General features: G+C 40.0%; 1 long non-coding RNA gene across 8 annotated transcripts; it reads left to right on the top strand.

Moving 5' to 3' along the window:
- Positions 1-4,674: 4,674 nt before the first annotated feature.
- Positions 4,675-62,442, top strand: LOC109029490 (uncharacterized). Of its 8 annotated transcripts, XR_010130547.1 has the most exons (7): positions 4,675-7,146; positions 9,085-10,751; positions 29,940-30,032; positions 30,284-30,414; positions 58,343-60,418; positions 60,968-61,289; positions 62,178-62,442. It is a non-coding gene; the product is annotated as an uncharacterized lncRNA (long non-coding RNA). The 8 variants fall into 8 exon arrangements; XR_008670960.2 differs by lacking the exons at positions 58,343-60,418; positions 60,968-61,289; positions 62,178-62,442 and adding an exon at positions 30,748-32,351 and having other exon boundaries at positions 29,944-30,032; XR_008670955.2 differs by lacking the exons at positions 58,343-60,418; positions 60,968-61,289; positions 62,178-62,442 and adding an exon at positions 30,748-32,351.
- Positions 62,443-62,855: the final 413 nt, after the last annotated feature.

Genomic DNA, 62,855 nt, shown 5'->3' with positions numbered 1-62,855 from the left:
ACCTCCCTTGGGAGATGAATCCCCTGTCCTCCTGCTCTTTGCTCTGTGAGAAAGATCCACCTACGACCTCAGGTCCTCAGACCGACCAGCCCAAGAAACATCTCATCAATTTCAAATCCGGTAAGCGGCCTCTTTTTACTCTCTTCTCCAACCTCCCTCACTATCCCTCAACCTCTTTCTCCTTTCAATCGTGGTGCCACACTTCAATCTCTCCCTTCTCTTAATTTCAATTCCTTTCATTTTCTGGTAGAGACAAAAGAGACATGTTTTATCCGTGAACCCAAAACTCCGGCGCCGGTCACGGACTGGGAAGGCAGCCTTCCCTTGGTGTTTAATCATTGCAGGGACGCCTCTCTGAGTATACACTCATGTTTCAAGGGTGTCAGACCACGCAGGGACGCCTGCTTTGGTCCTTCACCCTTAGCGGCAGGTCCCGCTTTCCTGGGGCAGGGGCAAGTACCCCTCAACCCTTCCCCTTCACCCTTAGCGGCAAGTCCCGCTTTCCTGGGGCAGGGGCAAGTACCCCTCAACCCTTTCCCCTTCACCCTTAGCGGCAAGTCCCGCTTTCCTGGGGCAGGGGAGAGTACCCCTCAACCCTTTCTCCTTCACCCTTAGCGGCAAGTCCCGCTTTCCTGAGGTAAGGGCAAGTACCCCTCAACCCCTTCTCCTTCACCCTTAGCGGCAAGTCCCGCTTTCCTAGGGGGCAAGAACCCCCCAATCGCTTATTTCCGCACCCCAACCTCTTATCTCTGTGCCCCAATCACTTATTTCTGCACCCTGACCTCTTATCTCTGTGCCCCAATCCCTTATTTCCATGCCCCAACCCCTTCTCTGCTTTTCTGGAGGGCAAGAACCCTCCGCCCCTTCTCCCTGTCTCTACTCTTTTCTCTGGGCTTGCCTCCTTCACTATGGGTAAGCTTCCACCTTCCATTCCTCCTTCTCCCTTAGCCTGTGTTCTCAAAAACTTAAAACCTCTTCAACTCACACCTGACCTAAAACCTAAATGCCTTATTTTCTTCTGCAATGCCGCTTGACCCCAATACAAACTCGACAGTAGTTCCAAATAGCCAGAAAATGGCACTTTGAATTTTTCCAACCTGCAAAATCTAAATAATTCTTGTCGTAAAATAGGCAAACGGTCTGAGGTGCCTGACGTCCAGGCATTCTTTTACACATCAGTCCCTTCCTAGTCTGTGCCCAGTGCAACTCGTCCCAAATCTTCTTTCCCTCCCGCCTGTCCCCTCAGTACCAACCCCAAGCGTCGCTGAGTCTTTCTAATCTTCCTTTTCTACAGACCCATCTGACCTCTCCCTTCCTCCCCAGGTTGTTCCTCACCAGGCCGAGCTAGGTCCCAATTCTTCCTCAGCCTCTGCTCTTCCACCCTATAATCTTTTTATCACCTCCCCTCCTCACACCTGGTCCGGCTTACAGTTTCGTTCCGTGACTAGCCCTCCCCCTCCTGCCCAGCAATTTACGCTTAAAAAGGTGGCTGGAGCTAAAGGCATAGTCAAGGTTAATGCTCCTTTTTCTTTATCCCAAATCAGATAGCTCTTTTTCATCAAATATAAAAATCCAGCCCAGTTCATGACTTGTTTGGCAGCAACCCTGAGACACTTTACAGCCCTAGACCTTAAAAAGTCAAAAGGCCATCTTATTCTCAAAATACATTTTATTACCCAATCTGCTCCCGACATTAAAACTCCAAAAATTAAATTCCGGCCCTCAAACCCCACAACAGGATTTAATTAACCTCGCCTTCAAGGTGTACCATAATAGAAAAAAGTTGCAATTCCTTGCCTCCACTGTGAGACAAACCCCAGCCACATCTCCAGCACACAAGAACTTCCAAACGCCTGAACCGCAGCGGCCAGGCATTCCTCCAGAACCTCCTCCCACAGGAGCTGGCTACATGTGCCAGAAATCTGGCCACTGGGCCAAGGAATGCCCGCAGCCTGGGATTCCTCCTAAGCCATGTCCCATCTGTGTGGGACCCCACTGAAAATCGGACTGTTCAACTCACCTGGCAGCCACTCCCAGAGCCCCTGGAACTCTGGCCCAAGGCTCTCTGACTGACTCCTTCCCAGATCTTCTCGGCTTAGCGGCTGAAGACTGACACTGCCCGATCGCCTTGGAAGCCCCCTAGACCATCACGGACGCTGAGCTTCAGGTAACTCTCACAGTGGAAGGTAAGCCCGTCCCCTTCTTAATCAATACGGAGGCTACCCACTCCACATTACCTTCTTTTCAAGGGCCTGTTTCCCTTGCCTCCATAATTGTTGTGGGTATTGACGGCCAGGCTTCTAAACCTCTTAAAACTCCCCAACTCTGGTGCCAACTTAGACAATACTCTTTTAAGCACTCCTTTTTAGTTATCCCCACCTGCCCAGTTCCCTTATTAGGCTGAGACACTTTAACTAAATTATCTGCTTCCCTGACTATTCCTGGATTACAGCTGCATCTCATTGCCGCCCTTCTTCCCAATCCAAAGCCTCCTTTGCGTCCTCCTCTTGTATCCCCCCACCTTAACCCACAAGTATAAGATACCTCTACTCCCTCCTTGGTGACCGATCATGCACCCCTTACCATCTCATTAAAACCTAATCACTCTTATCCCGCTCAATGCCAATATCCCATCCCACAGCATGCTTTAAAAAGATTAAAGCCTGTTATCACTCGCCTGCTACAGCATGGCCTTTTAAAGCCTATAAACTCTCCTTACAATTCCCCCATTTTACCTGTCCTAAAACCAGACAAGCCTTACAAGTTAGTTCAGGATCTGCGCCTTATCAACCAAATTGTTTTGCCTATCCACCCCGTGGTGCCAAACCCATATACTCTCCTATCCTCAATACCTCCCTCTACTACCCATTATTCTGTTCTAGATCTCAAACATGCTTTCTTTACTATTCCTTTGCACCCTTAATCCCAGCCTCTCTTCACTTTCACTTGGACTGACCCTGACACCCATCAAGCTCAGCAAATTACTTAGGCTGTACTGCCACAAAGCTTCACAGACAGCCCCCATTACTTCAATCAAGCCCAAATTTCTTCCTCATCTGTTACCTATCTCGGCGTAATTCTCATAAAAACACACGTGCTCTCCCTGCCAATCGTGTCCGACTGATCTCTCAAACCCAAGCACCTTCTACAAAACAACTCCTTTCCTTCCTAGGCACGGTTAGCGCGGTCAGAATTGTTACACAAGAGCCAGGACCACACCCTGTAGCCTTTCTGTCCAAACAACTTGACCTTACTGTTTCAGCCTAGCCCTCATGTCTGCGTGCAGTGGCTGCCGCTGCTTTAATACTTTTAGAGGCCCTCAAAATAAGTAGAGGCCTTTCCTACAGGGTCTGAGAAGGCCACCGCAGTCATTTCTTCCCTTCTGTCAGACATAATTCCTCAGTTTAGCCTTCCCACCTCAATACAGTCTGATAACAGACGAGCCTTTATTAGTCAAATCAGCCAAGCATTTTTTCAGGCACTTAGTATTCAGTGAAACCTTTATATCCCTTATGGTCCTCCATCTTCAAGAAAAGTAGAATGGACTAAAGGTCTTTTAAAAACACACCCCACCAAGCTCAGCCACCAACTTAAAAAGGACTGGACAATACTTTTACCACTTTCCCTTCTCAGAATTCAGGCCTGTGATCGGAATGCTACAGGGTACAGCCCATTTAAGGTCCTGTATAGACGCTCCTTTTTATTAGGCCCCAGTCTCATTCCAGACACCAGACCAACTTAGACTGTGCCTCAAAAAAAACAAAAAACTTGTCATCCCTACTATTTTCTGTCTAGTCATACTCCTATTCACTGTTCTCAACTACTCATACATGCCCTGCTCTTGTTTACACTGCCAGTTTACACTGTTTTTCCAAGCCATCACAGCTGATATCTCCTGGTGCTATCCCCAAACTGCCACTCTTAACTCTTGAAGTAAATAAATAATCTTTGCTGGCAGGACTATGCTGAATCTCCTTAGGCACTCTCTAATCAGACATCCTGAGTCGTCCCAATTCTTAGACCTTTTATACCTGTTTTTCTCCTTCTGTTATTCCATTTAGTTTTTTAATTCATACAAAACCGTATCCAGGCCATCACCAATCATTCTATACGACAAATGTTTCTTCTAACATCCCCACAATATCACTCCTTACCACAAGACCTCCCTTCAGCTTAATCTCTCCCACTCTAGGTTCCCACGCCACCCCTAATCCCGCTTGAAGCAGCCCTGAGAAACATCGCCCATTCTCTCTCCATACCACCCCCCAAAAAATTTTCGCCGCCCCAACACTTCAACACTATTTTGTTTTATTCTTCTTATTAATATAAGAAGGCAGGAATGTCAGGCCTCTGAGCCCAAGCCAAGCCATCGCATCCCCTGTGACTTGCACATATATGCCCAGATGGCCTGAAGTAACTCGAGAATCACAAAAGAAGTGAATATGCCTTGCCCCACCTTAACTGATGACATTCCACCACAAAAGAAGTGTAAATGGCTGGTCCTTGCCTTAACTGATGACATTACCTTGTGAAAGTCCTTTTCCTGGCTCATCCTGGCTCAAAAAGCACCCCCACTGAGCACCTTGCGACCCCCACTCCTGCCCACTGAGCACCTTGCGACCCCCACTCCTACCCGCCAGAGAACAAACCCCCTTTGACTGTAATTTTCCTTTACCTACCCAAATCCTATAAAACGGCCCCACCCTTATCTCTCTTCGCTGACTCTCTTTTCGGACTCAGCCCACCTGCACCCAGGTGAAATAAACAGCTTTATTGCTCACACAAAGCCTGTTTGGTGGTCTCTTCACACGGACGCGCATGAAAGGTACTAAATAATATTATTTAATAGTTGTCGATTTATACAGCATACCATTAATGTTAAAACCGCTGTTGCAAGAGCATTTAGACTCTTTTTTCATATGCTATGTGGGAGGAATGCTTGACTTCTATTTTCCATAAATATTGTATATATACCTAGACTAAAATGTCCTGTGTTTTCCACTGACAGCACTGAATGGCATCCTGCTATCTTCAGGCATCTCAAATTGAAGTCACTACAGTTGGCTGGTACATCAAGGGGCCAGCAGGGGCCACAGCACCAAATCTTCTCTCACCATTATCCCAGATAAAAAGAGTGTGCTGCCTGTAGCTGCTAGCACACTTTCTTTGATAAGGGAGCACCCCATAAGCTGTCCTGGAAAGGAAGGTGTTAGTTAAGTTGTGTTGCAGGTTGGATTCTCCAGAGGCAGATGCCTAGAAGTTTGGGGCCCAAGAGGTTTATTTGGCACCAACACCTGTGGAAGAGAGAAGAAGCAGGATTGGGCAGTGAAAGATGTCCAGCAGTGATATGGGCATGACAAAGTCTTGGCCAGAGGCTGTCTCTGTACCACCCACAGTGGGATATGTGCAGTGCAGTGACATGATGATAGCTCACTGCAGCCTCAACCTCCCAGGCTCAGGCGATCCTCCTGCCTCAGCCTCCTCAAGTCCTCCTTTGAAGAGGTAGCTGGACATCACATCATTGTCTACCACGTAGTGTGTCTAGATAAGGCTGGGAAAAGTGAGGTGGGTTATCCCTGGGCATCCTCTGGTTTAACAAGAGTAGGAACTCAGTTGACTGCTCTTGTTTCATATACCATTAGACAAATCCACAGCAGAAAGTGAAAGCACTGCCAGGTACAGTGACTCATGCCTGTATTCCTAGTGTTTAGGGAGACTGAGGCAGGAGGATCGCTTGAGGCCAGGTGTTTGAGACCAGCCTGGGCAACATAGCAAGACCCTGTCTCTACAAAAATTTAAAAAATTAGCCAGGTGTGGTGGTACACACCTATAGTGCCATCTACTCAGCAGGTTGAGGGAGGAGGATCACTTAACCCGGGAGGCTGAGGCTGCAGTGAGCTGTGATCACACCAATGCACTTCAGCCTGGGCAACAGATTGAGAGCCTGTCTCAAAAAAAAAAAAAAAAAGTGAAGGCACCAAGTGGCAATTGTCACAGGCTGTGGCCTACTCAGGAAGCAGACTTGGAGATGGAGAGTGGTGGACAGGAGGTTTGCTAGGGAGTGGTCTTGGGATCACCACCTCTGGAAGGGGAAAGGAAGAAGGATGGGGCAGGAAGAGAAGTTGGCTGATGCATTAGTCAGGGTTCGCTAGAGGGAAAGAACTAATAGGATAGATGTATATATGAAGAGGAGTTTATTAGGGAGAATCAACTCACAAGATCACAAGGTGAAGTCCCACAATAGGCTGTCTGCAAGCTAAGGAGCAAGGAAGCCAGTCTGAGTTCCAAAACCTCAAAAGTAGGGAAGCCGACAATGTGGCCTTCAGTCTGTGGCCGAAAGCTCGAGAGCCCCTGGCAAACCACTGGTCTAAGTCCAGGAGTCCAAAAGCTGAAGAGCTTGGAGTCTGATGTTCAAGAGCAGGAAGCATTCAGCAAGAGAGAAAGATGAAGGCCAGAAAACTCAGTAAGTCTGCTCTTTCTACCTTTTTCAGCCTGCTTTATTCTAGCAGCTGATTAGATGGTGCCCACCCAGATTGCAGGTGGGTCTGCCTCTCCCAGTCCACTGACTCAAATGTTAATCTCCTTTGACAACACCCTCCCAGACACACCCAGGAACAATACCTTGCATCTTTCAATTCAATCAAGTTGACACTCAATCTTAACCATCACAGCCTATGATTCAGCCTCAACAGAGACCAACCACATGGCCAGCTCTAGACAAAGTGGGGGCCAGACCTTTATATCTCCCTATAAACCAGTTCTTGGCTGTGGGCACCCTGAGAAGAGGGCATGGTGGTGGGTGAGATGACACTCTTCATTTGAAGCAATTCCGATGAGGGCTGACAGCTGGGGCTCTCTGCCAGAAGCCCTTGCTGCAGCTGGTGGAGTAGCCCTTCAGTCTTGAGGAGACTCTGGGATGACATCACAGCATCTGCTCCAGAAGTCTGCTGAACCCATCCTGGCTAACTGTAATGCAACTATTAACCATAATACTTTCCTTTAAAAATCTCAGACAAATGCTGAAAGAGATAAGATACTGAGACAGGAAGTGTAAGCTGGAACTGTCTTAAGTGAATCAGGAAAAAGTTATCCTGTCTATAATGAAGTTCAGGGAGAAAGAACAACTTACATTGAACAGCCTTGAAGGTAAGTTGCCGGTCCAGAAACCTTTTCAGCTAATTTACTTGGTTTCACTTGGGTTTCACCCAGATGCAAAAGGATTTAAGTCGATTATTTAATCCATTCTCTTCTGTGGTGTAGCATGGCAGTGCTTTTGCATGTTGCAGCGTTTTCTTTCATTTTCAGCAGCCCCTCCTCTCCATTTAATCACTGTGTCTGCTGCCCTGTCCTAATCGCTCAGCAGACACCCCCCTGGCATCCCAGACACTCTGGCTGCGTGTCCCGTGCATGATTATTTGGCCCTCACCCTGTACTCCACTTCACACTCCCTTAGGCTATGAGCAGAGGATTTTTATCACAATTGTAAAACATAGAAACTCATCTCCACCAATCCTTTCAAAGAGCCCAGGGAGTCTGAGCTGTTCCAAATGAGAAGCTTCTGCTACAAGAGCATGGCCAGAGACTCCGGCTACCAGAGGGAGGCTGGTGCATTTCATTTCATTGTGAACTCCAACCAGGGTCTCTCGAAGGTTAAAATACCTTTACTTAGCGCTCAATCACTGTCGCACCTGGTACACACTGCTGTAAAATTAGGAGGGAAGAAGAGAGCAGGAGAAGCCCTGGATTCAACATCAGGAGACCTGGGGTCCAGCCCCTCCCAGCCTCTGGCACTCAGGGTCTCCATGGATCAGGTCTTATTCAGGTTATCATTCCCACTGCCTAGGAAAGTGTCTGGTTGAGTGGGTGCTAAGAAAAAATGTTTTCCTTTCTCCCTGGACATAGCTTGCATAAGGACTGAAGACAATGAGTGTGTGTAGGGGGAAAACGCTAAGGAGCTAGAAAAGTTTTTCATTCCATGGTGCAGTGTTCCTTTCTCTAGCCCCACCACCCAAAGCACAAGACCCTTTCCCTGACTTTATATCTTACCACACAGTTCAGCAACCCAGTGAAAAGATCCTTATTAAAATTTTATTAATTTTTTAAGAATAGAGACAGGATCTCACTATATTACCCAGGTTGGTCTTGAACTCTTAGCCTCAAGTGATCGTCCCGCCTCGGCCTCCCAAAGTGCTGGGATTACAGGTGTGAGGCCACTGAGCCTGGCCAAGTGAAAAGATCTTAACGCTTCCAACATCACATAACTCTCCTGGGAGATGGTGGTGGGAGGATTTTATTTGGACTTGTTTGGATATGTGTTCACCCTTGGACCAAACCTTATGTCCAGGATGGCAGAGTACTGTGATTAGGCAGACCTAAATACTGTACTGTTTTTTTTTGTTTTTTTTTTTTTGTTTTTTTGAGACGGAGTCTCGCTCTCTCTCCCAGTCTGGAGTGCGGTGGTGCCATCTCGGCTCACTGCAAGCTCTGCCTCCCGGGTTCACGCCATTCTCCTGCCTCAGCCTCCCAAGTAGCTGGGACTACAGGCACCGGCTACCACGCCCAGCTAATTTTTTGTATTTTTAGTAGAGACCGGGTTTCACCGTGCTAGCCAGGATGGTCTTGGTCTCCCGACCTCGTGATCCACCCGCCTCCGCCTCCCAAAGTGCTGGGATTACAGGCGTGAGCCACCGCGCACGACTGATACTGCACTGTTTTTTTTGTTGTTGTTTTGTTTTTTCTTTACTATTCTCTACTTCTTGCTAGTCTGTTGAATACATGTCGAATTTTTTCTTCTATTCTTCCCCTTCCTTAATCCCCCTTGCCTATTTCATATTTCTTTGTATTGGATTGTACTGCATTTTGTGTTACTTCCTCAAATATATCTTGTAGTTTACTAATTTTCTCTAGAGCTGGTTTTCATTTGCTACTTAACCTACTCATTGAGTTTTTACATTTTAATGATAAAGTTTTAATGTTAATTACCTACAGTCACGTGTTTTGTTTTTATTTTTGACTTGCCTCTCCTTTATTCATAGCCCAGCTCTTTCATTTTAGTTTCCATACTTATTTTATAATCTCTTTCAGATTGTTTTATCAGCTACTCTGGAATTCAGTGTTGCGCCTCCTGATTGATGTGTCTGCTGATTTTCCTTCAGGTGGTTTCATTTCTTGTGCTGTTTGTAGTTTTTACTGTTAGCTCCTGCTAAACTGGGGTTGTTTTTCTAAGTAAATCATGCCCCCCCGCCATGGCTCAATTTTGCATTTACTTTTGCAAGTAAAATTTAGGGTTTCACTACTGTAGGAGCAGTTTTTATAATATTCTCTTGGTTTGAGTTTATTAAACTGGTTAGGCTTTGTAACTTCTGATACCGTATCTTTCTGGCTGTGGGCTTTCAATTTCACAGGCGATTTTGTTTTCCATTCAGATTCCCTGTGATTCCTTTTCCCTTCCCTCAGCTGGTGGGTAGAGTTTTTACAGTCTTCTTTATCCAAACAGAGCAGTCCTTTGAGGAACCTCTCTCTAGGCAGGAGTCTTATTTCCAGCTTCTTGCCTCTCAGAGCCCCAGACCCATGTCTCCTTTGCTTACATTGCTTATGTACAGTGTAAATCCCATTCAGAGCTGATATCCTACTCACACCCTCTGAGATTCTTCTCTCATCAGTTGCGGTAATTACCAGTCTTGTTTTGAGTTATGTTTTTATTCTGATTTCTCAAAGATTTCCTCCTTTCCTCTTTCCTTTTATTTCTTTCTTCCTTCTTTCTTCTGAGTGTAGAATTTAATTCTATATTATTGCTCTATACTTTAACCCAACATTCCTATGTGTTTTCAATAGGATCAATAGTATCTGGGTGTAGTGGTGATGTTGGTGGAAGGATGTAAATTAATTTTGTTCATGTTGCCCAAGGATCTTGAATGATCTTTGAAGAATGAAATAAATCATATCACTCTGCAGGTTAAATCATTTCATTGACTTGCTATTGCACTTAAACTCCAAATTCCTTCTTTTGGGTTTATATGTCTTATACAAGTTGACCCCTATCTCCCCATGTAACCAAGCCTTAAGCTTTTCTCTGCATCATTCAAACTGCCTTCTTTCTTGCTTTAGAGTCATTGTTCTAGCTGTTCCTTCTGCCTGAAATGGTCCCTAGATCTTTGCATGGACATGTGCATTCTGTCATCCAGAACACAGAATTGTCACCTTCTGTGCTACTCCGTTTTCATGCTGCTGATAAAGACTGGGTAATTTATACAGGAAAAAGGTTTAATGAACTCACACTTCCACATGGCTGAGGAGGCCTCACAATAATGGTGAAAGGCAAGGAGGAGCAAGTCACGTCTTACATGAATGGCAGCAGGCAAAGAGCTTGTGCAGGGAAACTCCACCTTATTAAGTCATCAGATCTCATGAGACTTATTCACTATCATAAGAACAGCATGGGAAAGACCTGCCTCCATGATTCAGTTACCTCCCACTGGGTCCCTCCCACAACACCTGGGAATTCAAAATGAGATTCAGGTGGGGACACAGCCAAACCATATCACCTTCCCAAAAAGAGTTTTCCTGATCACCCTATCACTCCCTCCCTCTCATAACCCTGTGTCATAGTCTACATGACACATATCACTATGTTAATTATACTTTTAATTTATGTTTTTACTTGTTTATTTCAGAGGCCAGGCTAACAGGGATTGCTGATGGGGAAATAAAGAAATAATCAAGGATGAATCCTAGATCTGGGGCTTGAGCAAGTGAGTAGATGCTTGTAAGAGAAATAGGTGTAAGACGGAAATCAAGAGTTCTGTTTTGAAAATATTTATGTTTAATATTTTTATTCTTTATCCTAATGAATAAATCAAGTAAGAAGTTGGATATGAAAGTCTGGAACTCAAGCAGAAGTCAGGGAGATATACAAGCTTAAGTGTCATCTGCATAGAGATAATATTTAAAGCCACACTAGTAGATGGTAGCACCCAGGGGAAGAGAAAAGTGTTGTTAGAAAAGACAAGGCAGGCCAGGCATGGTGGCTCACGCCTGTAATCCCAGCACCTTGGGAGACCGAGGTGGGTGGATCATGAGGTCAGGAGATCGAGACCATCCTGGCTAACACGGTGAAACCTCGTCTCTACTAAAAATACAAAAAATTAGCTGGGCATGGTGGTGGGTACCTGTAGTCCCAGCTACTTGGGAGGCTGAGGCAGGAGAATGGAGTGAACCCAGGAAGGCGGAGCTTGCAGTGAGCCGAGATCGCACCACTGCACTCCAGCCTGGGCGACAGAGCGAGACTCCATCTCAAAAAAAAAAAAACAACAAAAAAAAAAGACAAGGCAATACATCTTGAACATCTTGTGAAACAATCTCCAATGTGGCATAGTCAGAGCTACAGGATAATGCCACTGAATGAATATATGTACAATGAAGGAAGGGCTTTACATGAAGAAATTAAGCAGCATTATCAGAAATTTACTTAATTACCTTAACTCTTGCTTCTGCCAGTCAGAGGTTTGATGCCTGGAAACTCTAGTGATGGATGCTATGGATTTTCACGAGAGAATATAAATAAAATTTATCGGTTCTCTCTTTAACCTGACTTGACCTGCCCAAACAAATATACAGCGTGATTTTGTAAATATTAGTTCTTTCCTGCTTGTCCACGGGAGTGGGTGTGGTGGGTTCTGACACAGATGACACCTGAATATTATCTATTATTAAAAACAGCTATGATCTAAATCTCTGAGAAGCTTTATCTTGTAAGTAGCCCTGAAGGCTACTGAGAATAGACCAGAAAAGAATATTTTTCCCTTCTCATTTTGGGGAGAAAACTCATAGAATTGGGAAGCTTCTTTATCCTGCAGAGGAACAAGGCAACATTACCAAATCTCTTCAGATGATTTAGTCCAAGGTGGGAATTATGCTCTGATATTTTGAGATCTATGATAAGGTTGAAAAACAGTCAACTGTGGTTCTGGTAATAGAATGAACAGGCTCTCCGTCTGCTCTGGCTTCCTCCAGCTACAGATCACCATCTCATGTTTAAATCTAACTTGCTGCTCTCATTGTCTTCCAGACTTATTTAGGCTATAAAAGGTTTGCCTAGCGATGTGGATTGTTTATGTAGAGTGTGAGGTGCAACTGTACAATATATCCATGACTTAGCTTTACGATTTCAGTCAAAGCAAAATGAAAGGCTCATTATCACTCGTGCTCGGGAAGCAATGGGGAATATTTTAAATTTCACGTTTTCACTGGTCTGTCATCAAGAACAGGACTAAAGTTCCAAATGAGATGCATTTTCTATAATGCATGTGGTGCCTTATCTTGAAATAGCTGTTGTCTTTGTCATTCTGATTTGCTGAGCAGACAGCTGGAAATTAAACAATAAAAAATAACTTTCTGTACATGACATTTCATTTTTGGATAACCAGCAGCCCAAATTCCGAGGCATTGGGATTAGTATATTTATCTCCACAGGTGCCCAAAAATGAAATGAAATGTCACCTAAAACACTATACACACTTCATTGCTATTATACCCCAAAATTTCCTCCAGTGAAATATTTTATTAAAATTAAATGAAAAAGCAAAATCTGTGCAATGGTTGTTCAAGCAGCTTTAATGAGCTTTAGAATGGAGCACACCCCCGACAATTCTTCCATGGGTATTTTACTATGCACAGGAAAACTGTTCAAAGAATATTATACTATACCATTCTTTCCTCATCTTCTTGGCTGTGTGTTGAATCAATTAAATTGCAACTTATAAATTACTGGTTAAAATATCTAAGAAAATAGCTTTTGTTTCTCTTTATAGGTACAGTATGTACTTCCTGAAAATGTTTGCCATCTCACTGAATCATTTTCTCCTTTCTCATCACCTAGTTGTTCATTTAGCAAATATTTATTTATGTGCCATGCTAGTTTGTTCATAGGGTAATAATTGTGAGCAAGATAATAGAGGTCTCTGGGCCCTTATGAAGTTTATAATTTGGCCAAATAGATAACAGCAAAAACAACAGGAACATCACCTTGTCATCCTATTAAGTATTTTCTATTTTGCCAGATACTGTTCTAGGTGAAGTCATGTATTCAATCGCCTAATTATTATGATAAGATAATCATTACACAGATGCAGGAAGGTCCTAGGAGAAAGATTCCATTATTACCCCCATTGTCTGGAAAAGAAAACAGGCAGAGGGAAATTTTAAGCAATTTGCCCCAGGACATGTAGCTAGGAAGTAGAACTAACAATGCTAACAATAAAATGATGAATATTATGATACAGGAAGTTCAGAATATTGTAAGAACATTAAGTAGAGGCTCTTGACCCAGTACCTGAGCCAGCTTGGTCTGCTGTAACAAAATATTATAGATTGCCTGGCTTAAACTACAGACCTTTATTTTCTCAGAGTTCTGAAGGGTGGAAAGTCCAAGATCAAGGTCTAGCAGTGTTCACTTTGGGGTAAGGACTCTTTTCCTGTCTTGCAGACAGCTGCCTTTTTGTTAGATGCTCACATAGTGAGGAGAGAGAGAGAGAACGAGCTCTTCGGTGTCTTTTCTTTTTATTTTCTTTATTATTATTATATTTTAAGTTTTAGGGTACATGTGCACAATGTGCAGGTTAGTTACATATGTATACATGTGCCATGCTGGTGCGCTGCACCCATTAACTCGTCATTTAGCATTAGATATATCTCCTAATGCTATCCCTCCCCGCTCCCCCCACCCCACAACAGTCCCCAGAGTGTGATGTTCCCCTTCCTGTGTCCATGTGTTCTCATTGTTCAATTCCCATCTATGAGTAAGAACATGCAATGTTTGGTTTTTTGTCCTTGAAATAGTTTACTGAGAATGATGATTTCCAATTTCATCCATGTCCCTATAAAGGACATGAACTCATCATTTTTTATGGCTGCATAGTATTCCATGGTGTATATGTGCCACATTTTCTTAATCCAGTCTATCGTTGTTGGACATTTGGGTTGGTTCCAAGTCTTTGCTATTGTGAATAGTGCCACAAACATACATGTGCATGTGTCTTTATAGCAGCATGATTTATAGTCCTTTGGGTATATATCCAGTAATGGGATGGCTGGGTCAAATGGTATTTCTAGTTCTAGATCCCTGAGGAATCGCCACACTGACTTCCACAATGGTTGAACTAGTTTACAGTCCCACCAACAGTGTAAAAGTGTTCCTATTTCTCCACATCCTCTCCAGTACCTGTTGTTTCCTGACTTTTTAATGATTGCCATTCTAACTGGTGTGAGATGGTATCTCATTGTGGTTTTGATTTGCATTTCTCTGATGGCCAGTGATGATGAGCATTTTTTCATGTGTCGTTTGGCTGCATAAATGTCTTCTTTTGAGAAGTGTCTGTTCATATCCTTTGCCCACTTTTTCATGGGGTTGTTTGTTTTTTTCTTGTAAATTTGTTTGAGTTCATTGTAGATTCTGGATATTAGCCCTTTGTCAGATGAGTAGGTTGCGAAAATTTTCTCCCATTTTGTAGGTTGCCTGTTCCCTCTGATGGTAGTTTCTTTTGCTGTGCAGAAGCTCTTTAGTTTAATTAGATCCCATTTGTCAATTTTGGCTTTTGTTGCCATTGCTTTTGGTGTTTTAGACATGAAGTCCTTGCCCATGCCTATGTCCTGAATGGTAATGCCTAGGTTTTCTTCTAGGGTTTTTATGGTTTTAGGTCTAACATTTAAGTCTTTAATCCATCTTGAATTAATTTTTGTATAAGGTGTAAGGAAGGGATCCAGTTTCAGCTTTCTACATATGGCTAGCCAGTTTTCCCAGCACCATTTATTAAATAGGTAATCCTTCCCCCATTGCTTGTTTTTCTCAGGTTTGTCAAAGATCAGATAGTTGTAGATATGCGGTGTTATTTCTGAGGGCTCTGTTCTGTTCCATTGATCTATATCTCTGTTTCGGTACCAGTACCATGCTGTTTTGGTTACTGTAGCCTTGTAGTATAGTTTGAAGTCAGGTAGCATGATGCTTCCAGCTTTGTTCTTTTGGCTTAGGATTGACTTGGCGATGCGGGCTCTTTTTTGGTTCCATATGAACTTTAAAGTAGTTTTTCCAATTCTGTGAAGAAAGTCATTGGTAGCTTGATGGGGATGGCATTGAATCTATAAATTACCTTGGGCATTATGGCCATTTTCACGATATTGATTCTTCCTACCCATGAGCATGGAATGTTCTTCCATTTGTTTGCATCCTCTTTTATTTCACTGAGCAGTGGTTTGTAGTTCTCCTTGAAGAGGTCCTTCATGTCCCTTGTAAGTTGGATTCCTAGGTATTTTATTCTCTTTGAAGCAATTGTGAATGGGAGTTCACTCACGATTTGGCTCTCTGTTTGTCTGTTATTGGTGTATAAGAATGCTTGTGATTTTTGTACATTGATTTTGTATCCTGAGACTTTGCTGACGTTGCTTATCAGCTTAAGGAGATTTTGGGCTGAGACAATAGGGTGTTCTAGATATACAATCATGTCGTCTGCAAACAGGGACAATTTGACTTCCTCTTTTCCTAATCGAATACCCTTTATTTCCTTCTCCCGCCTAATTGCCCTGGCCAGAACTTCCAACACTATGTTGAATAGGAGTGGTGAGAGAGGGCATCCCTGTCTTATGCCAGTTTTCAAAGGGAATGCTTCCAGTTTTTGCCCATTCAGTATGATATTGGCTGTGGGTTTGTCATAGATAGCTCTTATTATTTTGAGATACGTCCCATCAATACCTAATTTATTGAGAGTTTTTAGCATGAAGGGTTGTTGAATTTTGTCAAAGGCCTTTTCTGCATCTATTGTGATAATCCTGTGGTTTTTGTCTTTGGTTCTGTTTATATGCTGGATTATATTTATTGATTTGTGTATATTGAACCAACCTTGCATTCCAGGGATGAAGCCCACTTGATCATGGTGGATAAGCTTTTTGATGTGCTTCTGGATTCGGTTTGCCAGTATTTTATTGAGGATTTTTGCATCAATGTTCATCAAGGATATTGGTCTAAAATTCTCTTTTTTGGTTGTGTCTCTGCACGGCTTTGGTATCAGGATGATGCTGGCCTCATAGAATGAGTTAGGGAGTATTCCATCTTTTTCTGTTGATTGGAATAGTTTCAGAAGGAATGGTACCAGTTCCTCCTTGTACCTCTGGTAGGATTCAGCTGTAAATCCATCTTCTTTGGTGTCTTTTCTAATAAGGGCACTAATTCCAGCATGAGAGCCCCAGCTTCATGACCTCATCAAACCCTGGTTACCTCCCAAAGGCCCCACCTCCAAATACCATCACCTGGAAGAACAGGGCTTCAGCATATGCATTTCATGTATACGATTCAGTCCATAGCATCTGGCTTTGTAATTTTTCCAGGTCAGAACTTTCCATAAATCAGAAATCATATTTAGCAGCCATGAATGAGACTATTTTATTTTATTCTGAGACAGGGTCTTGCTTTGTCACCCAGGATACAGTGCAGTGGTATGATCATGACTCACTGTAACCTCCAACTCCTGAACCCAAGAGATCCTCCTGCTTCAGGCCCTTTAGTAGCTAGGACTGCAGGCTCATGCCACCAGGCCTGGCTAATTTTTAAAAAGTTTCTTAGAGATGAGGTCTTCCTATGTTCCGTAGGCTGGTCTTGAACTCCTTGCCTCAAGTGATCCTCCCATCTTGGCCTCCCAAAGTGCTGAGATTACAGGCATGAGCCACCACGCCTGGCCTTGAATGAGACTATTTTAAACACATATACCTCTGCTAAATTCCAACATTATTATAAATGAATTCTATGTAACCATTAGCTTGTTAAGTTTTTTAAGCTTTGATTTTCCCATCTACAAGTTGGGAGGAGGGTTGTTTTGCTGTCAAACTCATGCATATACAGCATTTCTACATGTGAATGGTGTATATTTCTATGTGCTAATGTATATATGAATAGTGAGATGTGTGTGGGGGTGTGTATGTGCACATGTGCACATGGCAGGCAGCAACCTTTCTGACACTTTTACATGTATAGCGCTTTTTAGTTTACCTCTTTGTAAAGTACATGTGATGATCATGACAGTTGAGATGTTATTTTTATTCTCATTTTATGTGTGGAGGCCAGGAGGTCAAGTTTCTTTCTCAAGGTCATGCAATTGGTGTGTGTTTGAGCCGAGGTGTGACCTAAACCTCCTGTGACTCCTGGGTTAGTGCTTTTCCTTTGTCCCATGGCTGCCTCATGCTGGTGAGCATTGTGCCTGATACTTGGGCTCTGAGAAGGAGATTCATTCTCTGTAGTATACTCAGCTGACATCTGATTTTGTTTCCTTGCTATCCATGCTAACACACTGCAGCGGTGAGTGTTGCAGTGCATTTTTGAAGTATCGATTTCCAGTCAGCACCCATCCCAAAGACCCTACCACACACCCAATTCTATTTGCTTCACTTCAGCTCGCCACTTGCTGCTACCTGAGAGCTTCTAGTTTGTAATCACTCTGCTTATGGGCAGACTGGCAGAAATTTACTGCAGTTACCAGTCTTCAGTGCTAGGAAACCAGCACTGTTTCTGTTTCAGAAATGTGGACAGATTTTGCAATTTTTTAAAGATTAAAAACAATCTTCTTTATGTATGTAGAAATACAGATATTTTGACTGTTTCATGTAAATCCATATATTGGGACACATCATCCTACCTTTTAAAAATGAAATCTTTTTTTAAATTTGCCCTTACTTAATCTTTCCCTATTCATATCAGCCTCCACCCCCAGCTAGTCTATATTTACAGTGTAGCGTGGGCTCTTCCCAATAATTCTCAGTGCTCATAAAATCATATGTAAACATTTATATATGTGTATGTCTATACATCTACCTAAAAATGTATGTGCTTATTTTACAAAACCAGGTCATTGTTTACGAAAATGGATTCATACTACTGTTGTGTATACTTTACTTCGTATTATTCAATATTTTCAGGCAAATCCCAGACTTTATGTTGTTTATATCCAGTAAACACTTCAGTATTCGTCACTAATGGATAGGGATTTTTAAGAATGTAACCAATTATACTAATATCACCTATAACAAAATTTATAATAGTTCTTTAAAATCATCCAATACCCAGTTCATGTTCAAATCTCCCTGATTGCCTCAAAAACATCTTTTCACAGTTGGTATGTTTGAATGAGGATTCAAATGCCAAACATTGCATTTGCCTGATATGTCTCTAAAATTTACAATGATTTTCCCTTCCCCTTCCCTGTTAATGCTTCTATTTGTTGAAGAAACCAGGTTATTTTCCTTGTAGAATTTCCCACCTTCTAGATTTGTCTTATTTCATTCTCATGGTGTCACTTAACACCTACCCTGTGCTTCCTTTACATACTTAGTTGAATATAGAGGATTGACGAGATTTCTGGCTCAATTCATTTGGCTAGAATACTTAATAGTTGGTGCTGTGTACTTTCTATTGCATCACAGAGGTATGGAATAGGAGGAATACAACATTGGCCAGCCCACTTTAAGTGATGCTGAAATTGGCCACTGGGGTCAGGTGTGGTCAGCTTTATCTTTCCAATATAAACTTTCTCATCAACCCTGACTTAACAGTTTTAGCATTCAGTAATGAACATTACCTATATTCATTATTTCAGTCAGAGTTGTAAAATAATAATTTTCTAAATCTATTAATCTTTCTGCCTTGATTGGCTGGAATTCTATGAAGAACTCTCTCTTATCAATCATTGGTAATCTGGAATAACAGTTTGTATAGGAGAGGCAGAATAAAGGTTGTTTTTTTTTTTCGGTTGTCAATTTTCTGAATAATGAAATGATGCTTTAGCAACCTCCAATGGTGATCAATAACATTGTTGGACTCAGATATTTTTATATATTAAATGTGTTTTAGATTATGGAATTGTATTACATTTGATGCTCAGATGGTCTCATTCCTGGCCAGTGGGCACTCCGCAGAATTGCTCCTTTGGTCTTCTTTTGACAAGACCCCAGTAGTTTGTGATGATGACTTCTTTGATTTCTGGTAAATAGAATATCCTTGACTTACCCAGAACGCTTTTTACACTAGATGTAGATTGAGTCATTTCTCCAAAGTGGACTGTTTCCTTAGTGAGAAAGGGCATTTAGAGAACATAATCTTGATTCTAGAAGTTAATTTATTATCTTTTTAATGCTTCTATGGCATTCCATGACATACCATGAAATATTTAACCATTTTCTCTTGCTGGCATTCACTTAGCCTCTGGTTTTGCTATATCCTGTCTTTCAATTGCAAAGTCATGTTGAAGATGGGAAAACACAGTTCAAGAAGTTTTCTATAGGCCTTACACAATTAGTAGAAACGTAAAATTGAAAAATAATATGAGAATACTTGGAATTCTTAATAGAAATTCTGGCAACCCAGTGGTTCTTGGGAAATATGTCCTTATTCAGCTGGGTAGAGAATTCTCCTTTGCTTCCTGGAGCTTATCTTTAACAAGATGAGAGGTGATGCCCTCTCCTTCTTCCTCTTTTGGTTGGAGAACAGTTTTCCTTTCTTCTCTTATGGATTTTGGTAGAAACATATTTCTGTTTACTTTTTCTAACTGTGATCCTGGCAATGAAATGCATGCTAGCTCTCCAGGTCATACAGCAGCTTGGACCTTTCATAAGCTCCATACAACTTTGGATGGAGGTGCAGCTACGTGCCATATTGGCAGTACATTTTGTTCTTGCAGAGGGCATTCTGGCCTTCTTGATTCTATATTTTATTTCTTTGCCAATCATCAGGCAGTGTGCAATGGAGAAAACAAAATTTATTGGGGGCTTTCAGCTCTGTAACTAGCAATAACTATTCCTGGCTGGCCACAAAGTTCGCCAGATGCACCCTGCTATATAATCCTGATTTTCTAGTTCATTGTAAATTCACAACACTGTACTGTTAACTATCCCTCTTTTCATATCTACATAAAAAAGAAATTTCCTGGTAACATTCTTAAAGCATTTGATAATGCTTATAGACTTTACCAAAAAAAACTTTTATTGGAGTATAATATACATTACAGAAAACTACACATAAATATATAGCTTGATGAATTTCCATAAACCAAACACATTTATATAACCAGAACTTGGATCAATCATAGTCCGTTATAAGTACACCTGAAGCCTTTTTATGCTACTTTCAGTAAGTCTCTGCCCTTCTTCCTCTAAGAACAATCATTATCCTGATCCTTAAAAGCATAGATTTATTTTGCCTGTCTTTGTACTAACATAAGTGGAATTATACACTACATACTTTCTTGCATCTGGGTTATTTCTCTCAATATTTGTGCTGTTCAACCATATAAACACATGTAATTGTAGATTGTTCATTCCATTTGTTATATAGTGTTCCATTGTGTGTCTCCATTGCAATTTATCTATTCTATGTGGATGAGCATTTGGGCAGTTTCCAGTTTGGAGCTATTATAGATAATGCTGCTATCAACATTCTACTACATACCTTTGCTGAACATACATCTGCATTTCTGTTGGGTGTACGCCTAGAAGGGGGATTTATGGTCACAGTGTATGCAATATACCCTGCTTTATTAGATAATGTCGAAGAGTTCCAAAGTGGTTGTACCAAACTCCCACCATCAGTGTGTGAAAGCTCTCGATGGCACACACGCTCCCCCAACACTTGATAGTTTCCCTCATTTTCATATATATGAAACTTTCAGGTTGAAGAAGATTCCCAGAGTATAGAAGACTTTCTAATACCATCCTCCAATTTCTGTCCAAAGTGTAGCAATATATATAGGGCAAATTAGACTAGGACTCTGACAATATCCTAATTTATTTCATTGGTGATAGGGAATGGGTCAAATGAACACATACAGGTTTGCACACCATCAAGAAGCCTATGGGTTTAGTCATTTCAGGGCAGTCAACTGTTTCCTGCTGATGTTTATTATTGTGTATATTTTATGACAAAAATAAAGAAAGTAAGAGAGAAATATCATTCACAATTCCATTACCGTAACATACTAATAGTTTTTAGTTCCCTTATCCACACACATATCTGAATTTTATATGGTTACAATCATGGTCTAGATATAATTTCATATTATGCTTTTTTGAGCTAAATGTTTTCTCTAAAGCACTTTCTCATGTTTTAAAAATATTTCCTCTATATATATTTAGGTTGCTTCCAATGTTTTACTATTCTAGAGAGGTCTACAGAAAATATCTTCACCAGTTTACCTTTACTTTTTTTTTTTTTAAATTAATCCTTTAGGCAAAAGTCCTAAGAGTGGGATTATGGAGTAGAAAATTATCATTTTGTCTGGCTCCTGATTTATCATGCATCTCTCTCTCCAAAAGGCTTTTCACAATTTATACCAGAGGAATCCACCTTCTTGGAAAGCAGAAGAGCTAAGTTTGACTTACAGCAGCAAGTGCTCTGTTAGCTTCATAAACAAATAAAACATATGACATATTGTTGAAGTAAAGTTTTAGCTTTTGGAAGATTTAAAAATTCTTGCCTAGCTTCATTTGTAATACAAATTTAGAAAAAACACAATTTTCCGCAAGCAGGTGAGTGGGATAAACAAATGTGGTATAGTCATGCAATAGAATACTACTTGATTGATACATGTGTTACAACATAAATGAATTATGAAATAATTACACTTAGGGAAAGAAGCCAAAGAAAAAAGAGTACATACTCTATGATTCCGTTACAGAAAACTCTATGTAATGCAAACTTAACATAGTGACAGAAAGTAGATCAACATTGCCTGTGGACATGGGGTGGGGTAGAGAGGAGCAGGAAAAAAGGATTGCAGAGGGGCGCGTGGAAACTTTTGAGGCCAATGGATATGTTTACTACCTTGATTGTGGTGATGGTTTTATGGGGATATATGTATGTTAAAGTTTATCAAATTGTATGCTGTAAATATGTACAGTTTATTACATATCAATTATACCCCAATTAAGCTGTTTTTTAAAATAAAATTTCTTGCTCAATATTTCTAACTCTGAAGATCTAAAGAAAATGAGGAGCAGGAGTTGCTGTTAGTTCATTATGACTATTTAGTGTAGTGAGTTAAAGGGACGCAATTAAACCTACTATACTACATAATAATAATGAACAACAATTTCTGTCCTTCATTTCGTATGCCCAAAAAAGATACGTTCAAGTCCTGACACTGGTACCTGTGAATGTGATCTTATCTGGAAAGAGAGACTTTTTGGCCTATGAGATGTGGGGGCCCCAAATCCAATGACTGGAGTCATTGGAAGAAAAGGAGAGGATGCACAGAGAGACACACAAAGAGAAGATCACCATGTGTAGATGGAGGCACAGGTTGGAGCGATGCAGCTACAAGCCAAGGAACACCAAGGAACTAGAAAGAGGCATTAAGAATCCTTCCTTAGAGCCTTCAGAGGGTACCTGGCCCTGCTGACACTTCGATTTTGGACTTCTAGCCTCCAGAATTATGAGCGAATATATTTCTGTTATTTTAAGCCACAGAAGTGGTAATTTGTTATAGCAATGCTTGTGAAAAATACATATACCAATATGGTTTTATTAGCTAGTATACTCTAATTTTATAGTCGGTAATATCAAGGGAGTAACACAAGGTATCTGCACTACAGAAGCAGATGTCTGATTACTAGGTTCTGCGATGAAACTTTGTGTTTCAAAAAATGGATCCCCTTCATTCTCTCCTTGTTTCTGTGTCTGCTGTCCTGAAGCCAGATGTGTTACCATGATGTCTTTATACTAATATACTAACGCAGCAGTTCTCAAAGCACCGTTCATGGACACTTTGAGCTCCCTGAGACTCTTCCAGGGGGAGGCCAAATCTATTCTCATACTTTCCCTTTTCACTGTGTTGACTTTTGCAGTGATAGTGCAGAAGCAACGATAGGCAAAACTGCTGACACCTTAGGACAAATGGCAGTACCAGCAATTGCACTAGTAGACATCTTATTCTTCGTCTTCATGACTGGCAGAAAACAAACATAAAAAGAATTTGACTTAAGAATGACCTTGATGAAGGAGCAACATGATTTATTAAATCTTTATCCTTCAGTACAAGTCTTTTTAATATTGTGTGTGATGTTATGGGGAGTACAAATAAAGCACTTCTGTGACATACAGAAGTACAAAAAAATAGTACTTGTATAATTGAGTTCTAGCTAAACTAGCAGCTTTTCCCATGAACACCAGTTCTACTTGACAAACAGACTTGGGCTATTCAGGTTATTCAGACTTGGGTATTTGGCAAACATGTCCCTCCATGCTCAGAGATTCTCCTTCAGAGGCAACCATCTTAGACTCTGTTTTCTTTACTGAGAATGACATTTCTTGTAAAAGCTTAAACACAGGTAAGGCCAAGGTATTTTGCCTAAGGACAGAAAGCATAATGTTGTAGAGGTGGGTTCCCTTCCAGCCCATTACACTTCCCATTACACTAAACGAGACAGGTGGTTTTCCACATTTCATGCATCTCCTCCTTGAGACAGTGAATCAATGCTGCAAGAGAAAGAAATGCCAGGTGGAAAAGCTGACAAGTCAGATATTACACAGCCACTTAATTTTTATTTTGTGATTTTCACAATTTGAGCAACCAAGTAGAATACATTAAAAAGATACTAAAAATGCGCTGTGATAAAATTCATTTGACCAGGAAATATAGGCTTTCATGTTTTTGTCTCCAGCTCAGCCTTTTCTCATTTTTAATGTCAACTGTTTTCTGGATTTGGCACTTATTTTGACAAAAACTATGTTGAGTTGCAAATTGAAACATGGTGCATAGCTTCTATGATTAAGAAATTCAGAATCTATCCAACCTAAGGCCTTGAAGACAGAAAGAAATGCCCAGAGAAAAATTTCTCAACTTTGCCATGTACCGATGAATGCCTGATATAAATATTAACTGTTATTTCTGCAAACGTTCCCACTGTTTTATATACTTCCTCTCCCCCATTTGTGAGACGGCAATGTATTCTGGAAATCTGATGGATAGAAACTCGTGATTGAGTCTTCTCAGCATGGGATAGGTCAGTATTTGTGACTCAGCTGGCTGGTGCCAGAGTGGAGAACTCGTCTGATTTGTTTCCACCCCAGGCACTGAAGGATTTTCAAGATTTTCCTCTTAATATTTGGTTTTACTTGATAATCCTAGAGCATGCTGGGAAATCTCAGCAAGAGAAAAAATTTAGTAACCACAGGGAGGCCTGCTCAGAGGGCTGTGGGTAAGTATGAAAGCTTATGTGTATGCCTACTAATGACTCTTGAATATTTCGCTTTTCACAAGGTTTTCCTTCAACAAAAAGTATGTAGGCTTGTAAGGACAGTGGGCCTTTAGAAAACTCAGTCATTCCCAGAAAGACAAAATTTGCACATTTGAGTCATTTCCCAAGAGAGATGTCACTAGTCAGGAAGGTATGTGGAACCACACGGTTCAGCTTGCAATTTAGAATTTCAAAAGCAGGAGTTGGCCAAGAGTTGCCTGGGGTTTTTAACCTCACGTTTTTGCCATAAATTTTCTTTCTTATTTGTTGAGTGCTGACCTCACCCTTGGCATAGGTGGGATATAAGAGATGCTAGCTGCCTCTGATCAACATTGGAGAAGATGCCCAATTAAGAAATAGGCTTTATAGCCAAGAAGGTGACTAAATCCCAAAGGCTTGTTTGTTTTCTTTGTGCAACCCAACTTCCTATGGGCTTGCTTTTGGATTCTGTTGTTTCCTTTGTTTTTGTTTGGTTGGTTGTTTATATGTTGTTACTAAGACTCTGTCTTGGAGATGTTGGACAATAGGCTAGTGTTTCATTGGATCTGGGTGTTCCAGATGTGAGCTAGGTCCTAGAAGGAGGTGGTAAGAAGGCTTTGCACTGTGCCCTGGGGAGGGCTGTTTTGCTGGCTGGGTGACCAGGCTCTGAGGGAGTCTGTACCTAGTAGATTTTCTAAACATTCAGCAGGTGTGTGAGACACCTGACATGGCTGATCTTGGTACAGAAGGAATCCAGCTGGAAGTGATCTGTGTGTAGCATGTCTCATAGAAATACAAGGAGCCTTGTCTTGTGACCCTGTACCTGTAAGGCCTCAAAGGACCTCACTCATAACAGCTAGGATGACTCTATGAACCCCTATATGCTGGAAATAGCCCCAGCTTAATTTAGTTTAATTCAGTTCACACTTATTAGGTTCCCACGAAGAAAAATAATTTGCTTGAACATAATTATTTTTTGTGATTTAGTTTATCCTCATTTTAATTGGAAGAAACTGGGGATTAGAGAGGGTAAGTGGCTTATCCAAGTTCATACAACTGGTTCTTCCTGCCACATGGCTTCATTTTGATAAGATATGTGACTTTCTCTTCTGTGATAAAAATAAGATCTTGTGCCCTGGTGAGTTGGACAGTCTGGGAGTTCTGCCTGTTCTGATTTTTTTTCCTGGTGGGATATTGGATGAAACATTCTAATACTCAATTCTAAATTCATGGTAACTTTGGGAAATGTATGTGCTTGTGTACATGTGTGTGTATGTGAAATAGAATGTATGATAGTTGTCCCAGGGTAGATTTCCTGAAACAAACTCATGTCTATTGGGGCACTCATCATACCTTCCCTTTACTCTGTGTCTAATGCTGGTCTCCCTTAGGCTCATCAATTAGAAAAGCCTATAGCTGTTGCCACATAACTGTCTGGAACTCTCAATGTTGATATATCATCTTTATCTGTTTATAGACAAATGAAAATTTAGCCACTTTTTTTATTACTTAAATTGAAGACAGCTCAAGCCTGTCTCAACAAAGTGAGAATATCTTCTTTTTATAATCTCAAGTCCTCATGATGCTTATGCAAACCTTTTTAAAGAATAAATATAAAAGCAATATTGCCCCCGATTATGTAAAGCTGATGTGGCAGACATGGTAGATTGTCTTGTTTGACATCTGTACTATCTCATTCTCGTCTGCTCTTCCATATAGCGTTTGTCAGGAATCCTTGTTTTGAAGGATCTTGATATGTTTTGGATACAAATTTTAGTGGCAGCAGTGCTGAAGGCACCATTCACTCTTTTGAGTCTAGCAGAAGCAAAGCCACATTAAAGCCCATAGCTCTTAGCAGCTTTCCAATTCCCAGATTGCAGAGAGTGCAGATAAGTTACTGTATTCCTGAAGTGTTTTCCTGATTCCCTCATATATCAGTCAAGAATCTCCAAAGAAACAGAAAAAATAGAAGATATATATGTTAAAGAATTGGCTTGAGTGATTTTGGGGACTGGCAAGTCCAAAATTTGTAGGACAGGCCAGCAGGCTGGAAACTGAGATAGGAAGTGATGTAGTCTTGGGTGTGAAACCTGTAGGACAGTCTGGCAGGCTGGAAGCTCAGGAAGGATTTACATTAAAATGTTGAGGCAAAAAGTAAAATAAATAAAATGGTGAGGTGGAATTCTCCATTCTCTAGAAAATCCCAATTTTTGCTCTTAACACCTTCAACTGATTAGATAATGTATGCCCACATTATCTTTAAAAGTAATGTTCTTTAAAGTCAACTGATTATAGATATTAATCACATCTACAAAATACCTTTATAGCAATATCTAGATTAGTGTTTGACCAAACAACTCGGCACCATAGCTGAGCCAAGCTGACACATAAAATTAACCGCCACATCTAGTTTCCTGACTGTGGCAGAGATAATGATGAACTTGATGGGCCACTTAAGCAGGATTCTTCTAGAAATCTGTCCTGGAGTTTCATCCTAGAATCTGCTATGACAACCAGCTCATCTAAGAAATTTGTAAGCATCTAACCCTCTTTCTGCTTAAAATAGCTAGAATGATTTGTTATTTGCTACTGAACCTCATTTATATTTTAGCAAAGTCTTGATATCAAAACATGATGGGGAACATGAGAAAGAAACTCTGCAGACTAATTATGCTCATAAGCATAGATGCAAAAGTAGTAACTAAAATATTAGCAATGTGAATTCAGGAATCCATAAAAAAGATAATGTATGACCAAGTTGGGCACATGCCAGAAAAGCAAAGTTCAGCATTAGAAAAACAGCTTATTTAAACACCATATTAACAGATGAAAGTTTTTCTCAATAACTACGTAAAAAGCATTTGATAAAATGCTATCAGAAAACTAAAAGTAGAAAGAAACTTCCTTAACCTGATAATGCATACCTAAAATAACAAAACATGAAACAACAGGAAACTCAATGGCAAAATGTTACATTTCTTTTAAAAACAGCAGCAAGACAAAGACACCCACTATTATTACTTAGATGAAATGTATTAGTAAAATTTTCAGAAAGCAAACTCAGAAGATAAAGAAATGATAATTATAAAGATTGGAGAAGCAGGAACAAAAATTTTGTTACTTATAGATGAAATTATTGTAGAAAAAGCCATAAGAATGTAGGGACAAAATTTAAAATGAGTAAGGGAGCTCAGTAAGTTTGCTGGATAAAGCTCAATATACATTACTCTATTAAATAGAAAGTATATGTATTTAATTAGCTGCAGTAAAATTATAAAGTGTATAAGAACAAGACAAATAAAGCAAAAAGACCAATAAGAACCAAACTATAGCAATTCTATTGAAAGACCCTAAAGAAACTAGAAATGAATATTGAACATATTTTAATTTAATGTTGAAATGAACATATTTACAACGCTGAACTTTTCTATGCAAAAAACATGTTGAAATACCATGTTTTGTACCAGTGTTATAAATATGTTGTAAATATGTTAGTTCTCACCAAATTCATTTGCAGTTTTAAAGAAATTTCAATCAAAATCTCAACAAGAATTTTTACAGAACTTTCTAAGTACATTCTAAAAATTTGTAAGAAAGAACAAAGTGTTATAAATAGTCCAGATGCTCTTAAAGAAGCATAAGGTGGCAAGGTGTGGAGTTAAGGGTGGAAGAGACTTGGCTACTTACAAGCATTAAAAACTGGTAATTATTTTAGTAGATATTGGCATGGTGGTAGTAAGTAATCAACGCAGCAGATAGGAAACTCAGAAACAGATAAACTATATATGAAAATCTGATACACAACAGAAATGGCACTGTAGAATATTAGGATATGAAAAACTAGAAAATTAGAGCCATACTTCACATCAATTTCAAATGTAACGGCAATTTAAATATGATGGGCAAAACTTCACAACTTTTCTAAGAAAATGTAAAATAGCTTACGTTTATAGTTAAAAATTATTTCTTGACCAAAACACAAAAAGTACATTTTGATTCTGGAATTACTTGTTTATTAAGTATTTGTTTGAACAACCATGTAAAACTGTCTGATCTTGGGTTTCCCTTTATGAAAAATTTTAAAATTGGCTCAATTTCTTTTATGGATATGGGTGACATTGATTTCTAATTTAATCTCATTGAGATCAGCAAATGCAGATTAGGATAGGAGTCTTTAAAATTTATTGAGGCTTTCCTTATTTAGTCAGTTTTTAATAGATATTCCATGCATTCTTGAATAGAATGTTCTATAAATGTACATTAAAGTAGGAGTTAATAATGGGGTTACTTAAATATTCCATATACTTATTGATTCTTTGCTTGCTTGGTCTGTAAATTATTGAAAGATGTTAGAATCTTTCACTATAATGGTGGATTTATCAATTTTTTCTTTCCATTTTATAATTTTATATGTTTCAAAGATGTTTTATTGTATGCATACATGTTTAGAATTTTCGTATTCTTCTGGAGAATTTCCTTTTATTAATATATAGAAGCTCTCTCCATTGATATAATAATTTTTTCCTTTAAAGCCAATATTTTGTCTGATATTAATTTAACTGTACTAGGTTTTTAAATTCCTTTTTTTTTGAGACCGTTTTTTTGAGACTGTTGTTGCCCTGGCTGGAGTGCAGTGGTGCAATCTCGGCTCACTGCAATCTCCACCTCCTGGGTTCAAGCAATTCTCCTGCCTCAGCCTCCCAAGTAGCTGGGATTACACGTATGCGCCACCATGCCTGGCTAATTTTGTATTTTTAGTAGAGAGATGGGGTTTCACCATGTTGGCCAGGCTGGTCTCGAACTCCTGACCTTAGGTGATCCACCCGCCTTGGCCGTCCAAGGTGCTGGGATCACAGGCATGAGCCACCATGCCTGGTCTTTAATTCCTAATATATACTTCTAATCTTTCTGTAAATTTCTGTTTTAAATATGCTTTCTGTAAATTCTCTTTCAAGGTGGGACTTTTTTTTTTTTTTTTTTGAGACAGTTTCGCTCTGTCACCCAGGCTGGAGTACAATGGTGCCATCTCAGCTTACTGCAACCTCCACCCCCCAGGTTCAGTGATTCTCCTGCCTCAGCCTCCCAAGTAGCTGGGATTACAGGCGCCCACCACCACGCCTGGCTAATTTTTGTAGTTTTTAGTAGAGATGGAGTTTCACCATGTTGGCCAGGCTGGTCTCGAGCCCCTGACCTCAGGTGAACTGCCCGCCCTAGCCTCCCAAAGTGCTGCGATTACAGGCATGAGCCACAGTGCCCAGCCAAGGTGGGACTATTTTAAAAAATATTAAATATATAAATATACATAGTTTAACATTCTTTGTCTTTTGGGTGATTGAATTCATTTATATCAATTGTTATTACTGATATATTTGGATCCATTTCTTCCATCCTCTTTTTTGAGTTTGTGTGAGCAGACTCCTTTTGTGCAGTAATAAGTTTAAATGTTTTCCTTGAGGGTAACTGGAAATTATCAAGGTGTTTTAATATACACTTAATATACATACACAGACACACACACCATAGGAAGTAGGTTATTTTTACCTTTATTTTATGCCTAAGGAAATTGAGCCAGAATGGTTAATTGTCTAGCCTTAGGTCACAGAGCTATTCTGTGGCAAAGACTAGATTGGAACCAATATCTTCTGGAATTGGACTGCTAGTTCATTATTCTTTCATGTTTCCATGATGTCTTCAAGATAGAGAGTCTATCATCTACGTAGAACTGAAGATGACAGAAGACACCAAAGGAGGACGGGGGCTTCCAGGAAGAGCCAGTAAGATGTGCTGAGGTCAGAACTTTTATTGCCTTTAAATGGGTGTTGAGTGGAGTTTTGAAAATGAACTACTTTTTGCTTTGTTCTTGTTTCTCTGATGGATTTACTCATTAGAAGGTGATGATGTTTGTTGCTACATAAGAGGCATTTAAATATGGAGCCTTTTTAAATTGCTCATGGTATTTCACTCATGATGAAATGAAAGTCTCACGAAACTGTAATTTGAAACAGAAAAGAATGGTAATTTTGCCCATTTTCTTGAAAAGTAGGAAGATGTGAAGAAAATTGTTGAACACATCTGACAATAGAAGACCTAAGGCCTAAGAAGTCCATTTCAATGAATCACAAAAGAAATCAAAGAACAGAATTTCTCTCTTTTGAAGTATTGCTTTATCAAGTAAGTATTGCTTTATTCAGTAAGTATTGCTTTATTCAGTAATTCACTTGGCAAAAATTCACTTGGCAAAAATTTCTTCAGAATTTTTGCAGCATCACTGAGTCTAGTTTTGGCAATTAGTTTAGGATTTGAAGGAAATCAAATGACACTTGATTAAATTTATTGGTTAAATAAAACTTTAATCAGTAATTGTCCAAAGTTACAGAGATCATGTGATTTAAGGGAAGGGAGGAAACTGCAACTATATTGGGGGATTGAAGAAAATCAGGTGCAAACAGTCTGATTTTTTGTGGGTTCTACATAATTTTGAGATGCTCATTTCTTCTCCCTTAGGTCACAGCAGCAGATTTCTAGACCCAGTGTCATGTCTCCTTGTCCAAACTGTGGCCCCTTCATGGTAGTGTGGATCTCCTGAGAAGAGCTCTAAGTAGTTTGAATGTATTGTGAGAATCAGATTGAATCTAGCTTCAGAATCTGAGTTTTGCAGGTCTAGGTCACACACAAACACACACACACGCGCGCACACACACACGCACGCACACATATTTTCTTTTTTTGAGGTAGGGTCTCATTCTCTCACCCAGGCTAGAGTGCAATTGTGCAATCACAGCTCACTGCAGCCTCTACCTCCCGGGCTCAAGCTATCCTCCCACTTTAGCCCCAAGTAGCTGGGACCACAGGTGTGCACCACCACGCCTGGATAATTTTATTTATTTTTTGTAGAAACGAGGTCTCACTATGTTGCCCAGACTAGTCTCGAACTCTTAGGCTCAAGCGATCCATCCGCTTTGGCCTCCCAAAGTGCTGGGATTACAGGCATGAGTGACTGAGCCCGGCCAGTAACTAATATTTTTGATAGAATAAGTTGCAAATCTGGAACATACTTATTTTAAAAGTAAAAAAGCCTTTTAAATTGGCAAAATCTACAATTCTAGGTCTTAAATGAAATTTAGCTGGGCATAAACAAAGGCCGAATTTCATTTTGTGTCACTGATAATCTAAGTTAAGGGCAATGTCCCTTTTCTTCTGTTGTAGGATCACCTCTACTTTGTGTTAGTATGGGAAGTGGGGGTGCTGTGTAAGAAGTACTAACAGGTAAAAGATGTTGCAGTAGACTTTAGTCTTTTGACTGGTCTCCTCACCTCTATTCTTGTTCCTTACAATTTATACAGATATTGCCACTGGAACCACTTTTTTAAAGCTAGTTGAATCTTATGGATAAAGTGTTAACTTTATAGCTTGGATTAAAAATGATTTCCTGTCCAGTCCTGACCTGGTCTTAATCTCCAGTCGTCTATCACCACCTCCAAACACACACACACACACACACACGCACACACACACAGTTTTAATAACATGCTACTTGCTCTTTTTTTCTCTGCTTGTACTAGTCTCACTGCCTGCAGTATTCTTGACTGTCTTCTACCTTTATAATCTCAAGACCCAGATCGAATATCACTTTCTCTTTGAAGCTGTCCTGAACTTGCCTCTTATTTGTGCTCTTTTCTGTGCTCCTAAAGCACCTTGTAAATTCATCATTTTATAGAATGTACCAATCATGTTCTAGTAATCCGTTACGAGACATTGGAATAGCGAACACCCAGAAAAAGTGGCCCCACAGGGATGAACTTTCCTCTTCCTGTTTACTACCTTTGCTCCTGTCACTTCCCACCTTGCTCTTTTTTCTGTGACTCCAGAGTGGTCTGTCTGGGCCTGCTGTTCTTAGGTGAACATCTGTTCCTGGAGGATGCACAGAAAACAGGCATATGTAAATCAAGAATTGTCAGTGTACCAGACACATTTTGCTTAAGTTTAAGAAAAACAAGGAATCAATTAAGTGTGTGAAAAAGAAATCTTCCCCAAGTGTTGATATATTCTTTAAAACTCACACTAATCTTATATCCTATTTTAATATAACACAAATAAAAGTAAATGTTTATGCTGAGGCATTATGAAAAATAGTTCAGTTTTTACCTAAAATTTGGAAAAGTATAGTAACCTGAGCACCACAATTTTAGAAAGATGAGCCATTCACAGTTATAAACCAGTCTGGTAATAATAGTAATAGCAGCCATTTACTTAGTACCTATTAAATCTCAAGCACTGTGAGGGGTACTGTGTACACATTTTATTTAATCCACACAAAAACTTGTGAGCTAGGTATAATTATCTCCACTTTATAGAAAAGAGAACTGACGCCCCAAGAGGTCATATAACTTGTCCAATGTCACCCAGTTTGTGAGTGGAGTTAGGATTTGAATTTCAGTCTTTCTGCCTCCAAAATACATGTTCTTTCTACCATACTAGTATAAGGTAACCTCTGAGGAATGATATCTGTGAAGAAATAAAGAGCTTTTCAGAAGCTGGACTTGAACACTAACACACCTATAACTCAATAGCAAATAATTCTACTAGCTAAGAAAAATATACTTAAGTCAATTTGGCATCTCTAAAAATGCCCACCATACATAGTGGCTACACAATCACTTGAAATAAATGATCAGAGGTAGTTATCTCTTGAGGATTATTCATCACTGTCCCCCCAACATGGAACCTCTGACATCAACGCAAGGGCACCGTGTAAAAGCCATGACTCCATAGCCCTGTGTGTCCATGCTCCTGTCCCACCCCCAGTTCATTTCTCTGCTCCTCCTGACTTCCTGTTTTCTGCCCCTGAGGCTGGTCACAGCATCCCATGCTGCCTTCATTACTTCACTCTCTGCCTCTACAGCATTCTCTTTCTTCTGGGCACAGCCTTGGTGCATGACTTCCTTGACAATGGGTTAGCCTGTAGGTTGACAATGCAGACCCAGATGGCCTTGACATACCCTTATGGTATACCCTAAATATGATGGTGCTTACCCAAGAGGGATTTGAAGACCACTTCTATCAAGATTGCCTCGAGGGTGTGTGTTTGTAAAATATCTAAGCTGACTGAGTCAAAACCCCTGGGAAGCAGAGCCCATGTAATCTGCACTTTAACAAGCGTTCTACTTGATTATCATGTGGCCAGTATCTGTTTGGTTTTGTTTTTGTTTTTGTTTCTTTGAGATAGAGTCTCACTCAGTTGTCCAGGCTGGAGTGCAGTGGCATGATCTTGGCTTACTGCAACCTCCACCTCCTGGGTTGAAGCTATTCTTGTGCCTCAGCCTCCTGAGTAGCTGGGACTACAAGCGTGAGCCACCATAACCAGCTAATTTTTGTGTTTTTAGTACAGATTGGGTTTCACCATGTTGGCCAGGCTGGTCTTGAACTCCTGACCTCAGGCAATTTGCCCACCTTGGCCTCCCAAATCATATGGTCAATGTTTTTGTAAGCAATGCCCTACCAGTTTGATGTCAATCTTTAGCTGCCTCTAAGCTTTATGCCATCTTCTGCAATGACTCTCCCACACGTGAGGACTCACTGTCCTGACCTGAATAGATCATTGCTCTGTTCCATTAATGTGTTTAACTGATGGTTGCTTATAGTGCGTGAGCCTTTTAGAAAATCACATACTGAGAGTGACTGTCTTTCACAATCACAAATGGAGTTTTTTCTTTTATTTCATATATGACCTCAATTTCCCCAAAACCTTATCTGTTTGTGGGTACAAATAAAGCCACTTAATATATATAACCCAAATTTCAATGATTCGTGCCCATACCGACATAATACAAGATCTCAATTCCCCGCATAATTTTCCCCAAGTATTTCTGGGAGGTCTTGGGAGGTGCCTGGAAGGTGCTTTTAGCCCTGCTTTGTTGCACAATGAACAGGTTGATGTGTGTTGCTTTTGGAGTCATTTAGGCTGTGCCGCTCCATGTCTGGAAGGCTGGTGGCCTTCTTTCCACAGTTGCTGATATCTATGACCAGGACTAGGTGCTCTCTCACTCTGTGCTCCACAGCCACAAATCCTTGGGAAGCTGGGAGTGTGTCACCAGGCATCCTGACCCAGATGGAGCCCTTCTGTGCTTGACATAGAAGTGGGGAGGGTGCTGCTTGCCCTGACTCTGTGTTGGTTTTTTTTTTTTTTTTTTTTTTTTTTTCCCCACCTAATCAGTACTCTTAGTTACCTAGGTCTCCAAAGCCTCTTGTGAAACCATTTCATTCAATTTCTGCATGCACCTCCTCTCTCCAACACCCCTGACACACACTAGCTTGTGTTTCCAGTCCAATCACTTCCCTGGATGAATGTGAATAGCCCCAAACAAAACCACTGTGAAAAGTCTACTCTAAGTGCATAATTTTACCAGTGCATCACACATTCTCAGCCATGTCTGAAGCTCATTTTAAGCTTAGGTTGGGAGCCTGGACCCCAACACACATGCACGTGTTAAGTTCCTGATTTCAATGATCCCAGTTTAAAAAGAATCCTAGAGAAGAGGTTTAAACACACTTTAGAGAGTAGGATAGGGTGTCAGTTAGAGAGCCCAAAGAGTGTTGATCCTGAAAAATTTTTTCTTTCCTTTAAAAGAGAACATCTGATATCTGAGTTGTAGAATATGAAAGAAAAGAGAGAAGCAGAGTTGAACCACATGCAGGATTCAGCCTTCTAAATAGAACACAGTCTTCCCTACCTTTCTCCTCCTTTATCATGCAGTGCCAGCTGTCACTGAAAGCTGCTTCCAAACCAATTTCTATTTCTTTATCAGAAAGGAAGATAAAATCTTACAAAAGAACAGATGATCAGATGCCATTGGTTCCTCCAACTCTGGAACTGCTTTAGAAAGGAAGTTGCATCTTTGCAGAATTATTATTATCAATCAACCTTTATTGCTTCAGCTTTCTTTATTGCATTCTAACACACAAAGTAATGAAAACATATAATAAAGAGAATAAAACACGTAATGCATCACTGTGCAGATATTGCAATCATAGCAAATCCAATGTAAATGCCCCACGGGGAATACTTGAGTCTTCCAATACATTGCTAACAGTTTGTATGATACTATATCACGTTTTTTTTATCTACTAAAGCTGTCATGCTCTGCTAAATATCGTGTCAGCATCAACCCCAAATAGTACTACTCCTTCTCATCCTCCAAAAGAGGGGCATATTTCTTTGCTGTCACTGGTTTTAATGTTTGCAAAGAGGAGATCCAGCTTCTGAATAATTAATGCCTAATGATTACTACACTATGGGTAGTTTACTATTCTAGCCCCTCTGGTCTTTGCAATGCTGCTTGCTTTAATATGCACTTTGAATTGGAACCAAGAGGTAGTAAAAGCCATTAAGACAGCATGGAGCTCAGTCAATAATGATTTACAGAATTTGGCCACATCCTGGGATTTTCATTCTTGGCTCTCAAGCCCCATCTGCTGCTCATGCTCTGACCTGGTCTCCCTTTTGCAAACGCTTCTCCGATGGCAAGGTTTCTGCTCTGTTTAGACTTAGTTAAAGGAGTCAACATTGCAAAAGATCAGGTCAAGTACACTCGTCCCTGCTATTTTCAGCTCTGGAAGAACATTAACGGTGGCTAAATACACTTGGAATATTTCTGCCATATATACGTGTCAAACAACTTCATGATCTCACCCAGTATGGGTACTTAGTAAATATTCAATACTGATAATAATTATAAGGGTAATTCACCCTCAGGAATGTAGAAGGGGCTTGCAAGCTAACTGGGAGGCCTTTAAAGAGAAAGAGCATCGTTTTCTCATGGTGAGAGTGGAAGAGTACTAATGTGAAGTCTGACTCTGCTCTGTGCTACTTGTGGTTTCTGCTCAGTGACGCTCCTGTAGATGAACTCAAACTTTAATGAATTCCATATGTTGTAAGCTGTGGGATCCCAAAGGGCAGAGATGGGTCATTTTAGTGGCCTTGTCTGTGTCTTGGAATGACTTAATGTGTCAGGGATATATATATATATATATATATTTTTTTTTTTTTTTTTTTTTTTTTTTTTGAGATGGAGTCTAACTCAGCTGCCCAGGCTGGAGTGCAGTGGCATGATCTCGGCTCACTGCAACCACTGTCTCCCGGGTTCAAGTGATTCTCCTGTCTCAGCCTCCCAAGTAGCTGGGATTTCAGGCACCCGCCATCATGCCTGGCTAATTTTTGTATTTTAGTAGAGACTGGGTTTCACCATGTTGGCCAGGCTGGTCTTGAACTCCTGACCTCACGTGATCTTCCCGCCTTGGCCTCCCAAAGTGTTAGGATTGCAGACATGAGCCACCGCGCCCAGCCTGAGGAATATTTAATGAGAAGACATGACAATGGCAGGGCAAATTCACCTTGGGTGGGCATCAGATAGGGGACCAGTGACTTCTGTAAGGCAAACGAATTGAATTTTATTCCCCCTGGTGCTTCATCAGGGGCGAAACATATAATATCCAATAGAAAACTGGCCTGGTGAGCTGGCTCATGCCTGCAATTCTAGAACTTTGGGAGGCCAAGGCAAGAGGATCACTAGAGACCAGGAGTTCTCATTGGGCAACGTAGTGAGAACCTGTCTCTAAAAAAAAAAAAAATATTAAAAATTATCCTGGCATAGTAACATGTGCCTGTAGTCCCAGCTACTCAGGCGGCTGAGGCAAGAGGATGGCTTGAGCCCAGGAGTTTGAGGCTGCAGTGAGCTACGTTCACACCACTGCACTCTAGCCTGGGTAACAGAGCGAGACCCTATCTCTAAAAAAGAAAAGAAAAAAAAAAGAAATAAAATTGATGAAGGTATTTGTGGAATGGTGTTAAGTAAAAGATATATTGTAAACACCATTCCATCTTAGAAAGAATGGGCGCATTTAGGGTGGTATGGCCGTAGACACACCATACCATTTTAGCCTAATAGCCTCTTAGAGGCCCGCCATTAATAATGTTGTCATCCTGTGTAATATTATTCCATTTCCCTTCTTTTAAGAATCCCCCAAATGTTCGCATGAAAGAGAACTTTTAACATTATATGTATATGTTTATATATATTAATATATATATATGTGCATGTGCTTTGAGCCTGTTTCTGTAGATTGAAAAAAAGCTGTCTTTGCTTATGGTGGAAGATGCTGTTAATTCTTTGAAGTGGTTCGGAAAAGGTCTTTGACTAAGTGGATCCTGGTGACCTACATGTTAGCATAAGTCTAAAAGGTTAAGCTTGCTAGTTCCTCCTCACCCAGTGGACCAAGCCTGATGGACTGTAATTGCTGCTTTGCCCTTTCTAGCTCTTAAATCATTACCAGGCCTGGCACTGGGACCTATGTCATTGGTAAAGGGAAGGAAGCCTAACGTGTGCATTGCTCCATGACTGCCGTTGGTTTACTAATGAATCATTTATCAGAGATGAATGAGTTAAGAGAAATATCTGCAGTATGACCCAAGAAGCCCCCACAGTATGGTGCTTGATGAAATAACAGACCGAATATATCATAAAAATCTCTGAGTATTGTGGAGAAATCTAGAAGACACTGATAATAAATCAGTGTCACTATTTATGTCAGATTCCCAGCAGACAAACCCAATTGCATCAGGCCCCTCCATAGCTTACTGTGCACAATGGGACTATTAGATACATTCTTGGTCTAATGGGTTGCTGCCTGATTGCCACAATGTTAGGGGTAAGAGGGAGGAGAGCCTGGGAAGCACAAGGTAGACCACCAAATGGTTCAGTTCAGTTAGTCCTAGGGGCTCTCCCGATGCCATTGCTTCCATCCCTCCGGGTGTCAAGGCCCTGCCCTCCTTCCCAGTTGTTTGTGGTTGCTTAAGTGACCCATGTCATTGAAGAGGGAGGGGAGATGATTGTCCTTATCAGGTGGGTTGGACAGAACTTAGCAAAAGTCAGATGAGCTTCACTCCTGCTTGTCCGTCAGTGAGTGATGCCCAGACTGCTGTGGCCTGAGCGCTGGTTCTGCCACCACAAAGCTTCTGAGGTAGCAAATCTGAACAGCCTCCTGATGGTCCTCCATTCCTGCCCATGGAATCCCTCTCTCCCCTTCTCCTGAGCCAGGAAATTGTTTCCTGGACTGATGGACATGGGCTGATGAGTCTATTTTTCCAAATTTGTACCATCTTGTACCTGCACTTTTAGCTTGTCACATGTCAGTAAATAATTTCACTCCATTGTTGTCTTCTCTCTGCCCCAATATCCTAAGGCAGTGGGTGCTTCATAATGTCTCACTGAAGTTGGGAGAGATATTTTGTGGGACATACAAAGACAATCCAAGGAGAGGGGAAGCTGATTTGGGAGGGAGATTGAACACAGTTAAAACTTTAAAAATGTTATTTTGCATATTTGTTATCAGATGTGCAAATAATTTACTAAAGCATGTATAAGCTATTGTGGATAATTTAACCTCTTTGTACCTTCATTTTTTTTCATTTTTAATGGGTATAACAATTACTTCCTAATTAACAAACCTGTGAGTATTGAAAAATGTAATTCATATAAAATGCTTCATTTGGGACTGGGCATGTCACACAAACATACGTTCAATGTTAAGGAGGAAATAGGAAGGAGTTAGCCATGCCATCTACTTCCTAGCTGACCATTTATATTTATTGTGGTCGTTTTCTGTGGCTGTTGTAAAAAAATTACTGCAAACTTTGTGGCTTAAAACAACAGAAATTTATTCCTCCACAGTTTTGGAGGCTGGAAGTCCAGAATCAATTCCACTGGGCCAAAATTGAGATATCAGCAGAGCTGTGCTCCCCTGGAAGCTCTGGAAGAGATTGCGTTTGTGGCTGCACCATGCCAACGTTTGCCGCCATGCCTTTGTGTGTGTGTGTGTGTATGTATAAACTCTCCCTCTACTTTCCTCTTATAAGAATACACTTAGATAATCCAGAATGATCTCTTATCTCAAGAGCCATAACTTAATCACATCTGCAAAGACCCTTTTCCTGATAAAGTAACATTTACAGGTTCTAGTGCTTAGGACCTGATATATCTGGAAGGCTATTATTCTGCCTACCACATCTGATCTCTCCTAGCCTCAGTTACCTTACCTGTAAGTTGGGAATAATAATACCTTCCTTACAGATATTGTGAGGATTAATTCCATAACATATGTGAAAATGCCTCATTAATGTTAATACGTTATGCAAATAGTTGTTGAAAAAAATCTGAAAATCCATCGAGATGAATGTAACTGCAGTATGTATCCATGGCGAAGTAGAGCATACAGCCTACATTTTCTGAAATGGTGATAGGATAATCTAATGTTGAAAATCACAAGAAGCTGCCAGGTTTTGTTCACCATAAACATTACAGGTCTACTCTTTGCTGGATACTCTTCTGAGGACTGAAGTTACAAGGATACAGAAGCCCTAATCTTGAGGATATTATATTCCATTTGGAGTAAAGAGGCACACAAAGTTTAAATATACTGTGATAAGTGGCATGACAGAATATCCCCAAGAGTGTTGCGTCAGGAAGTGGGGGTGGGGAGGGCTTGGACCATCACTGGGAAGTCCAGGAAGGACTTCTCATCTTTGTGGGTAGTGGCTTTGGAAAAAACTCAACTAGCCTGTAGATCTGGCCTGTCTCGGTTGCTTTGAGTCATAAGTTAAACAGATTGTTTCTATAACCCCTTTGGCTCTTGAACTTTGGAGTGGAATGGATGATGTTGTGGAACGGGATCAAAACATGGATATTTGCTACTTGACTCTTCTCCAAAGCCTGAAGGCCGCGGCGTTATATCAGGAGGATACTTTAATATAGCACAAAGAGTCCAGGAAGACCTCCTAATCCTTTTCTCCCACTTCCTAATTTTAAAAATGCCTGAATCTTTAGTAATCAAACCAAATAAATTATGAAATACCCATTGACAGATGGTGGGTTTGATGGAGCTGTCCCTGGAAATAGATTTGTAATTCTGTCCTGTTGATGGGAAAGGGGATGTCGATAGGTTTCTGATTCATTGTCACGCTAGCAAGGGCTGCTGCCTTGTGGTTTCCTGTCAGGTCCTTGTTCAGCCTGCAGTGGGGTTAGACATGGGAATGTGTCATTCATACCTACGGGGAATAAATGTTGCTTTTTCCTCCAAATGTGTTGTTTCAGTACTCTAAGTAGTTATGATATAAGAGCTAACAACTGTGGTTTCCAGTTTCAAAGACGCTGATAAATTATGGGGATCCTATTTGGAAAGACAGGCCACATTTATCAGACGATAACAATTTCCAGTAGCATATTCTAAGGTAGCAAATGAGTGGTGCAGACAAGGAGTTTTAAAGACATTTGAAAGAGAGTGGTGTTTGGAGAAGAGTCTATTGAAAAGGTGGGCCAAGACTCAGCTTTAGAATGATGGCAGTGAGGAGGCGGCTAGGAGGGCTTTCCAGAGACACAGGAAATGTGGCACTAGCAAGAGGCACAGACAAAAATGTGCTGATGCATCCTTGGGACAGGACTTACATCCATGTGTATAAAGTAGTATGTTTAGAGCCATACGATTGTAAAATATAAGTTTGAATAGGGAGGCTCAGTTCAGATTCATTTATTCATCAGTTATTTATTGAGAGTATACTATGTCCTGGCCTTGACACTAAGGCAAAGAAAGTTGTACTTTGCAATGTTGCAATAAAAAATGAAGAATATTTTTTGTATTGGACTAAATTATGGAAACTCCTGATTTGGGAAGATTCACATGGCTGCTTTGTATAGTGTATTAGTCTGTTCTCACACTGCTAATAAAGACATACCTGAGACTGGGTAATTTATAAAGGAAAGAGGTTTAATTGACTCACAGTTACACATGGCTAGGGAGGCCTCACAATCATGGCTGAAGGCAAAAGAGGAGCAAAGACATGTCTTACGTGGTGGCAGGAAAGAGAGCTTGTGCAGGGGAATTCTCATTTATAAGACCATCAGATCTCGTGAGACTTATTCACTACCATGAGAACAGTATGGGGGAAACTGGCCCCATGACTTAATTATCTCCACCTGGCCCTGCCCTTGACATGTGGGGATTATTACAATTCAAAGTGAAATTTGGGTGGGGACACAGCCAAACCATATCATGTAGTGTACATTAGGATGTGAAAATGTTAAACATGGAGAGATGAGTGAGAGAACAGATTGTAAGTGAGAGGTTTAGACAAGAGAGGTAGCAGAAGGAACAGGTGCAAGAGATGTTATTTGGGAAAAGTGGCTATTCTTCTGTGTTTTTGTGGTGCTTCAGAGTATGTTGTTTGCTTGCATGTCTATTTCCCCACTAGACTCTAAGTACCTAGAAGGCAAAGACCATACCTGATTTACTGTGTCTCTTAACCCCTAGTTTTGTGCCTGGTACATAAGTCCTCAGTAAATGTTTGTTGAGTTTCTGATTATTAAATACAAATTGGATGTGATAGATGATGGGGGAGAAAAGTTAAAAAAGACTCAAGTTGTGAAATCTAGAAATGGAAGGGGTATTCATTATCAATAGAAAAGGGATAGGCACAACAGAACTGCTACTGAATGAAGATATTATTTGGCTCTCATTGGTCAGGAATTTCTGACATTAAGTTGGTAATGAGACATTAGAACCTATTTAAGTTTCTAGGTTACTTTTTAGGAAGAGAAAAAAGGAGGCATAGCTTTTAAGAGAGTGTTTCAGACTCTTGAATGGGAGGGAGAAGGGGAGTGTAGTTTGAAAAAGCAAATTTTTTACTCTCAAATCAGATCTTATACTTGGGAAAATATAAATTACAGAAGGAGCCTTAAATATATATCGGTAAGGGAATGGATTTTTAAAAGATTAATATACTTTGATAAGTCCAGTCGGAGACCTTCTCTAGCACCTTTAAAAATCATACCTCATGGATCTAGATCATCCTCTGAGCAGGCAGATGTAGGAGGAATCTTTCACCCCATTTTTTAAAGTTCTTATGTGCAAAAAGGGAATGAATTGGGGCTCACTGAAAATAATTCAATCAAGCAGTTCAAATGGTGAGGAAATATACAGCACAGAAAGTTAAAGTCCCCTTCGTTGCCATCCACATAATTTTCATTACAGGCAACCATTGATAGAAGTCTGTTTTCTTCTGTCCATTTTAATCTACACATGCATACACACACAGGGATTTTTTTTTACATGGAAGTGAGAACATATTATACCTATTTGTTTTGGATTCATTTTTTGATAACATCTATGATTTTTTCATGTGTATATGTCTAAAACAACCTCATACTTTTAACAGACATATAGTATTCCATTGTAATAGTAATAGTGGTAATAGTCAACATTATTTAAGTATCTGCTGAGTGTCAGACACTGTGCTAAGCATTTGATATGATAATCTCATTAATATTACACCAATCCTAAGGGATGGGTACTTTCATTATCTATTTTACAGAAGGGGAAACTGAGGCATTACGGTGTTGTATATGTTTACCAGGGTCACAGAGATAGCATGTGTCAGAGACAGAATTTTATTCCAGGCAATTTGATTCTAGAGTCCTTATTCTATATTGCCCTCCTGTGAATCTACCGTAATTTATTTAAGTCATCACCATTAATAGACTCTTATAATGCTTTCATTTCTTTAATTCATGCATTTATTCATAGAGAAACTACTTTTTGAGTGCTCACTATCTCCTATACACTGGTCTGGGCACAGGGGATTCACAGCAAAAACAAAACAAAAAACAAAAAACAAAAGCTAGATAAAATTTTCTGCCTTCGTACAGTCTCCTGGAGAAGGCAGACAAGATGAATAGGCAAAGTGTATGATATAGATAATGAGGAAAGAAATATAGCAGTGAAGAGAGATAGGAACTATTGTGGGCAGAGTGTAGGAATTTCAGACAGAGTGTTCAGGTAAGGCCTCTTTGAGAAGTAACACTTGAGCAAAGACGTGAAGGAACAAGAGCACCAGCCTTGTGAATATCTGGAGGAAGAGTATTCAAGTCAGAGGGCATGGGAGGTGCAAAGGCTTTGTGGAGCAATAAGGAGGCCAATGTGGTTGGAATGGCCTGAGCAAGGGGGATAGTGGTAGAAGATAATGCTAAAGAGGTGTAGGGCGTCAGATCATGTAGATCTCGTGGGTCTTCTGGTACCTATTTTGGCTTTAACTCTGGGTTAGATGGAAGGATATTGAGGGGTTTTGAGAAAAGAAGGGACACAATCTCATGGCATCAAGCTGTTGAGTACAGACTGGAGGAAACAAGGGCAGAAACAGAAAGATCTGTTGGGAGGCTGTTGCCATAATCCAGATGAGAGAATATTGTGGCTTGGATGGCAGTGACAGCAGTTGAAGTGTTCTAATTCTGGAAACTTAAACAGTAGAGCCAACAAGATCAGATATAGAGTGTGAGATTAAAGGAATCAAGGCTGACCTCATTGTCTTTTACTGGAGAAATAGAACATGTTATGTTTGAAAACCTATTAGCAATCCATAGGGAGCTATTGAGTGGAGAGTTGCCTATAGAATTCTGGAATTCATAGGCGAAGTCCAGGCTGGATTGTAAATGTGGAGATTGTTAGCATATAGGTGATATTTGAGGCTATGTCCCCAAATAAAAAGACCTAGAGAATAGATGTAGACAAAGAAAAGATAAGGGCCAAGAAATAAATCCTGGGCTATGCCGACGTTACAAAATGGCTGTAATGAATATTCCTGTACGTGTTAATTGTGCATACATGAAGTAATCTCTTTGGATACTTTTCTGCTTTTCTATTGAAGGATAAAAGGGCTTTTTTTTTCTTTTTAAGTTTGTTAGTTGCTCATAAATTGCCCTCTGTATCAATCTGTACTCTCAGTTGGAAGCAACAAAAGGCCAGGCTACATTAAACAAATAATTTTCCAAAAAATTCTCTCCCACTAAGAAAATGTAGGAGTCAGTATTGACTGGAGGCAAGCTTCAAAAATCAGTAAAAACCAATGGCGCTGTAAAGGCTGGGCGGCAGGGATGGTTTGATTATGATACTACTGTAGCTATTGCTGATACTGGCAGTAGATGTGGAGCTGCATGTGGCCTTGACTGTTGTACCATTAAATGTACAATTTCCCCGAAGGAAATTGCACGATGGCACTGTACATCAAGGAACAGCAAAGTACAGTTCCTTGATCAAATCTGGCCCTCCACCTGTTTCCATAAATAAAGTTTTATTGGAACAAGACTCTCCTATTCATCTACATGTTGTTTATGACTGCTTGTACACTTCAATGGCAGAGTTGAATTATTGCAACAGAGATTCTGTGCCACCAAAGCTGAAACTATTTACTGTCTGGCCCTTCACAGAACTTACCAGCCTCTGTAACAAATGAAGTTCAACATTTTTGTATTAGTTTGTTAGCACTACCATGCAATAGTACCACATGCTGGGTGACTTAAACAACAGAAATTAACTTTCTCACAGTTCTTGAGACTAGAAGTCCAAGATCAAGGTGTGGCAGGGTTGGTTTCTTCTGAGCCTCTTTCCTTGGTGGTCTTCTCCCTGTGTCTTCATGTCTGTGGTCTAATCTCCTCTTCTTATGAAGACACAGTTATATTGGATTAGGGCCCAACCTCATGATCTCGTTTTTAACTTAATTACTTCTTTAAAGGCCCTATCTCTGATATAGTTACGTTCTGAGAATTGGGGTTTAGGACTTCAACATATAAACTGGGTTGGGGTGGGGAGGGGACACAATTTAGTCCATAACAACTTCTTTTATCTAAGATATGCTTGCCTAAAATTTGAAATCTAGGGAGGAGAATACTGTTAGTTAAGGCTATGATCTGGCCCCTACACTTCATTATAGAAGACAAGTGCACCTGCCAGTTTGATTATACACCATGGGAGATTACACTGAGACAGAAAGTTAGATGTTGGTCAGTGGAAATAACAACAAAAACAAAGTATCAATTTATATCCCTACCAGAAAATTTTGGGATGCTTGTTTCCCCACAACATTGAGGAATTAACAAATAGTATTCCTAATCCGATTAAAGAAAAATGATATTTTATTAATGTTTTAATTTAAATTTCCCTAAATAATAAAGATTGAAAATTTTCCACATGTTTAGTGGCCAACTTTATTTCTTCTGAGAATTCATATCCTGTGTATTTTTTTCCTTGGGTTGTTTATTTCATTGACATAGAAAAGAGAAGAAGCTTTTATAAATTGAACATTTAATTTTTTTACTTCATATTTTAATCTTATAGCTCTTTTTCTTCCTATATCTAGCTTTGTGGTTCCTTTTACTAGATAGAAGTTTATAATTTTTTAATTTAGTAAAATCTGTCCATTTATTCCTATATGGCATTTGGGTGGTGTGGCGACCTTCTACACCCTAATATTATGTTTTAAAATGTACTTTCTAGCACTTTTAAAAATAGTTTTCTTTTTGGTGTAGCTCATCAGTCTATCTGAGATTTAGTTTTATATAAGTAAGAAGAAAATAAAACTTTAAGTTTTATAAATATATAGCCAATTGCCTTAATTTCATCTTTTAAGTAAGATAGAAATTATACAGTTTTAGATCCAACTTAATCATTAACTCTAGTACATATATATATGGGTCTGTTTCTGAAATGTGTGTGGTTTTTTTTCCTGTTGGTCAATTATGTCACTATGACACTTATTTTATTGCTGTACTTTTTATAGTATATTTAATACCTAATGTAGCAAACACTTTTCAAAACTTTCTCAGCTACCTTTTCACATATTTCTCCCTCAAATAAACATTCAAGCAACCATATTAAATTCAATTTGTAATACTATCTTGGCATTTTGGTTGGAATTGGGTTGAATATATAAATTAACATGGGAAGAATAGATATCATTGTTATATTGAATTGTCTCATTGGTGAACGTTGTATATCTCTTAATTTATTCAAGAGTTTTTTTAATATCCTTTAACAAAATTTTATCTTTTTTCATATAGGTCTTATATGTTCATATTTTCATTTCTGAGTATTTTACTGTGTCTCTGCTATTATGTATATAATATTTTTCATTACATTTTCTGATTGGTTACTATTTCTATGTGGGAAAGATATTGATTTTGTAAATTGAATTGCTACCAAATACCACATGCAAAGGACATGTTCCAGATGAATTATAATCCTAAAGTTAAAAAATAAAACTACATTGTAAAATATATTTATAATATGGAGGCACTGAAGGATTTCTTAAACCAAAGAAGAAAAACAAAATTGTCAAACAAAGAATGATGAATTTGTTACATAAAAATTAAGGTTTTCAGTTCAGTGAAGGAGATAGACAAATGAGGGTTTGAAAAAAATTCTGGCAATGTCTAAAGCAATAAGAGATTAATATTCAGAATTTATAAGGAACTGTATAAACCAACAAGGAAAAGGGCATTAACTCTAATAGAAAAATGGGCAAAGGATTTGAACTGGCTTTTTACCTAAAAGGCTATTGGGTTTATAAAAAGATGCTTAAACATATTCATAATTTTAAAAGTGCAGATTAAAATAACAACAAGTTATCACTTTTTACATCAGACAAAAGCTGGAGAGCTGTATAACATGCATGGCATATGGACAGTGGCAATGCCAGTCGACGGCCTGTGGGAGGGTGGCAGGTGCAGCTGGTCTGGAGCACAGTGTGGTGCTGCTCAGTTAGATCATAGATCTTGACCTAGGCATATGGACCTTACGACTCAGCATTTCCTCTTTTTTGGTGTATATCCCAAAGAACTTATCCCACAGGCTCATAAAGGGCTATAGGAAGATTTTCATCACAGGGCTTTGGTGAGAAGTTGGAGGGAATCTGGTTGTTTATTACTGGCAGTGATGGAGGCACACCATGGATTACCATCCAGCCATTCAAGGCAACAGACTGGATGATAACACATTCAGTATTTGGTGAAAGAAGCAAAAATTTAAAATTAGTGGAATGAACTCTATAGTACAATATCATTTAAGGAAATTTTAAATATAGCCACACAAAATAGTGCACGCTTTGCTAGAGCACATAAAAATGAATGAATACATCCCAAGTAAATTGTTGCTTATTGAGGGAGGAAAGGGGAATGGGAATGAGGAATAAGCATGAAAGGGAATGAATGAATGAGTGAATCTGAAAACCTTTTAAAAACTGCAAAAAAGAAAGAATGAACATATTTCCCCCAACGGCCATGCCAACTCTTGCAGATGATTTGGTTAGCATACTCTTTAACAAGCTTAGGATATACGACTGCAAAGCTGACTTTCCTTAATATTTGTAGATACCGAATTATCAAGTGTCTCCTCCTTAGTAATTGCAGTGGTCAGAGAAATATTGCTTTGTGGTTCTGGTAACTCCTCGGAAGGTGTAGCTGAATTATAAATATCAGACAGCAATAGTAGGAGTAAAGTCATTTTGCTTTTATATTAACCACTCTGGAGGGATGTTTTCAATCCTGGCTGATGTAGCGGCACCACTTTGACCAATACGTACCCTTCATCGGCCATCTGACTCCTGGGAGACAGGATGATTCCCTCTTTTGAGAGAGATGATATACTATTGGGGAAATCTTTCTGAAATAAGCGAGCCTCCTCTAGATAGGGTTTACAATTTAAATGGAAATGGAGGAAAGAGCTCTGTTCGATGATGATTGTAAGGAAGTCAAGACTTTTCCCCTTCATTTTGTACTCCTTTAAACAAGCTGGGCTGTTTTATTCATTATTGCTTATAGTGTCCTAGGCAGGTGTAACTGTCACATAGCAAGAGATGAACTCAACAGGGTGCAATCATAAAATAACTTTATGTTTCCTCCTGAAGTCCTTTCAAACCTACTCAATGTGCTTGTTTAAGTCCAATAGATTTTCCAGTGACTTCTAGATTATAAAAAGTCCTCAAACACTTCAAGTCACAAGGATAGTCTTCAGCAATTTGAAGAGGCAGACAGTTTAATAATACAAATTCTGAACTTCACTTAAAGTTTAAGGTAGTACCCTCCCCCAGCTCAGAACTGCTTCAGGCTGAGGAGCCAAAGATGAGGAGAGAAGGCATTACCAACATCTGTATTTCCACTTGCTGCTTTGTCTTTTTCTTACACCCTCTTTACTCCATCCCACTTTGCTGTCTCTGCCTCCTCCACATTGGACTGGAGGACAAAAAAAAAAAAAAAAAAAAAAAAAAAAAAGTCAGGAATAGGAAATTTCTTCCTTCAGTGAAAAAGGTGTTATCTGGCACTGTAGATAATTCCCATGAAATTTCAACTTTTACAGCCCCTAGAAAAATAAATTCTTCCAAAGATTTTTTAAATGATGTGAACATAACATTGTCATGAAATACTGAAAAAGGTTGCACAAAAATAAAGCTACAAGTTTTCATTTTGATTGTGAATAGTGAAGCAATTATCCCAAATTTAAAAAATTAAACAAAATTCAGCAGCACCTTGGAAGATAAGACACATGGCCACGTGAAATGTATTTGAGTGGTGCATGTCTAGTTTGGTATAGGGAAACACAATATAACGTATTTCATCATATTAGTAGATGTGCATTGGGAATGTACAATGATCATTTCTCTAGACACTAAAAAGGCATTTCAAAAAGTTTGACATCCACTCTTTATTTTAAAATTCAATTAAATAGAAATACGTAGATCCTTCGTTAGTGTGATAAAAAATGCCCATCTCAGTCTGCAAAATAGCATCATACTTACTGGACAAATTCTAACAACATTTCCATTATGATCAGAAATAAGAGAATATTCACTAGCACCACTATTATTTAACATTGTTTAGACCGAGGTACTAGCTGATACAAACAGGCAAGAGAAGTATTCACTGGAAAAGAGGAGGTAAAATTATCTTTTTTTTACATATGATGTAATTTTTAAACTTGGAAAACTAAAGATCAGTTGAAAAACTACTATAAAAAATAAGATAATTCAGAAATATGATTGCTACCAAATTAATATAAAGATGTAATTAACGTTTATATATATGGTCAACAACCAATTGGATGATATTATGGAAGACCCCATTTATCATAGCAATAACAAGATAAATTTCCTAGAATAAACTCAAGAAGAAATGTGCAATGTCTATAAAATAAAACTTTATAAGACCCCTGAAGTACATAAAAATAATGTCTTGAACAAAGGAAAAGGTATGGGAGAGAAAGAGATGCTATATTACAAAGAAATTAATCATACCTAGGCGATGGGTTGATGGGTGCAGCAAACCACCATGGCACACGTTTACCTATGTAACAAACCTGCATGTCCTGCACATGTATCCCAGAACTTAAAATAAAATAAAATTAACAACAACAAAAAAGAAGTTAAATCCTTGCCAAGATAAACCCTACATTTAGTGCAATCCCAGTGAAATAATGATAAGGAATAATTAGAGACAGACAAGCTGATGTTTCTCTACTTAATGCCATTGTTGTTTAATCTTTAATTTCAATTTTTGATCCCTCATGTTAGCCATTTTCTCATTATTTTACACAGTTAATGATTTAGATTCAGTCATCACTTACCAATGTTTTGCCAACGTTTCTTTTGTATGGCAGACCTTTCCTCTAGGATCATTTTTTTTTCTAACCAAGCATAATCTCCAGAATTTCTTTTACTGAGGGACTTTTGGTGATAAATTTTCTCTCTCTCTGTCTTAATTTTTGAGGGTATCTAGAAATGATTTATTTTCTTCTGGTTTCCATTCTCACTGTTGAGAAATCAGCTGCCAGTTTATTGCTCCTGTGTAGGTGATTTGTCTTTTTTTCCTCTTTATTTCCTTTTTAAAATGTTCCCTTTGTCTTTGATATTCTGCAGTTTTACTCTGATGAGTTTAATTGTAGATTTCTTTTTCTCTGTCCTGTACAGGATTAGTTATATTTTCTAAATCCAAGGATTCATATCCTTCATTAATTCTAGAAATTTCTCATCCATTATTTCTTCAACTATGGCCTCTTTGAACTTCTTTTTGCTTCTTCTGGAACGCCACTTAGGTCTTTTGTATATATATATTTTTTAATTTATCCTCCATGTCTCTGATCTTCCTTGCTCTTTCCTGCTTTTATCTCTTTTTCTCACTGTGTACCTTCTACAAAATTTCTTAAGTTCTATCCTTAAGTACCCTACTTACCTCTAATCAGCTGAGTCGTATCTACAATTTAAGGTTTCTATTGGCTTTTTACATGTTAATGATGATGATTTTTGTACATAGGGGGAAGAGAAGAGTTATATTTGACTAGTTTTCAAATCTTTCTCTTCCATGATACTATGTTAATTACCAGCTCATGGTTTTAATTACTTTTTATTTCCTTAAATATTTTAAACACATTATTTTATATTCTTCATTTAATTATTCTGTGATATAAAATAACTGTGGTCTGATAGAGCTTTTTATTATTATTTTTGTTTACTCTTGTTCATGTGGCTTGTTTCCTCATATTTTCAAAACCCAAGGAAGTCTGTTTACTTACGTAAGACCATTCAGAGTTAATTTAACTTGGAATAAAATTAACTTGGAATCTTTATTCTTTCTTATCTTTCAAGTCATGAATTCTTTCTTAATTTGCATTTAATCTTCTGTTAATCCTATAAATTGAGTTAATTTCATTTGTTAATTTTTTCAGATCTAGAATTCTCTTTCTTTCAGATTTCAGTTCTCTGCTGAAATTCTCATCTTTTATCTCCTTGAACATATAAAATGTAACTAGAAATATTTGTCAGCTGTGTTACATTGTTTTCTAGTGATCTGTTTCTATTCTGCATTATTTCCCCCTTTTTCATATTATCTTGTCTTTGTGTGTGCCTGATTTTTTTTATTGAGTGCTAGTTTGTACTTATAAAAATATAGAAATAATTTCTGGTCTCTGGCAGGAGACCAGAGGCTTTAGCCATCCCAGACCACCTTGATTTAATTTCAGGAAATAAGATGACTCAATGCTGGGCTTCAGTCCCTGTGAGGTTCAGTTTACTCATAGGTCACCCTTACTCCTAGGGTGTATTTCTTTTGTAAGTATACAAGTTTCTCCTTCTTTGGTAATCCTTGAACTGCAGCATTTGTCTGTTTATTCCACAAGGTTTTCAGAACTCTGCTCATCTTCTCAGTTGCATATTTAAATGACAGCAGACACCCCTAGAGAGAAAGCTGCCCTAAATGTGTGGCTCACTTAGCAGGCTTTTCTGTTTTCTCTAGATCTTGCTCTTTAATTCCTCATTGTTTTATTCGTTTTCTGAATATTTCAAGTGTATATTTATTATATGTTTCCTGCTTCAGTGGGAAGATCGGCTCTAATGGCCCACCTGCCATTATCAAAGAGAGAAGTTCTTATTACTTTTTAATTAAAATATTTTCTTTATTTTCTACCAGTTCTCCATCAATATTAGCAACCAGCTAATATTTCTAGTCTCCTTTGTCTGTTTCTGTCTGGCTATTGGGTCCCTTACATGCATTTTTTTTCTTTGCCTAAATATATGTATATATATATTTGTTTTTAATTATTACTGCCTCAACAGGTAAGCCAGGTTGTGAGCTTCTTTTTTAGAGGGCTTGGGATCCTCTTGGGATCCTCTTGGGATCCAACTATTTACTACTAGTAGATAAGTAGTAGAAGGCACAGCAGTTGCTACTCTTGTGAGCCATGAATAAACAAACTGGGTAAAACTAACAGCTCTCTGTTGAAGCTTGGAGATGCAGCCTCTTTATTGCAGGTCTCTTTCGATCACAGTCATAAAGATTGAGAGCCATGTGACCCACCTGTAAGTTTCCTTTTGGTTCCACTGGGATTGGAAGGGTATCTATGGGAAAATGGGTGATGATGGCTTTCCCCAAGATGAGTCACAGGCTTCCATCAGTTAAGGCACCTCTGGGAGCCGTAACATCTCAAACTCAGCCCCTGGTATAAAGAAGAAGGAATTTCTGGATTCTCTGGGTCATTCCATGGCTCTCACTAGGCCCCGAGAGGAGCAGAGTTTAATGTTGGTTCTCTGCCTAGACTTCCTGGGAGTATCCTCAGCTACAGAGGCACCTTTAGGCTGCCAGTTATTCTTTCCTAACTATTCTTTACTCCAGAGAGGAAGTTGTTCTGAAATCCCTTCTCAGAATCTTCTTTTTCTTTCTGAATCTACTCTTACAATTCCAGCTTTTTATCTCGTAATGAAATATGAAGAACACTGGGCTGAGTTTTTCCCCAAGAATATGATAATGATGATGATGACACCATGAGGATAACAACAACATCTACAACCGCTTATTAGAAACATACTAAATAGCAGGCACTGTGCTGTATGCTATCTATACACTGCTTAATTTAGCCCCCTCAAAAATCTTATAGCAAAGTTTCATCCGTCTTTATAATTGAAAAAATTGAGCCTTAGAGAGTGAGTAACTTGCCTTTGGATTATGTAGTTAGTAAGTAGCAGTGTTAGTATTTTACCATTGTAAGAGTCTTCCCTTTTTATTACTCTCATACTTTCAGATGAAAATCGTGTACAAATGTTCTGATAAAGAATTATCTATTTATGTACTTAGTTTTGAAATAATCCTTACAAAGTTGTTAAAAATAAATCACATTTAGTATTATATTTAACTAATCATTTAAAGACTCTCCATGTCTCCACCCAAATCTCATCTTGAATTGTAACTCCCACAGTTCTCACATGTTGTGGGAGGAACCCAGTGGGAGGTAATTGAATCATGGGACTGTGTCTTTGCCGTGCTGTTCTTGTGATAGTGAATAAGTCTCATGAGATCTGACAGTTTTAAAAACGGGAGTTTTCCTGCACAAGCTCTCTCTCTTTGCCTGCTGCCATCCATGAAAGACGTGACTTGCTTCTTCTTGCCTTCCACTGTGATTGTGGGAAGGCCTCCCCAGTCATATGGAACTGTTAAGTCCATTAAACCTCTTTTTCTTCCCAGTCTCAGGTATGTCTTTATCAGCAGCATGAAAATGGACTAATACAGTAAATTGGTACCAGTAGAGGGGGGTGCTGCTGGAAAGATATCTGAAAATGTGGAAGCAACTTTGGAACTGGGTAACAAGCAGAGATTGGAACAGTTTGGAGGGTTCAGAAGAAGACAGGAATATGTGGGAAAGTTTGGAACTTCCTAGAGACTTGTTGAATGGCTTTGCCCAAAATGCTGATAGTGATATGGACAATAAAGTCCAGACTGAGGTGGTTTCAGATGGAAATGAGGAACTTGTTGGAAACTGGAGCAAAGGTGACTCTCATTGTGTTTTAGCAAAGAGACTGGTGGCATTTTGCCCCTGCTGTAGAGACTTGTGGAACTTTGAACTTGAGAGAGATGATTTAGGGAATCTGGTGGAAGAAATTTCTAAGCAGTAAAGCATTCAAAAGGTGACTTGGGTGCTGTTAAAGGCATTCAGGTTTATAAGGGAAGCAGAGCATAAAAGTTTGGAAAATTTGCAGCCTGACAATGTGATAGAAAACAAAATCGCATTTTTCTGAGAAGAAATTCAAGCTGGTTGCAGAAATTTGCATAAGTAATGAGAAGTCGAATGTTAATCCTCAAGACAATGGGGAAAATGTCCTCAGGGCATGTCAGAGTTCTTCACAGCAGCCCCTCCCATCACAGGCCCAGAGGCCTAGGAGGAAAAAGTGGTTTTGTTGGCTGGGTCCAGGGTCCCCATGCTGTGTGCAGCCTAGGGACTTGGTGCCCTGCATCCCAGCTGCTTCAGCCATGGCTGAAAGGGGCGAATGTAGAACTTGGGTTGTGGCTTCAGAGGGTGCAAGCCTTGGCAGCTTCCACATGGTATTAAGCCTGCCAGTCCACAGAAGTCAGGAATTAGAGTTTGGGAACCTCTGCCTAGATTTCAGAGGATGTATGGAAATGCCTGGATGTCCAGGCAAAAGTTTGCAGCAGGGGAAGGGATCTCATGGAGACCCTCTGCTAGAGCAGTGCAGAAGGGAAATCTGGGGTCAGAGCTCCCACACAGAGTCCCTACTGGGGCACTGCCTAGTGGAGTGGGCACTGTGAGAAGAGGGCCACTATCTTCCTGGCCCCAAAATGGTAGATCCACTGACAGCTTGCACCATGTGACTGGAAAAGCCACAGACTATCAACGCCAGCCTGTGAAAGCAGCTGGGAGAGAGGCTGTACCCTGCAAAACCACACGGGCAGAGCTACCCAAGACCATGGGAACCCATCTCTTGCATCAGTGTGACCTGGACATGAGACACAGACTCAAAGGAGATCATTTTGGAGCATTAAGATTTGAGTGCCCTGCTGGATTTCAGGTTTGCATGGGGCCTGTAGCCCCTTTGTTTGGGCCAATTTCTCCCAGTTGGAATATCTGTATTTAACCAATACCTGTACCCTCATTGTATCTAGGAAGTAACTAACTTGCTTTTGGTTCTACAGGCTCATAGGTGGAAGGGACTTGCCTTGTCTTGAGTGAGACTTTGGACTGTGGACTCTTAAGTTAATGCTGACATGAGTTAAGACTTTGGGGGACTGTTGGGAAGGCATGATTAGTTTTGAAATGTGAGGACATGAGATTTGGAGGGGCCAGGGGTGGAATTATATGGTTTGGCTGTGTCCTCACCCAAATCTCATCTTGAATTCCCACATGTTGTGGGAGTGACCCAGTGGGAGGTAATTGAATCATGGGACTGGGTCTTTCCCGTGCTGTTCTTGTGATAGTGAATAAGTCTCATGAGATCTGACAGTTTTAAAAATGGGAGTTTCCCCTGCACAAGCTCTCTCTTCTATTTGCCTGCTGCCATCCATGTAAGATGGGACTTGCTCTTCCTTGCCTTCCACCATGATTGTGAGTCCTGCCCAGCCATGTGGATCCATGAATCCATCAAACCTCTTTTTCTTCCCAGTCTCAGGTATGTCTTTATCAGCAGCATGAAAACTACTATTATTTACCTATTTTTCAGACTCAAAGTCTAAAATGTAAAGATATTCTTGAAAATTTGCCATCCATTATTGCAAGACTTTTAATTTCTTTCCTGCCACTACTTAACTGTAGAAACTCGAGAAAATTACATGACATTTCTATAGGTCTCAGTCTCTCAACTGTGCCATGAAAGAGTTGGCTTAGATTACCTCTAGGCCTCCTTGAGATTAAAGATGGTTTTGCATTATTAAAAACATTATATAAATCAAATGATTTTTTTTTTTTGAAATGAAGTCTCTCTCTTGTCGCCCAGTCTGGAATGCAGTGGCACAATCTTGGTTTAATGCCAGCTCCGTTTCCTGGGTTCAAGCAATTCTCCTGCCCCAGCCTCCCGAGTAGCTGGGATTACAGGAGCCTGTTTTGTAAACTCTTCATTTAAGTAGAATTGCCCCCTCTATTTTTAAATCAAATTGTCATTTTTAAAAAATCTATGTGGTTTGCTTTAAACATGATATAGATTTTGTTACATAGATAAAGGTAGATTTCAGATGTTGGGAAAAATGTGTGTGGCAGACACTATTAGCTGCTCTCCTTCTGTCTGTCCATTTCCTCTCAATCTCATTAATAGAGACTAATTTAGTTCAGCATGGCCATGTGCCCAGCTGAAAATTATAGCTTCATCATCACACATCAGAAAGATAAGCATGTGGCACAGTCCTGGCCAGTGAAATATAAAGTGACAGCTTCTGGGAAGTGTTTGCTTTCCTGATTTAAATACCACCCCTTCCTCCCTGCCCACTGTTCCTTCTTCCTCCCTGGACAAATGGTTTAGGGGACCGGCTGCCATCTTGTAACAAAGCAGACAAAAGCTACACACAAAGGATGGCAGAGCAGAAAGAAGACCTTGATGGTATCACTGACAGTCTGGAGAGTCTACTTCTAGATTTTTCTGTCATGATTGAATAAACTGCCATATTTTCTGTCACCAGTAGGGGTTTTGTTACCAATATGTTCATAACTGATTCAGCAGGTATTGATTTTAGTCCACAACAGTAGAGTGAGATAAAAGCACATTTCCCTTTTTGTTCTCAATCAAATTTAATCTTCCTGACTGTCCACATATTTGGTTGGTGGGACATTCATCCTCTGTCATTTCTGTGCTTTTCTGTCTTCTCAAGATTTCTAGATTTGGGGGTGGGGGAGGTTGCTTAAAAACACAGTAATGGAGAAAATGCCAGATATTTGGTTCACAGCAGCTGTACTCACTCAACATTTATTTATGAATTTTCCAGGGGCAGTATAAAGAATGGGAATACATAATGAAAATACCTTTAGCTCCAAGTGTGTGGTCAAGGCTTGATCCTCTGGCTTTGGTTGGGCTGCAGACAAACTCAGACACGACCCACCAGGGCCATCGGCTCCATCAAGTACAAACCTACCCCTGGAATTCTAGGCCCCTGGGTTCCTAACCAGAGTCCCAGGTTCAGGTATCCTGTAGTCTCCCATCTGGGTACCACTTGGTCTCTCCTACTGGTGGAAACCTGCAAAATCCCATCCCTACTCTTGGTCTTAGGACTCTTAACTTTCCCTGGGGTCCAGGAGCGCCTGCTTTATCTACTTTGAACAGTCCCTGCAACTCCTCCCTTTACGAAGGGATCTGTCTTACTTTTCAAGATCACAGCCAGTACTTTTATTCTATCTCAGTTACACAGATGAGAAAACTGAGGCGCAGAGACCAAGGGTAAAGTCACCCAGCTAGTAAGTAGCGGAGACAGGATTTGGGTGCAGATGGCTTGGCTCCAGACCCAGTTGCTAACCACTGTATTGTGCTACTCTCTGCCTGCAACACAAAAGCTCCTTACTTTCTGCTTGGGTATGGGTAAACACATCGCAACTTATAAAAATACAGTGCTGACCTTTTTCTGGGTGAGATGTGGGAAGGGGTGTTAACTCCCAGTTGGTACTTTCCTTGAAAACTCACTCTGTTTTGTATCCAATGAAGAAAAATACGTTGCTTTTAAACAATGCACTAACTTAAGCTTCCTGTGTCTCAGTTTTCTCATATTAAATTGGGAATAGACATTTCTATGATGACTTTTCCTCTGTATTTTACCTCATCAAGATTCAGTGATAGGAAAAATAGGGTATTAACTAAGAAGGTTTTTGAAATCTTCAGGTAAAAAAAATGTGGTATTTTAACAAGAAAATTGATACAACAGCAGATACTATAACTGGTAAAATGAATTTTAACTTTGGTGTCCCTAGATGCTCCCTATTCAGTTCTTAGTAAATATATTTCAATCTAGAAGAAAATAGGGACCCTGCCAACTAGTATTAATGCTTGCTTGCCTATTAATTGAAGCACACTTTTGGAAAATGTTGTATGTATCTGGGGAAATATAATGCATTCAGCATAAGAATAAATCTTTTTTTTGAGAGAGCTAGACCTAGAGATTTTCCTCACTTTTCAGTCATGCCACAATCTTTCTGGTTTATCAGCTCCTTTTTCTCTGCTAAGCAGTGATGGTAATGCACACATTTGCCTTTTTCAGTAAATCATCCTTTTATAATTTGGCTTTCTTTCAATCTTAGATTCCCATCAGAAGGGTTTTACCTCAAGGCATATTGCAACCAATTTCCCCCATAATTAATGCCATATCTGCCTCAGAGTCCATTTCAATTCCCAAATGAAAATTGATGAGGCAGCCAACCACAAATAAGGATCACATAGCACTGATTAAACTATCAGACTAGTTTCCAGGCTATCATGTTACAGTGCTGAATCATAACCAGAGGGTGAGTTTTCTGGTCTTTTGCAATGTATATTGCTCATAGTAAGTGTCCATAAATTGCTCTCAGCAGATGAAGAGAAGCATTTTATATGGCCCCTATCAAATTCTACCAGAAAGACTAATGATTAAAGAGGTTTGTGTTACAGGAACCAAGACTTCATAGCACATGAAAGAAAATTGTCTAGACTTGATAAAAATGAGCCACAAACTGCTACAAAAATCGCCAGGACAAGAAAAACTCACTTAGGTGTTTTTATCCCATCCACATGGAGTGTGAATGGTTAAGTCAGGTAACTGCATTTTGCCTAGGAAGACCAAATCCTCTCTCCACCAGCCTTCAATTTCAGACTCCAGCATGGGAGCTGAATTGGAGGTGGATGTGCGTGGCAACTATGCACCAGTCAGTAGCAAGAATTCATTCCTTCATCCCATTCATCCATTCATTCATTCACTCACTTAATATTTATTTACCTATTTTCCAGGTGCTGTGTGAAGAATGGAAACATGCAACAATAAAGCCACCAGTCCTGGTGGACCTGATGGCCTATGTCTAGTGTGGCGGGGGACAGATAAGTAAACAGATCGTCCTATATGGGGTAGCCAACGCTATCATCTGATAGAAGTAAGCATGAGGTACCAGTCAAGTATGCAAGTATCTGTGCATGAGATGCTAGTCAAGTATTTGTGTGTGCATGTGTGAAGGCTTCCTGGAAGAGATCACTGAAACTCTAAGAGTAGGTAGCCAGGTTAAGAATGGGGGCAGAGCAGGATATTTGAGGCAGTGGAAGCAATTTGAGCAATGTGTGGAGCGGAGAGAGAACCTGACTTGTTTGATAAGCTTGGAAGGTTAATCATAGCTAGAACAGGGTATTGGAAGAGTTTTATAGAGGAAAAGATGACTAGAGGTAGGCTGCCAGATGTTCTCTCCCAAAATATTTGACCATCAGTGTGAGCAGGGCAGATATTAGTGTGATTATGAAAACATATATGTGTGTGTGTATATATACATGTATGTATATTTAAATGCATTACATATTTCAATCAGTGATATGTGTTTTTCTAGGTATCTTTTTGGCATATTTTTAAGAAACGCATTTCAAAAATTAAATGTAGGTGTGAACCCTTCGCCACATCCAAAGAACCATTCTTGACACTCATGCAGAACATTTTATGCCCCAGTTTGAATATCTGACTTCGGTTTATCTCACTGATACCTGTAGCCCCTCCAAAGTAGTGGTAGACAGAGCTGAGACAAGAAATTTCACAGCTTTTTCCTATTGTGGAACAAACAATCAGCGTTTAAAACATATTGACTTACTGAATTAAAGTAAGTCACTCCACCTCTTAAAGACTCAGTCACACATCCAATTTTCCAGTGGCCTCTGGCCACTGAGTGTCACAGAGTGTGGAAGCCTGTAGGGGCCAGTCCAGAGGAGAGACCACATGGCCTGATTACCCAGTAGAAATTGATATTCACAAAAGAATGCTGGCTCAAAAAAATAAATTGAAAAAAAAAAAACCCCAGCAACACAGTGAACAGGTGGCTTAGTATGACTGGCCGTGCTTGCACTTTTTAATGACCTGATTTGTTTCCAAAATTTGTTTTAGGTAATGTATTAGTCTGTTCTCATGCTGCTGTAAAGAACTACCCAAGACTGGGTAATTTATAAAGAAAAGAGATTTGATTGACTCACAGTTCCACAGGCTGTACAGGAGGCATGGCTTGGGAAGCCTCGAGAAACTTACAATCATGGCGGAAGGCAAAGGGGAAGCCAGCATGTCTCACATGGCAGGAGCAGGAGGAATAGAGAGCAGGAGGAGGTGCTACACATTTCAAAAAGCCAGATCTCATGAGAACTCACTCACTATCATGAGAACAGCAAGGGGGAAGTCCGCCCCCATGACCCAGTCACCTCCCACCAGACCCCTCCTCCTCCAACACTGGGATTACAATTTGACATGTGATTTGGGTGGGGACACAGGGTCAAACCATACCAGGTAACAAAACTCCAGTCTCAAAAATGGTAAGTCAATTTTATTTCTATTCTTAAAACTGGTGTTGATGATGATGATGATAGCAGTTATTTGTACAGTAACATGCCCAAGACAAATCCCAAGAGAGGAACATAAACAAAATCAAGTGGGGAGATTTGACTTTGCCCAAGTTCTTCTCAACTAGAAATTTCTAAAGGTGTTTTGTGTGGAGTGCTGCGCTATGTGCAGTTTTCAGCTATTTAACCTCAAGGATGTCAAACTGTTGGAAGAGATTCAAAGAAGGATAATCAAACTTGGATGGAGCTGACTTTAAGAAATGGGCTAACCTCCAGAAAGAATGCCATTGAATTCAGAGAGAGGTGCCGTTGAATCAGCCCTTGCTGATGAAGCCTCTTCACTGTACTGCTCAGACCTCTCCATCCTGGTGGCAAGGGCTTAGACCATTATTCATGGTCTGACTGGCCTCGAGGTGGCTGTCTCGCCTTTGAAAAAGGGCAGACACAGAGCATGTTCAGAGCACGGAGCCATACTGTGCGATTTCTTCAAAGAGAGCTTAACCACAGGTTTGTCACAGACTCCTCTTGCTCCTTCCTTCCAATTTAGTCCTTAAATGTGGTCCAACTACAACAAGAGGGAAGTCTCACAATCTAGAATATTGGGGGTTTTGTCACTATTCATTTTTATTAATAGAAAACAAATCTTTATTCCAAATTTGTTATACTTGAAACTGCTAATTTAAAAAAATGAATTTAGGGCTGAGGTGGGAGGATCATTTGAGGCCAGGAGTTCGAGACCAGTCTGGACAACGTAGTGAGACCCTGTCTCTAAAAACACTGGAAAAACAGTTAGCTGGGTATGGTGGCAGGTGCCTGTAGTCCCAGCTACTCAGGAGGCTGAGGCAGGAGGATCTCTTGAGCCTAGGAGTTGAAGGCTGCAGTGAGCTATGATAGTGCCTCTGCACTCCAGCCTGGGTGACAGAGCAAGAACCTGTCTCCAAAACAAATATATTGAATTGAAAATAATCATGTAATAATCTTGCTTTGACTAAGACAATGAAACTGTGGCTTTTTAAAAAAAAGTATTTTAGCACCATATGCTCATTTGTCTTTCAGAATTTGGATTAATGAATGACGTAACTGCTTCAGGGCAACAGACCCTCACTGCAGCTGCTTAGCCCAGGAAGCAGCAAGGTCAATACAAGGAGAGCCACAGGCCTGGGGAGACGCGTGCCTTCCTTCCTGGCCAGGTGGATCTCACTACTTAGCCCAGATGGCCTGCGAGAAGGACAAAGCCAAGCACTTCACAACAGTCAGTTGCTGTCCTGAAGAAGGTGGCCAGGAGCTCTAGAAGGATTCAAAGCCACAGGGATTTTTGGTTTTTATGTATACACTTCTCTTTACATACTTGTTCCTCAACATCCAATCAGCCTTGCAGGTTTGTCCCCGCTCCTAGCATTCAGAAACACTCAAGAGCAGGGTGGGTCAAAGCTCCCCACCACATACACAGCAGAGTGAAAGAAGCTGCCCTGCAGGACAGCTCCAGGCTCATGGCCACTCCTCCTCACATGCATGCCTCCTCCTCTTCCACCAAACAAAAACAAACTCCCTCATGTAGCATTCACGCCCTCCTCTTGTGGCCTCCACCTGCCATCCCGCACCAATCCCTCTTTATGTCCCCACAGGTACCCAGGAGTCTCCCCTAACTAAATTCCCCACTGCTTCTCCAAATCACCCCAATCCTACTTCCCACTGAAACTAACAAGAAGGGAAGGAAGGTGTTAACAAATGAAGTCTTTGAAGGAAGTCACCCCAAGAATCTGGGCCTACTAGTCATTCCCTAAGGCTCAGCTCTTGGCATTTGCTTCGTTCCCTGGGCCGTTATTTTCATACTGTGAAGAAATTTCACCCTAGTCCCATTTTGGAGAGCAAGTGTCGGTACAGTGCTGGGTAAAGACCCTGACACCAGGTCCTGGTCCCTGGCCCAGAGCGGGGGATATGAAGGGAAGCCCCACTCACTGTGTGCTCCCTCATTGACTCCTCAAAGGAATTCCAGGAAGGGTGCTTTAGTGACCCTTTGGCTCACAGAGTTAGAGTGACCTGCCCAAGGCCACCCAGAGAATGAATGGTGGGACTGAGATCACACCTGGGCCTGCCTGGCTTCCAAGCCTTTTGCTATTTTCATTATTCCACATTTCTTTCCAAGGATACAGAAAGCAGGGATAGGAAGTGCTGTGGAAATAAGCAAAAAGCCTTATCCATAGTCAGTATCCAAAAAGTACTGTACCTTCTCTGACCCCTGCTTTATTTATTTGTTTATTTTCAGGGAGGATATAATAGCCAGAAAAATAAGTGAACAGAAGATTCCGGGTTCTACTTTATGCCAATTTTTCTTAAATATCTCAGTCACTAGAAAAGGATCTATTTGAAAATCTTGCTCTGAGCAGTTTCTGTCTTGGGCCCAGTTGTTTGAGGAGCCTGTTGAATTTTTAAATTTATTAGTGTTCCCATGCTTCATTCATTGGCATATATGTATATTCTTTATACTTTATAATTACAAGTAAGCTCTTGATAATAAAAAGTAACTGTCATTCTGTGAAGCTCTTTAATGCACCCAAAGATAATTTCAGGGGGCAATTGGCAGTCTAAGTCCTTGCTTTCTCTCATTTTAAAGGAGAACCAAATCAACTTAGAGTGAATTTGTTCAAATGTGGGTAAGATTTAACAGGCACTTCAGCTGCCCGGGGTACTTTTCCATGTCTCTCCAACCAACCCCACCCAAATAGCTTAGGATTGGCATTTTCTGATGAGCACAGGGATAGAGAATGAGAATGAAGTCAGGTCCTCAGGTATTCAAGGTTAGAATTCCTTCTTAACCTTGCCCATGATGCCCTATGTGGAGACATGCTACAGCAGAGATCACTTGAGAATTATCCTGTGGCTCACACTGCCATAATTAGTTATCTGTTTGGCACCTCTCAACTAATCAGAACAATGGCACATC

The sequence above is a fragment of the Gorilla gorilla genome, chromosome 14 (assembly GCF_029281585.2).
Source record: "Gorilla gorilla gorilla isolate KB3781 chromosome 14, NHGRI_mGorGor1-v2.1_pri, whole genome shotgun sequence".
In the NCBI taxonomy this organism is placed as follows: domain Eukaryota; kingdom Metazoa; phylum Chordata; class Mammalia; order Primates; family Hominidae; genus Gorilla; species Gorilla gorilla.
The sequence above is the reverse complement of the archived record's forward strand: the minus strand, read 5'-3'. Positions and strand labels throughout refer to the sequence as shown.